Consider the following 72,089-nt stretch of genomic DNA (forward strand, 5'->3'; position numbering starts at 1 on the left):
CTCATTTCTTGAATAGACCAAGATGTCATCAATGAACACGACTACTTAATCGATCCAAATATGGTCTAAAGATCCGATTCATTAAATCCATAAATACCGCGAGGGCATTAGTGAGCCCAAACGGCATCACTAGGAACTCATAGTGACCATATCTCATTCTCAAGGCGCGTCTTGGGTACGTCGAATCTCGGATTCGCAATTGATAATAGCCCGATCTCAAATCTATTTTCGAGAACACCGAGGCTCTCTTTAGTTGATCGAACAAGTCATCGATACGTGGCAACGGATATTTGTTCTTTATTGTCGCTTTATTAAGCTGACGATAATCGATGCACAGCCGCATGGTTCCATCCTTCTTTTCACGAACAACACCGGCGCACCCAAGGCGAAAAACTCGGCGAGCAAAACCTCTATCCACCAATTCTTGCAATCGAGCTTCCAACTCCTTTAATTCCGTTGGTGCCATACGATACGGAGCTATCGAATTGGAGTGGTACCGGTACCAATTCGATGCCAAATTCTATTTCCCGAACAGGTGGTAAACCCGGCAATTCTTCAGGGAAAACATCCGAGTATTCACAAACCACGGGCACAGATTCGGGTTTCTTTTCTGATTCCTTGTCATCGAGCACGTACGCAAGGTACGCTTCGCACTCTTTTCTTACATATTTTCGGGCCAACATTGCTGATATTACAGCTGGCAACCCCTTTAAGTCCGTAGACTTAACTCGAATTATCTCGTTATTCGCAAGACCTCAAATCGATAGTCTTGCTTTTGCAATTTACGACCGCATCGTGCATGGTCAACCCATCCAAACCAAGAATAACGTCGAATTCATCGAACGGCAAAAGCATCAAGTCCGCCGGGAAACAAGAACCTCGGAACACTAGGGGACTTTTCTTGCACACTTTGTTGACAAGCACGTAATGACCCAAGGGTTTGACACCGAATTACAAACTCGATGAGACTCAATAGGCAAAGTCTTCTTGGATGCTAAGGTTTCACATATATAAGATTGAGTAGAACCGGGGTCAATCAAAGCAATCACATTAGTATTGAAAAGAGTGAAAGCACCGTAATGACATCCGGAGAGGCAGATCCTCGCAAGGCGCAGATGGCATAAGTCCTCGCAGAGCACGAGCCTCAGATCCGATGGTAGCATCTCTAGATCCTCTCGACCGCCAACGACATTGCCCATATTTCTAGGTGGCCTACCTCGGCAAATGGTAGCACCCGAGTTTCCACTCTGACTCACATTCTGTTCAAGCATCCTCGGGCAATCCTTCCTAAAGTGGTCGGCCGATCCACACTTATAGCAGGAGCGATCACGAAACCAACAGCTCCCCGAATGCCATTTGCCACAATGTTGACACTCCGGCCTCTCTCGGCGATCATTTCCACCTGGCGATCAAAGTGACTCGTGTGGTCACAGGGGTCGATCGCGTCCTCGTCTAGAAAAGCCCAAAGCGCCTCTAGACCGGTTCACATCATCTCAAATCTCTTGATTGCTGTTGAAGAGACTGTCCCGAGGACCTCTTTCGGAATTCTCCAGTTCCCACATCAGCTTTTTGTTTCTCCTTTCTAAGCTCTTCGACTTTACAAGCTCGCTCAACAAGTACTACGATCTCTCGTATTTCGAGAATGCCAACGAACATCCTTATATCATCATTCAGCCCATCCTCAAGCGTTTACACATAATAGCTTCGGACGAAATGCATTCTCGCAGATCGGCTAAGCCTCACAAATTTTTGTTCCTAGTCGTAACCGACACGGAACCTTGCTTAAGATCAAGAAATTCCCTTCGCTTTTGGTCGATGAATCTCGATCGATATACTTTTTTTTTTTTTTTTTTTTTCGGAACTTGGTTTGAAAGAATTCCCAAGTCACTTGCTCTCTAGGTACCACAGAAGTCGAGTACTCCACCAATAGTAGGTGGAATCACGTAGCAAGGAGATGGTACACTTTAAGCACTCATCGGTGTACAAGATAGCTCATCGAGCACCGGATAGTGTTGTCCAACCAAAATTCAGCTCGTTCGCATCATCATCATCCGTAGCTTTAAATTCAGTGGCCCCATGTTTTCGAATCCTATCGATCGGGGCTTACTTGACCTTATTTGGTCGATTACGGAGGTATTGTAGGTGCGGGGTTGCATTTGTCGGGAATGGAGGTTGTGGGACAGCCGTGTTAGTTCGAATGTATTGATTAAACCATTCGCTCATCACACTATAAAAGGCTTGCCTAGCCTCATCATTCGGATTGCTGGCCATAGGTTGAGAGTCCGCCGGCGCTGTCCCTTGTGCGAGCAGCGCGCCACACTCTCCACATCATCAGCTATTGCTCGGTTGGGATCGGGATCCATTGCTATAACAAACTCAAAGTCAAATTGTCGTAAATCACCACACTATCGATTCATCATTTAATGGCATGTATAGCTAGACCCCAAACACCTCACGGTAGTCCTAGAATCGACTAAACCGTGGCTCGATACCAATAAAATTGTAACACCCGAACCCGAGACCATCGCCGGTGTCGGACACGAGGGGTTAGCAAGCCAAGTTCACTTGTTTTGCCCATCCATTGGACATTTCCAGTCAGGCTGGAAAAACTGCGTCACTGTCGCCTTAAAAATCATATCTCGAGTTTCAAAACTCGGAAACTGGTTTCGTAAATTTTCCCTGAATTTAGACTCATATATCCATCCATGGATTTATTTCTAGAATTTTGGTCGGGCCAATTGGTACAGTTTATTAGTTAAATTCACCCATGTTACAGGGATCGACTGCTCTGACCTTCGCGCCGTATAACTTGAATATCTCTCTGTACAGGGATTTAATGCTGGTGCCGTTTGTTTCTAATGAAACTAGACTCAAAATGGAATCTGTACATATAAGGTATGTCTCCTAATTCTTTCTGGATAATTTATAGTAAATTTTAAAGTTGCGACAGGGAACCCAGAAACCGTTCTGGCCCTGTCTCACAATAGCTTTAATATCTCTTAACATGTAACTCCTATGACCATTTCGTTTCTTCCATATGAAAATAGACTCATCAATGTTCATTTACATAGCTGATTCACTATTTAATACCATTCCTACAAATTTTGGTGATTTTTCACATTCACGTTACTGCAGCTGGCAGCATCTGTTTTTAAGGTAGGTCTTACCTATTTTGTAGTCTCCATGAACCAACTAGTCTTGCCTTACATAGGTCCACATATGATCATTTTAACCATGCCAATGGCTGATCATGTGACCAACATTCCCATTTCCAATTCATAGTCACATCATGACACCATATATATATATACAAACCGCAAATAGTTTAAGTTGATACTTCACTATTACGAGCCATTTTCGCATGGCCGCATACATATACATCATAACATATTTAAACCAACAAGGGTAGTCCTATACATGCCATTTCAAGTTCAACCAAGAATTTATACCAAAATGGGGGCTTGATAGTGTGGATGACTTCGACTTCAACGATCCCGAATCCGATTGCTATCGAGCGAAATCTAGAAAACCGAGAGCCAAAGCGGCGGAGTAAGCATTTTATGCTTAGTAAGTCTCAAGGAATATAATCAAGTCTAATTACAGCAATACATTCACATAGTTAAATGCATCATTTCATTAATGCACATTCACATAATCATACTTACTTCACCATCCCAACTCTTATGTTCATACACAAATAACGGCTTCATTAAGGCCGATAACTCGTTCCATCATAGGAGCGGATATTCACACGCTCTTACTCCTAGCGCAAAGCACACACCGCACTTACCTTGTCATTGGGAAATTTCACAAGTGCATTAGCTGAAATTTTCCAGCAAGCTTATAATTTTCAAATCACATACCTTCGAGTTTAACCGGATGTCGCTACTCGATCAATCGCCTTGGGACATAGCCCGGTTATGGTAACCCGCACCAAGGCCTCACGGACTTAACCCGGATATCACGATTTGCACAAATGCCTTTGGTCTTAGCCCGGATAGAATGACTCGCACGAATGCCTTCGGTCTTAGCCCGGATGTAGCCACTAGCACAATTGCCTTCGGTCTTAACCGGTTATAATTTCCAGCATAATTGTCTTCGGGGCTTAGCCCGGATATCAATCAATTTCTCATGCACACATACATCAATAATCATTGGACATACATATTTATTTTTGTTACTAAGGCTCAAACACAATTATAATCACTAACATAATCGCCTTGGGACTTAGCCGGGTATCATTCGAATACTCATACACACATAAATCAATAATCAATACATCCATATTTCATTCCACATAATTCAAGTAAGGTCACTTCTTGAGGACTTACCTCGGATGTTGTCAAACGGCTTTTACGGCTATTCGATCACTTTTTCCTTCCCCTTGTCCAATTGTGGCCCTCTTAGCTCTTGAGCTAATTCAAACAAATTCAATTTATCAAAACCTCATTGTGCTAGCTTATGGCCGAATATGACAAGGAATTTAAATGGTCATATGGCCACCCTTTAGCTTGAATACACAATGGTCATGCACATTTTATACTACATCAAGCAATTCAATACAATTTATTCGAGCATCAAGGAAAAGCTAAGGCCTTCAATAGGCTACCCAAGGCCGAATATACTTGTCCATGTTGAGGCCAATTATGCACTTAATACCACACAAAAACAGCATGCATTTTACTAGTTAATCCTTTGCATATTGTAGCTCGAAACTTACAATATAGCATCAAGCACTCATATGTGTGCTAGGCCGAATGTGCTTACAATTTCACAATTATTCTTCAACATCTTCTTCTTTAAACAAACTTATTCATCACTTCCTTCATAACCAAAACATCATGTGCAAACATATATATACATATATGAGCATGGCCGAATTTCAAGGTGTCCATAGCCATCCAAAACACAAATTTTAACTAACATGCAAGAAGCATGAACCATGCTCATGAATGCATCATGGCGAATATGACAATCATGCTCCTTTTCAACTTCAATCATGATAAAACAAAAGAAAGCTCAAAATCTTACTCAAGAGTAGACAATCCATCATTGCATGCATCATCATCAAGCTTCACACTTAGCATGCAATGGCTTTATCACCATAACAACTTTGGCCAAATACCATTTCCATGGCTTAACAAAGATTTGAGCCATGGCTAACATGCACATCAAGTTAGCAACCAAAACATGCATGAAACTCCTAACACAACCTCATACATACCTTAATCTTGATGCAAACTTAGCCAAATCTCCTTCTAGATCTCTTCCAAACCAAGCATGAAGCAAAATCCTCCTTCTTCCTTAGTTTTGGCTCAAAGAAAGGATGAACAAAATTTTTTCTTTCCTTCTCTACAACTCACGGCAATGGGGGGATTACCACACTCACACACATTTTTTTTCATTTTTTATCACCCATACACCTTTGTTTATTATTTCACCCTAATGCACCAACAAAACATGTTTCATGACATGTTTAGCCCATCCTCCCTTGTCATGGCCGCCACCACCTATAAAGGGGAATTTGACATGCAAGTCCATTATTTTGCATGCATGCTTTAATTAGTCATCACACATTTCCTATCATACTTTCAATGTTCATTACTAAGTCCTTTCTTGTGGAATTCACCCTTATAACACTAAATCAATCATCATAAAATGTCATACATGAGCACACACATATTATAGGCATCAAAATAAATTTTTAATTATTTTTATGCCTCGGTTTTGTGGTCCCGAGACCACCTTCCGACTAGGGTCAATTTTGGGCTGTCACACATGGGTAATTAGATTACAACCCAAATGATCAAATATGAGCCATAGTACATGGCCATTACAAAATGATTCATCATTATCATAGGCCTTCACAATTTGGCCATATAGCATGACACATACCACAAAATGACCAAGTTTCCTATACATGCCATACTTAAAATAATAATTTCACTATACCCAATAGTCTTTTGCTAGTGTGATCGAATACTCCGACAACTTCCGATCCCCGAGCTAGCTTGGCAGAACTACGAAGAATGGAAGGAGAGGGGAGTAAGCATTAAAGCTTAGTAAGTCCACATACAAATAATATGGAATGATAGTAAAGATTCAGCATGCAAAACATAGCAAAATATACATAAGAGTATTCATCATTCAAACCTTTTTGCATATTCATCATACATACATATATGCTTGCTCATTGTAAACCGATCTTTATCAAGGCATTACTCATAAGGTTAGCATACATACTGGTACTCATCGTAAATTGTCGATAACCATACCTCTTTCATATGTCCTCCTCGGGACTTTCATCACATTCATTACATTACCCGTTGAACACTTGGAATACTATTGGATACGTGGAAACTTGCACTTAAGTGCCACATATACATACGTAGCCAAAGCTACCTCATAACATATACATCCATAATGAACTCGGACCAACTCAATGAGCTCAAATGCTTGCATCCATAATGAACTCAGACCAACTCAATGAGCTCGGATGCCTCACATATATCACGAACTTGGACCAACTCAACAGGTTCGGATTTCTCACATATATCACTAACTTGGACCAACTCAACAAGTTTGGATTTTTCACATATATCACGAACTCGGACCAACTCAACGAGTTCGAATTTCTAAATTCCTAGTGACATGTCACTTGTATCCTAAACTATTCCTAAGGTTCAAACAGGATTTTCCTCACATGCATATGATATCTTTATCACAGTTGCTTGTGACGTCGTATGTAACGACCATAATAACTTTCATGCTTTCATAACGTTCAATAAGCATATAACTCATAATCACAATACAATATTTACAATAATATATTAAAGTATTAAAAACATATTACAGCACCATATTATTTGCATATGTACTTACCTTAGTACAAAATGATGATATTCGAGCCTAATCATCGTATATTTTATTCTTTCCTCGATCAAGTCCTGGTTCATGTTTTTCTTTATCTAAAATGCCAAATTTAACTTATTTATTATTCACATTATTCAAATAGGTCCATAAATCATACTTTTGAAAATTTACATTTTGACCCCTAAACTTTCTCATATTTATGATTTAGTCCCTAGGTTCGTAAAATGGAATGCATGCGTTTTCTTGGTTACCCAAGATTAGTAGAACCTTTATTATGCTCATATCAGTCCATATTTTATTTTATTTCACATTATTACTACTCACCTTAACACTTTTACAAACAAGTCCCTTGTTTAGAGGTTTTCACTAAAAATCACCTAGTAAAAGATGTTCATCATGCCTCAAACATTTATATTACTCTATTAATCATCAAAATACATGCATGTTGTACGTGGGTCAAATTTCATGCATGAACCCTAGCTCAAAATATAGCTAAAAACGGATAGATCATGCTTTAAGGGCTTCAAAAATACAAAGAACATTAAAAATGGGGTTAGGATGCACTTACAATCAAGCTTGGAAATGTTGAACAAACCCTAGCTATGGTGTCTTGCAATTTTCGACAATGAAGGAAGAAGATGGACACCAATTTTGACTTATTTTTCCCTTTTTATTCTTTTAATTACCAAATGACCAAAATACCACTAAGGTTTCTCTTTTACATTTTTCTTATGCATGTCCATTTTTGTCCAAAATTATAGAAATTGGTCAAATTCCTAATTAGGACCCTCCAATTCATAATCTAAAGAAATTTCATGCTTAAAGCTTCTAGAATACAAGTTTTGCACTTTATTCAATTTGGTCCCTAAAATGCAATCAAACATATTATGCATAGAATTTCTTCATGAAACTTTCACACATGCATGCATTCATAACATAAACCTCATAAGAATCATAAAATAATTATTTTTATCTTAGATTTATGGTCTTAAAACCACTGTTCTGACTAGGCCCTAATTCGGGATGTTACAGTACGAAAATGTACAGTTACTTGAAGAAATTGTATTGGTAACTGCATATGAAAAGAGATATTTCTGAGTTTGTATTGAGATGCCTGATTTGTCAGCAAGTAAAAGTTGAACACCAAGTACCTTCTGGATTACTTCAACGTGTGATGGTTCTTGAGTGGAAATGGGAACGTATTGCTATGGACATTGTGATAGGCTTACCATTGACACCCAGAAAGAAAGATGTCGTATGGTTTGCTGTTGATTGATTGAAAAAGTCAGGTTACTTCATATTGGTACGTACCGACTAGTCACTTGACAAGTTAGCCGAGTTGTATATTTCTGAAATTATGAGATTGCACAGAGTGCCTTTGTCGATTATTTCAGATAGAGATCTGAGGTTCACATCACAATTTTGGAAAAAGTTACAAGAAGCTTTGGGTACAAAATTGAATTTTAGAACTGCTTTCCATTCGCAAACTGATGGTCAATCTGAGCGGGTAATTCAGATTCTTAAGGATATGCTGTGGTGTTGTGTTCTCGAGTTCCAAGGTAGTTGGAAAAAGTACTTACCGTTGGTGGAATTTGTAATATCCTGATTTTGGGCCTAGTCAGAATAGTGGTTTCGTGACCACAAAATCCGAGATAGAAATAATTACTTTATGATTATTTTAAGGTCTATGATATGATTGCATGATTGTGTGAAAATTTCGTGAAGAAATTTTATGCATAAAGTGCTTAATTTGAAATTTGGGACTAAATTGAATAAATTGCAAAACTTGTGTTCTAGAAGTATTTTGCATAAAATTGAATTAGATTATTAATTAGAGGTCCTTAAAGAGTAAATTTACCAATTTCTAAGTCTATGGACAAAAATTGGACATGGATGGAATTTTGGAAAGTTTAGTAGTAAGGGCATTTTGGTCATTTAGGGTAAAATGAATTAAAATACACAATTAAAAGCCAATTTTGCTCATCTTCAACCCCATGGCCGAATATAGCAAGGAGAAACCATGGCTAGGGTTTTCAAGCTTCCAAGCTCGATTGTAAGTTCGTTCTAGCCTCGCTTTTAATGATTTTTACGTTTTTGGAGTCCCGGTAGCTCGATTTAGCTTATGCTAGCAATAATTTAACCTAGGGTTTATATTTGGAAAAATACCCATAGGTGAAATTTGTGTATTTTGGTGTTTTATGATAGAATATGAAGTTTTAAATTATGTTAGACAACTTGTGCTACTCGGTTTTAAGTGAAAACAAGCAAAAGGGCTTAATCGGTAAAAATACCTAATAGTCATAAGTACATGCTAGAGTGAGAATTTGATGTTGCCATAGAAGGAAAAATGATCAGCATGTCATAAAACATAAGAAAATAGGCTGAATTTTAATTTACGAGCTTTGGGGCAAAAGTGTAAATATGCAAAAGTTTAGGGGCAAAATTGTAATTTTTCCAAAATATGATTTTGGGTCAATTTGAATAATGTGAGTCCTAATTAGACTATATTTTAAATGATAGAGCAAGGAAAACTGAAATTCGGGCTAAAATGGGGAAAATACCAAGTTGTGGACGAAATGGTAAAAATAGCCATTTTCGCATACGAGGTAAGTTCATATGTAAATGTTGGTAACATAGTTATTATTTTAAATGTTTTAATGTTTTTAAATGATATGATAATTATTATGAAATATTATACTTGTGATAATTGTTTGATAATATGTCAAATTATGTGATATACTTGGAAAATATGAAATACTACCGAGTATCGGTATCGGCATTCCGTAGAAGATGGTTGAGACACATGATTGGGAAAAAGGTCCCGTTGAACCTCAGGAATGGATTAGGATACAAGTGACATGTCACTGGGATATTTGGGCACCCGAACTCGTTGAGTTGAGTCCGAGTTCAATTATGGATGCGAGCGTCCGAACTCGTTGAGTTGAGTCCGAGTTCGTGAGATGTAACTAGGCATCCGAACTCGTTGAGTTGAGTCCGAGTTCACTTATGGATACGAACGCCCGAGCTCGTTGAGTTGAGTCCGAGTTCGCTTATGGGCGGGTTACATGGTAGCTTGGCTACATATGTGGCACTTATGTGCAAGTTATCCATGTATCCGAATTATATTCCGATGTGTTCAACGGGTAAAGTTCTACTCAAATGGAGGAATGCTCAAGATGAAAGGGACGTATTGGTAAGTGTTGTGAAATGGATAATTTGAACAGGTATGTACTTAACCCTCGGGTTGAAAACTCGATATAACAACAATATGGTAAGATGATAAATGAAAAGGTGATATGAATGTCTTGGTGATGATTATGCAAATGATGTTTTATGTTTGCTTATATGGTTATGTTACTTGCTATTTGCATGTGAGCTTACTAAGCATTTATGCTTACTCCTCCTTTTCATTCCTTGTAGTGTTGACAAGCCAGCTCGAAATCGGAAAACGGTCGGAGGCACGCTCACACTATCCGTATACCATCTTGGCATAATGGCTTGTATATTTTGAGTATGGCATGTATAGCATTATAATCATTTTGTATATATGGTCTTATGATATGGTTATTGAGTGGTATGGAAATAGAAATGCTTGGTAATGATTAGCCATTGGAATGGCTAATCATGTTCATATTTGGTATTATGTATGTCAAATTGCTAGCTAATCCATGGAAACCATGAAATAGGTAAAATTTACCATAAAATAGATTCAGACAGCAGCAGTGACGTGAGTTTAAAAAATCACTAAAAATATTAGAAATGGAATTAAATAATGAATAAGTTATGGAATCGAAGCTTGATGAGTCTATTTTCATATGGAATAAGCGAAACAGGTATATGAGCTATATTTTATGAGATGTTTAAATTTTTGTGAAACAGGGCCAGAGCGATTTCTGGATCCCTGTTCTGACTTTGGAAATTCACCATAAATTTTACAAAGATAATTAGAAGTCATGCTTTATATGTACAGATTCCTTATTGAGTCTAGTTTTATTAGAGATAAACGGCATAGTCATTGAAGCTCTGTATAGGGAGATATCTGATTCATAATACACATAGGTCAGAGTAGTTGAACCCTGAAACAGGGAGACTTTAACTAATAAACTGTACTAATTGGCCCAACCAAAATTGTAGAAAAATTTAGTAGATATATATATGAGTCTAGTTTCAGGAAAAATTTACGAATTGGATTTCGAGTTTCGTAACTCGAGATATGATTTTTAAAGCGACTGTGATGCAGTTAGCCAGCTTGTCTGGAAATTTTAAAATGAATTGTATGAGCTGTTTAATTAATGAATTAAGTCCGTTAACACCTCGTGTTCGACTCCGCAACGGTATCGGGTATGGGGTGTTACATTTAGTGGTATCGAGCAGGTTTAGTCAGTTCTCGGACTAACCTAGCATGTGTAAAAGTTTAGCTATACATGCCATCGATGCGTGATAGTGTGATGTCTTCCGACGCGTATGAGTACCGTCTTATTTAGACAGGTACTCTCCAACCGAAATCATGCCGACCATGTTCACGGTTATGTGAAGGTATTTGAGTAAAGTTATGATTATGATAAGTCTCGGTTCAGAAAAGTATGAATAAAAGTTTATGATACATATGTGATAATATGTGAGATGAAAGTTCATGTTGTGATAAATATCTATATTTGCTTAATGCTCATACGATGTAGTGTATGTAGCTTACTTGATAAGATGAACGGAATAAATAAAAAGTAGTAGAGGTATGAGTAAAGGTCATAATATCATAATACTGAATGAAAATGTCCTTGTCTTGATTGGACGTTGAATGTTGATGAATGTTAATGATATACAATTTTTTATGAGATAAAGGATTATAATGAAATGAACTTATCTATGTTAAATTGTTGGACCTGAATTGTATGATTGTAATGATATGTACATGATGATGCACGAAATGAAAGTTGTGATTGTGATGCAAATATCTATGTTTGTCGGCCTTATATAATGTCATGAGCATGAATTAATTTAATTAAATGAATGGATAAGTAAAGCTATCTAGAAAACATAGAATGTATGCATAAGTATATTGTCTAAATGGGACAATAGGAAAATTGGTGTAAGCCAACATGAATGAATGACATGATTTTGATGATGTTACTATGATGATGGAAGTTGTGTCATATGTGTATGTATAAGAAAGTCGAGTCAGAGGTCCTACAACCCCTCCCCCTTACCAAAGTGGTACTTATAATGGAATTTCATGAGATTTGTATTGAATAAGTTTCCGGTTGAGAACCCAAAGAGTTCAGTGATAGAATAATTGTAAGTATGATTCGAGATTGAAAATGAGCTGATAAGTCAGAGCCAGAAAGTATCTTATTGATATAAAGATTATTGGAATTATGCACTGTCCCAGTTAGAGAAGGAATTCTCCTTGGTAAATCGAATTACTCAAGTGCAAGGTCGAGAAAAGTGTAAATCAAATTTATTCGAATTGGCCTTTTTAGTGAATGGTTTAATATAAAATTTGTGGCGGAGAACTTAGACAGCCAAAATTGACCCTAGTCGAAGGTGGTCTCGGGACCACAAAACGAGAAAATTATTTTGATGCCTCGGTTTTGTGGTCCCGAGACCACCTTCCGACTAGGGTCAATTTTGGCTATCCTGTAACTAGTTGGGGAAATGATATTTCAAATGTGAATTATCCGAGTGTGACAGCTTATGACCCGGCAGATTTAGAGTCTCTTTTGAGATGTTCTATGTGTTCACCCGTTCTCAGAAATATTTCTATGGCTATTGATCTTCTGAAGAAATTCTTGTTATATGGGAATGTCTTCTAATTTGGTGTTGGATGAAAGCATTGGTAGTCTGACTGGTTTATAATTTATATTGCTCTATTTCATCGGGTATTCTATTTCATTTCATTTGATAAGAATTGATGAGAGAATTCATATGATATTATGATTCTGTTTCTTCTACTTGATGCTTCATCTGATATATATGTATGGGAAGATATATTGATCTTGTTATATTTGATTTCAAAGGATTAAATAATGTTTTCTTTTGGACTTTCTTTCTTTGAAGAATTATCGGTATTCTGTATTTTCTCTATGAATTTGGTTTTCGATTCTCCCGGCATAGTATCGTATCTTGGGTTTCTTTATCCCGGATCTCTTTATTCGGATTTCTTTATTCCGGTTTCTCTATCTTGGATTTCTTTATTCGGTTTTCTTGTTATCTTTGTTCCATAATTTGTCAATTATGACTCATGTTCAAGTCGTTCTTCACTCGTGATAATCATGTCAAATATGACTATACTTCTAATTTGATCTTGGTAATGTGGTGATTTTAGTATTGGGATTTTTTCTAATTTCGTGTAAGGATTTGACATCGGTAAAGGCATAGGTGATAAAAGCGCGAGTTTTAGTCGGTATGGTAAATTATTTATTTGAAAGATTTCATGTGACAATTATGTCGGGATTATTTTCCCAAGTCGATAATAGAATTTCATTTTGTACGATAAAAGAGTAAATAGTTTGAACGAGAAGTGTATATTTATTAGAAAGAGTTGAATATTAGTTTAAGTCACTACTGAATGATAAGGTTTCCATCTTGTGAAAGCTGAAAAGTTTATTACATGTTGACAGAGTTCGGATAGATGAGAATATTGGTAACCAAGCGCCCGAACTAGACTAGTCTACATTGAGCAAAGACTTCGACTTTCAAGAATGTATTGTTGTATGAATTGTGATGTGTTTCAAGACAGTGAGGTAATGTGATAGTTTAGAGCATCCGATGTTACATAAAATCGGAGTTGTTAAAGGGGTTAAAGCCGAGCATTGGGATCTATCAAAATTATCCTTGTCAATGTTGATATTGGGATGGAAATGAGAAGGATTATTCTTGAGGCCATATCAGAATTATTTCTATGGCGGAAAGAGAAAAATGTGATGTATCCTATTGTTAAATGTTTGGCGAGATCTATAAATCACATCTGTATTGAATGAATTTCTACTCATCAGATTCATGGAATTTCAGGTCTCTTTGATTGTTGGATTTCTTGGAATTCCGGTCTCCATTAAATCAAGTTGAGATCCGGGTTTTATGTCATGATATCATAGGAAATTAAGAAGGATTGAAAATTTAAGAACAGTTGAGAGTTGAGACTGTAAGCTTTTAGATCATATGAGAAATTGAAGAGATGTATTGGAGGTACAGTCTAAGTGCAAGTTCTTCGGCACCAAATATGAGATTAAAAGTGAAGACCACTTTTTCGGTAAGATTTTCGGGACGAAAATCCACGAAGGGGAGAGTTGTAATATCCCGATTTTGGGCCTAGTCGTAATAGTGGTTTCGTGACCACAAAATCCGAGATAGAAATAATTATTTTATGATTATTTTAAGGCCTATGATATGATTGCATGATTGTGTGAAAATTTCGTGAAGAAATTTTATGCATAAAGTGCTTAATTTGAAATTTGGGACTAAATTGAATAAATTGCAAAACTTGTGTTCTAGAAGTATTTTGCATAAAATTGAATTAGATTATTAATTAGAGGTCCTTAAAGAGTAATTTTACCAATTTCTAAGTCTATGGACAAAAATTGGACATGGATGGAATTTTGGAAAGTTTAGTAGTAAGGGCATTTTGGTCATTTAGGGTAAAATGAATTAAAATACACAATTAAAAGCCAATTTTGCTCATCTTCAACCCCATGGCCGAATATAGCAAGGAGAAACCATGGCTAGGGTTTTCAAGCTTCCAAGCTCGATTGTAAGTTCGTTCTAGCCTCGCTTTTTAATGATTTTTACGTTTTGGAGTCCCGTAGCTCGATTTAGCTTATGCTAGCAATAATTTAACCTAGGGTTTATATTTGGAAAAATACCCATAGGTGAAATTTGTGTATTTTGGTGTTTTATGATAGAATATGAAGTTTTAAATTATGTTAGACAACTTGTGCTACTCGGTTTTAAGTGAAAACAAGCAAAAGGGCTTAATCGGTAAAAATACCTAATAGTCATAAGTACATGTTAGAGTGAGAATTTGATGTTGCCATAGAAGGAAAAATGATCAGCATGTCATAAAACATAAGAAAATAGGCTGAATTTTAATTTACGAGCTTTGGGGCAAAAGTGTAAATATGCAAAAGTTTAGGGGCAAAATTGTAATTTTTCCAAAATATGATTTTGGGTCAATTTGAATAATGTGAGTCCTAATTAGACTATATTTTAAATGATAGAGCAAGGAAAACTGAAATTCGGGCTAAAATGGGGAAAATACCAAGTTGTGGACGAAATGGTAAAATAGCCATTTTCGCATACGAGGTAAGTTCATATGTAAATGTTGGTAAAATAGTTATTATTTTAAATGTTTTAATGTTTTTAAATGATATGATAATTATTATGAAATATTATACTTGTGATAATTGTTTGATAATATGTCAAATTATGTGATATACTTGGAAAATATGAAATACTACCGAGTATCAGTATCGGCATTCCGTAGAAGATGGTTGAGACACATGATTGGGAAAAAGGTCCGTTGAACCTCGGGAATGGATTAGGATACAAGTGACATGTCACTGGGATACTTGGGCACCGAACTCGTTGAGTTGAGTCCGAGTTCACTTATGGATGCGAGCGTCGAACTCGTTGAGTTGAGTCCGAGTTCGTGAGATGTAACTAGGCATCCGAACTCGTTGAGTTGAGTCCGAGTTCACTTATGGATGCGAACGCCCGAGCTCGTTGAGTTGAGTCCGAGTTCGCTATGGGCGGGTTACATGGTAGCTTGGCTACATATGTGGCACTTATGTGCAAGTTATCCATGTATCCAATTATATTCGATGTGTTCAACGGGTAAAGTTCTACTCAAATGGAGGAATACTCAAGATGAAAGGGACGTATTGGTAAGTGTTGTGAAATGGATAATTTGAACAGGTATGTACTTAACCCTCGGGTTGAAAACTCGATATAACAACAATATGGTAAGATGATAAATGAAAAGGTGATATGAATGTCTTGGTGATGATTATGCAAATGATGTTTTATGTTTGCTTATATGGTTATGTTACTTGCTATTTGCATGTGAGCTTACTAAGCATTTATGCTTACTCCCTCCTTTTCATTCCTTGTAGTGTTGACAAGCCAGCTCGGAAATCGGAAAACGGTCGGAGGCACGCTCACACTATCCGTATACCATCTTGGCATAATGGCTTGTATATTTTGAGTATGGCATGTATAGCATTATAATCATTTTGTATATATGGTCTTATGATATGGTTATTGAGTGGTATGGAAATAGAAATGCTTGGTAATGATTAGCCATTGGAATGGCTAATCATGATCATATTTGGTATTATGTATGTCAAATTGCTAGCTAATCCATGGAAACCATGAAATAGGTAAAATTTACCATAAAATAGATTCAGACAGCAGCAGTGACGTGAGTTTAAAAAATCACTAAAAATATTAGAAATGGAATTAAATAATGAATAAGTTATGGAATCGAAGCTTGATGAGTCTATTTTCATATGGAATAAGCGAAACAGGTATATGAGCAATATTTTATGAGATGTTTAAATTTTTGTGAAACAGGGCCAGAGCGATTTCTAGATCCCCTGTTCTGAATTTGGAAATTCACCATAAATTTTACAAAGATAATTAGAAGTCATGCTTTATATTTACAGATTCCTTATTGAGTCTAGTTTTATTAGAGATAAACGGCATAGTCATTGAAGCTCTGTACAGGGAGATATCTGATTCATAATACACATAGGTCAGAGTAGTTGAACCCTGAAACAGGGGAGAATTTAACTAATAAACTGTACTAATTGGCCCAACCAAAAATTCTAGAAAAAAATTAGTAGATATATATATGAGTCTAGTTTCAGGAAAAATTTACGGAATTGGATTTCGAGTTTCGTAACTCGAGATATGAATTTTAAAGCGACTGTGATGCAGTTAGTCAGCTTGTCTGGAAATTTTAAAATGAATTGTATGAGCTGTTTAATTAATGAATTAAGTCCGTTAACACCTCGTGTTCGACTCCGGCAACGGTATCGGGTATGGGGTGTTACATTTAGTGGTATCAGAGCAGGTTTAGTCAGTTCTCGGACTAACCTAGCATGTGTAAAAGTTTAGCTATACATGCCACTGATCTGTGATAGTGTGATGTCTTCCGACGCGTATGAGTACCGTCTTATTTAGACAGGGTACTCTCCAACCGAGCTGTGCCGACCATGTTCACGGTTATGTGAAGGTATTTGAGTAAAGTTATGATTATGATAAGTCTCGGTTCAGAAAAGTATGAATAAAAGTTTATGATACATATGTGATAATATGTGAGATGAAAGTTCATGTTGTGATAAATATCTATATTTGCTTAATGCTCATACGATGTAGTGTATGTAGCTTACTTGATAAGATGAACGGAATAAATAAAAAGTAGTAGAGGTATGAGTAAAGGTCATAATATCATAATACGAATGAAAATGTCCTTGTCTTGATTGGACGTTGAATGTTGATGAATGTTAATGATATACAATTTTTTATGAGATAAAGGATTATAATGAAATGAACTTATCTATGTTAAATTGTTGGACTGAATTGTATGATTGTAATGATATGTACATGATGATGCACGAAATGAAAGTTGTGATTGTGATGCAAATATCTATGTTTGTTTGGCCTTATATAATGTCATGAGCATGAATTAATTTAATTAAATGAATGGATAAGTAAAGCTATCTAGAAAACATAGAATGTATGCATAAGTATATTGTCTAAATGGGACAATAGGAAAATTGGTGTAAGCCAACATGAATGAATGACATGATTTTGATGATGTTACTATGATGATGGAAGTTGTGTCATATGTGTATGTATAAGAAAGTCGAGTCGAGGTCCTACAACCCTCCCCTTACCAAAGTGGTACTTATAATGGAATTTCATGAGATTTGTATTGAATAAGTTTCGGTTGAGAACCCAAAGAGTTCAAAGGATAGAATAATTGTAAGTATGATTCGAGATTGAAAATGAGCTGATAAGTCGAGCCAGAAAGTATCTGATTGATATAAAGATTATTGGAATTATGCACTGTCCCAGTTAGAGAAGGAATTCTCCTTGGTAAATCGAATTACTCAAGTGCAAGGTCGAGAAAAGTGTAAATCGAAATTTATTCAGAATTGGCCTTTTTTAGTGAATGGTTTAATATAAAATTTGTGACGGCAGAACTTGTGACAGCCCAAAATTGACCCTAGTCGGAAGGTGGTCTCGGGACCACAAAACCGAGAAAATTATTTTGATGCCTCGGTTTTGTGGTCCCGAGACCACCTTCCGACTAGGGTCAATTTTGGGCTGTCACAGAACTAGTTGGGGAAATGATATTTCAAATGTGAATTATCTGAGTGTGACAGTTATGACCCGACAGATTTAGCAGTCTCTTTTGAGATGTTCTATGTGTTCACCCGTTCTCAGAAATATTTCTATGGCTATTGATCTTCTGAAGAAATTCTTGTTATATGGGAATGTCTTCTAATTTGGTGTTGGATGAAAGCATTGGTAGTCTGACTGGTTTATAATTTATATTGCTCTATTTCATCGGGTATTCTATTTCATTAAATCGATAAGAATTGATGAGAGAATTCATATGATATTATGATTCTGCTTTCTTCTACTTGATGCTTCATCGATATATATGTATGGGAAGATATATTGATCTTGTTATATTTGATTTCAGTGGGATTAAATAATGTTTTCTTTTGGACTTTCTTTCTTTGAAGAATTATCGTGGTATTCTCGTATTTTCTCTATGAATTTGGTTTTCGATTCTCCCGGCATAGTATCGTATCTTGGGTTTCTTTATCCCGGATCTCTTTATTCGGATTTCTTTATTCCGGTTTCTATCTTGGATTTCTTTATTCGGTTTTCTTGTTATCTTTGTTCCATAATTTGTCAATTATGACTCATGTTCAAGCACGTTCTTCATTTCGTGATAATCATGTCAAATATGACTATACTTCTAATTTGATCTTGGTAATGTGGTGATTTTAGTATTGGGATTTTTCTAATTTCGTGTAAGGATTTGACATCAGTAAAGGCATAGGTGATAAAAGCGAGTTTTAGTCGGTATGGTAAATTATTTATTTGAAAGATTTCATGTGACAATTATGTCGGATTATTTTCCCAAGTCGATAATAGAATTTCATTTTGTACGTATAAAAGAGTAAATAGTTTGAACGAGAAGTGTATATTTATTAGAAAGAGTTGAATATTAGTTTAAGTCACTACGAATGATAAGGTTTCCATCTTGTGAAAGCTGAAAAGTTTATTACATGTTGACAGAGTTCGGATAGATGAGAATATTGGTAACCAAGCGCCCGAACTAGACTAGTCTACATTGAGCAAAGACTTCGACTTTCAAGAATGTATTGTTGTATGAATTGTGATGTGTTTCAAGACAGTGAGGTAATGTGATAGTTTAGAGCATCCGATGTTACATAAAATCGGAGTTGTTAAAGGGGTTAAAGCCGAGCATTGGGATCTATCAAAATTATCCTTGTCAATGTTGATATTGGGATGGAAATGAGAAGGATTATTCTTGAGGCCATATCGAATTATTTCTATGGCGGAAAGAGAAAATGTGATGTATCCTATTGTTAAATGTTTGGCGAGATCTATAAATCACATCTGTATTGAATGAATTTCTACTCATCGATTCATGGAATTTCGTGTCTCTTTGATTGTTGGATTTCTTGGAATTCGGTCTCCATTAAATCAAGTTGAGATCCGGGTTTTATGTCATGATATCATAGGAAATTAAGAAGGATTGAAAATTTAAGAACAGCTTGAGAGTTGAGACTGTAGCTTTTAGATCATATGAGAAATTGAAGAGATGTATTGGAGGTACAGTCTAAGTGCAAGTTCTTGACACCAAATATGAGATTAAAAGTGAAGACCACTTTTTCGGTAAGATTTTGGGGACGAAAATCCACGAAGGGGAGAGTTGTAATATCCCGATTTTGGGCCTAGTCGAATAGTGGTTTCGTGACCACAAAATCCGAGATAGAAATAATTATTTTATGATTATTTTAAGGCCTATGATATGATTGCATGATTGTGTGAAAATTTCGTGAAGAAATTTTATGCATAAAGTGCTTAATTTGAAATTTGGGACTAAATTGAATAAATTGCAAAACTTGTGTTCTAGAAGTATTTTATGTAAAATTGAATTAGATTATTAATTAGAGGTCCTTAAAGAGTAATTTTACCAATTTCTAAGTCTATGGACAAAATTGGACATGGATGGAATTTTGGAAAGTTTAGTAGTAAGGGCATTTTGGTCATTTAGGGTAAAATGAATTAAAATACACAATTAAAAGCCAATTTTGCTCATCTTCAACCCCATGGCCGAATATAGCAAGGAGAAACCATGGCTAGGGTTTTCAAGCTTCCAAGCTCGATTGTAAGTTCGTTCTAGCCTCGTTTTAATGATTTTTACGCTTTTGGAGTCCCTAGCTCGATTTAGCTTATGCTAGCAATAATTTAACCTAGGGTTTATATTTGGAAAAATACCCATAGGTGAAATTTGTGTATTTTGGTGTTTTATGATAGAATATGAAGTTTTAAATTATGTTAGACAACTTGTGCTACTCGGTTTTAAGTGAAAACAAGCAAAAGGGCTTAATCGGTAAAAATACCTAATAGTCATAAGTACATGTTAGAGTGAGAATTTGATGTTGCCATAGAAGGAAAAATGATCAGCATGTCATAAAACATAAGAAAATAGGCTGAATTTTAATTTACGAGCTTTGGGGCAAAAGTGTAAATATGCAAAAGTTTAGGGGCAAAATTGTAATTTTTCCAAAATATGATTTTGGGTCAATTTGAATAATGTGAGTCCTAATTAGACTATATTTTAAATGATAGAGCAAGGAAAACTGAAATTGGGCTAAAATGGGGAAAATACCAAGTTGTGGACGAAATGGTAAAATAGCCATTTTCGCATACGAGGTAAGTTCATATGTAAATGTTGGTAAAATAGTTATTATTTTAAATGTTTTAATGTTTTTAAATGATATGATAATTATTATGAAATATTATACTTGTGATAATTGTTTGATAATATGTCAAATTATGTGATATACTTGGAAAATATGAAATACTACCGAGTATCAGTATCGGCATTCCGTAGAAGATGGTTGAGACACATGATTGGGAAAAGGTCCCGTTGAACCTCGTGAATGGATTAGGATACAAGTGACATGTCACTGGGATATTTGGGCACCGAACTCGTTGAGTTGAGTCCGAGTTCACTTATGGATGCGGCGTCCGAACTCGTTGAGTTGAGTCCGAGTTCGTGAGATGTAACTAGGCATCCGAACTCGTTGAGTTGAGTCCGAGTTCACTTATGGATGCGAACGCCCGAGCTCGTTGAGTTGAGTCCGAGTTCGCTTATGGGCGGGTTACATGGTAGCTTGGCTACATATGTGGCACTTATGTGCAAGTTATCCATGTATCCGAATTATATTCCGATGTGTTCAACGGGTAAAGTTCTACTCAAATGGAGGAATACTCAAGATGAAAGGGACGATTGGTAAGTGTTGTGAAATGGATAATTTGAACAGGTATGTACTTAACCCTCGGGTTGAAAACTCGATATAACAACAATATGGTAAGATGATAAATGAAAAGGTGATATGAATGTCTTGGTGATGATTATGCAAATGATGTTTTATGTTTGCTTATATGGTTATGTTACTTGCTATTTGCATGTGAGCTTACTAAGCATTTATGCTTACTCCTCCTTTTCATTCCTTGTAGTGTTGACAAGCCAGCTCGGAAATCGGAAAACGGTCGGAGGCACGCCACACTATCCGTATACCATCTTGGCATAATGGCTTGTATATTTTGAGTATGGCATGTATAGCATTATAATCATTTTGTATATATGGTCTTATGATATGGTTATTGAGTGGTATGGAAATAGAAATGCTTGGTAATGATTAGCCATTGGAATGGCTAATCATGATCATATTTGGTATTATGTATGTCAAATTGCTAGCTAATCCATGGAAACCATGAAATAGGTAAAATTTACCATAAAATAGATTCAGACAGCAACAGTGACGTGAGTTTAAAAAATCACTAAAAATATTAGAAATGGAATTAAATAATGAATAAGTTATGGAATCGAAGCTTGATGAGTCTATTTTCATATGGAATAAGCGAAACAGGTATATGAGCTATATTTTATGAGATGTTTAAATTTTTGTGAAACAGGGCCAGAGCGATTTCTGGATCCCCTGTTCTGACTTTGGAAATTCACCATAAATTTTACAAAGTTAATTAGAAGTCATGCTTTATATGTACAGATTCCTTATTGAGTCTAGTTTTATTAGAGATAAACGGCATAGTCATTGAAGCTCTGTACAGGGAGATATCTGATTCATAATACACATAGGTCAGAGTAGTTGAACCCTGAAATAGGGGAGACTTTAACTAATAAACTGTACTAATTGGCCCAACCAAAAATTCTAGAAAAAAATTAGTAGATATATATATGAGTCTAGTTTCATGAAAAATTTACGGAATTGGATTTCGAGTTTCGTAACTCGAGATATGATTTTTAAAGCGACTGTGATGCAGTTAGCCAGCTTGTCTGGAAATTTTAAAATGAATTGTATGAGCTGTTTAATTAATGAATTAAGTCCGTTAACACCTCGTGTTCGACTCCGGCAACGGTATCGGGTATGGGGTGTTACAGAATTTTCCTACAATAACAATTTTCAGTCGAGTTTGAAAATGGCGCCTTATGAGGCATTGTATGGGCGTAAGTGCTGAACACCTTTGTATTGGACCGAACTCAGAGAAAATCAGATTCATGGAGTTGATTTATTCAAAGAAACCGAAGAAAAGGTAAAGGTAATTCGTGATTGTTTGAAAGCTGCTTCGGATAGACAGAAATCCTACGCGGATTTGAAATAGAATGAGATTGAGTTTCAGGTTGGTGATAAGGTATTCCTGAAAGTGTCTCCGTGGAAGAAAGTTCTCAAATTTGGCTGAAAAGGCAAGTTGAGTTTGCATTTTATTGGACCGTATAAGATTACTGAAAGGATAGGGCCAGTAGCATATCAGTTGGCATTGCCATCTAAGTTGGAAAGCATTCATAATATGTTTCATGTGTTTATGTTGCACCGATACCGATCAAACCCTTGACATGTGATTTCATCGACAGAGGTTGAGATTCAACCGGACATGACTTATGGCAAAGAGCCGATAAAGATTTTGGCTCGAGAAGTCAAACAATTGAGAAACAAAACTATTGCCCTTGTGAAAGTATTATGGCAAAGACATGGGGTGGAAGAGGCTACATGGGAGCTTGAGGAAAACATGACAAACCAATACCCAAACCTTTTTACCAGTAAGATTTTCAGGGACGAAAATCCCTAAAGAGGGAAAGTTGTAACATCCTAATTTTGGGCCTAGTCGAAATAGTAGTTTCGAGACCACAAATCCAAAATAGAAAAAATTATTTTATGATTATCATGAGGTCTATGATATGATTGCATCCTTGTGTGAAAATTTCATGAAGAAATTTTATGCATAAAGTGTCCAATTTGATAATTAGGACTAAATTGAATAAGTTGCAAAATACATGTTCTAGAAGCTTTGAGCATGGAATTGCCATGGATTTTTAATTAGAGGGTCTTAACTAGCAATTTAACCAATTTCTAATTTTATGGACAAAAATAAGCATGGATAGGAAATTTGAGAGAGAGGCCGTAAGGGTATTTTTATTATTTGGTTAATAAAAGAATAAAAAAAGGGAAAAATAAAGCAAAAATTACCTCTTCTTCTTCTTGTGTGTGCCAAAATTTAGAAGGGCCATAGCTAGGGTTTTTCTTCAACTTTCAAGCTCAATGGTAAGTGTATCCTAGCCCCGTTTTTAATGTTCTTTACATTTTTGAAGTTGTCATCAATCGATCTACCTATCTTTAGCCTTATTTTGAGTTAGGGTTCATATTTAATAAATTGACCCATGTGTGACATGCATGTATTTTGATGTTTAATGGAGGAATATGAATGTTTGATGTGTGTTAGACAACTTTTACTAAGTGATTTTTCATAGAAATACCTAAAAAGGACCTTTTCGTAAAAGTTGTAAAAATGAGTAGTAAAAATCTGCCTTGAAGGAAAATGTGGGCTGTTATGAGCATGTGTTAAGTTCAGCTAGGCTTGGGTGACAAAGAAAATGGGCACATTTCATTTTACGAGCCTAGAGACTAAGTTGTAAATATGTGAAAAATTTGGGGTAAAAAGGTAATTTTTCCAAAATATGAGTTATGGACTGAATTGAATAATGTGTGTATGGATCAAGCTAAATTTGGTATTATAGAGCAAGAAAAACGAGGAATGGACCTTGGTCGGGGGAAAACAAGGTGTACGACGATTAGATCCGTTGTTACTATTTTTGTACCGAGGTAAGTTCATACGTAAATAATGCAATGTTGTATCATGTTTTAATGTGTTATCAATGTATGAATTTCTATATTTAATTGTTACGATGAGTGTATGAACAACATTATGGTATATGAGAAGGATTTTGTGAACGAGTTTGACAAGATGTAACATTGGCAAAATCCCGTCTGAACCTTAGGAATAGTGACATATCACTAGGAACTATGTGATTACGAGCTCATGAGATTTTGTGTATATATGACTATGTGAATTCGGGTGCTGGTCTTGTACATTCTATCGGTGGCTAGGTAGCCCGACATGTGTTGCGGGTACCTGTCAACTTGTATGAGCAAGCCATGTAGTTACATCCTGACTGTCAGCTTGTGTGAGTAGGCCCGTGATTAGCTTGGGAGCGAGCAATGTGTGATATGTGATATGAGGTAGCATGTGGCTAAATATGAGGCACTATGTGCAAGCTTTCCGTGTATCTGATAGTATTCCAAGTGTTCAACGGGTAAATCAGTGAGTTATGCGACAAGTAAGTCAATGATGAGGAACTATATGAATATGCTACGAGTTGGTACAGGTATGTAAGTAAAACCCATGAGTAAAGAACTCAGTATGTTATAAACATGTGGTAAGAATGCATATGAGAAAGTTGTGCTTATGGGACTTGATGACATTTATGAAACTTTGCCTTATATTAATTGTATAATTTATGTTGCTTATTACTTGCATGTGAACTTACTAATCTTTAAGCTTACCCCCTTCCTTTCTATTTCTTATAGTGTCGCCAAGCTAGCTCGAGGATCGAAGGACGTCAGAGACTCGATCACACTATCAATTAGACATTTGGGTATAATTAGTCTCAACGTTTTGAGTATAGCATGTATAGAAGACTTGGTCATTTTGTTATGTGTCATTTTGAATAGACAAATTGTGTTTGCTCATGATGGTATTATGATTCATTTTGTATAAGGCCATGAGATGTGGCCTATATTTGCTTCTTGGGTTGTAACCCTAATTATTTATGCATGCATGCAATGTGTTTAGGCTCTGTGATGTGGTTGGTGGCTGCTTGTTGGTAATGGATGTGACAAATGACACATAAGCTTAATAAATGAATTGGGACTAATAGGTATGACCATAACTATGGTATAATTGAGTAGATTGAAGGTAGGTTTATAAGAATGAATAAATATGAAATCGGTGTTGAATGTCGTATGATGGTTTGAGTATGTGATATGTTGACATTACAAAGTCATGGATTAATCATGATTGTAAGTATTTGAGTGATTAAATATGCTATGTTGCATGTCATCAAAAATGTATAAGTGAGTGAACATTTAAGAGTGGAAAATGGCTTGGAAAATAGCCTCAAAGTTGTCCATACAGGCATGTGTATAGGCCATGTATGACACACGGTATGCCCCATGGGCATGTGATCTGGCCGTGTGTCCCCTGCACCCTAATTAGGTAAAACAGAATGCCCAGTAGTAAACACATAGGCAGAGACACGGCCATGTGTCTCAGCCGTGTGAAGTACACAGCCTTAAGACATGGGCGTGTGCCCAGGCCGTCTGAAGCCTGCATGTAATTTTTGGATTTTAATTCGCCACACGGCCTAGCACACTGGTGTGTGACTTGGCCGTGTGACCTTAATTATGTTTATGATGTCATAAATAGAGAGTTACATGGGCTGAGGACACGGGCATATCCCAAGCTACACGGGCATATGTGTGACCACACAGCCTACCCACATGGGCGTGTGAGCCTGTTTCCATGAAAAATTTTCTAAGTCTTCCAAATGTTTTCAAAGTTCTCAGTTTAGTCCCGAACCACTCCCAATGTATGTTTTGGGCCTCGTAGCCCTAATAGGGATTATATGCATATGTATAAATGGTTTTAAATTGGATGAAATTTTATTGCTCGGTGTTGTATGTTTACTTTCGTTTAAGTTTAGTAACACCTCAAACCCTGTCTTGGCATCAGATACGAGTAAGGGGTGTTACACCTTGGCTGCATTCATCTCCAATTGATTTAACCTTTTGAGGATTTGTTGATACTTATCCTTTCTAGTGATAGCAGCCGTTACCACTTGTTTGGCTCGATATGTGAATCGCTCAACCGGCCACATGTAAGAGTTGGTCGCCATGTCCTCGATGAGTTGACATGCCTCGACATAAGTCTTTGACATGAATGCTACAACGGATGCTCTATCAAGACTAGAGTGTAAATTCCCATCAAGACCAATGTAGAATACTTGAGTTGCAACTAATCTTGTAAACCATGGTACGGATAGTTGCGCGACATCAATTTAAAGTGCTCCCAAGCCTTGTATAATTACTCTCCGATCTGTCGTAATTATGTGTTGCAGATTAAACTAGTTTTCACACTTAAAGAGCCTGAATACAAGAAATTTTGTTACATTTTAGTTATGTTTCTTTATTTTTACTTATATCTAATAAAATGTGCAAATTGAGTCTTTTATTGGCCTTAAAGGCCGAATGAGGCCTAAGGGAGAGCTAGCGCACTTTGTGTGTGTGCAGTAGACCATTAAAAGGCATTTTATGCTAGTACTGGAAGCTATGTTACAACACGAGAGGTCCGATGTCGCAACATAAAGAGAAGAAAGGATAAAGTACAAAACTGCATCTAATTTGGTGACACTGACCAAGGGTGTCATGGCATACCCCTGAAGACAACCCAAGGAGGAGCATCATGACTTGTCACAAGATAAGTCCAGTTGTGTCACGATACAGGTCTTGTTGTGTTAAGACATTGACTTTGGGAAGGAAAATAAATACAAAGCAAGGGAATTTTTGTTTACACAATCAAATTTAAAGCTCAGGAATGTCAACTAACCTAGGGTTAAGGATGACGGTCACCTGAAGGCTATAAATAGGCTCCTTTGGCACATGCTATGGACACCATTCGGTTAGCTTAGATTCTTTCTTTATATTTATTTTTGTTTTCTTGTTTTTTTAGGTTTTCTAAAGTTTAGTTTATATGTCTATGTTTTGTTTCCAGAGATCTAAATTGAGAACGAGATCAACTTCTGTGGATTTGCATTTATTATTAATATCAATCAGGATTTTTTTAAACTCTATACTTCAATTCATTCATTATGATTAATTCTTCCATCTATTTCATGTTGTTTTTGAAAGCCATGAGGAACTAATCCCTCTATGGGGGATTAACAAGTGGAGATATGACCTGTTAACTTTTTTGTAGGGTCACTCAATGGATCAACTATTTGGGAAAGGAATAACATGAAACAAACCCTGGGCCTGACAACCCAGGGAAGTCATCAAGGTGGGACTTAACCTAAAATTGGTATTGCCCATTCATGAACACCTTTGCCCCAAGTAGTTTATACTGTGAGGTCGGAAGATAAGTAATTCTTGCAGAGTCATTATGTTAGTGGAACAATGGAAGATCCTACTAGGGTAGCGATTAGTTGATTGTAAAGGAACCTGAAGCAACAGTTGATGGGGATTACCAATGTAACACCCCTTACCCGTATTCAACACTAGAACAGGGTACGAGGCATTACCATACTTATCACACGAACAAACAAACATTCTCAAGCCACCAATTTCCATCCAAATTAAAACATTTTATGTTCAATCATAAAGTCCCTTATACAAGCCTACGAGGCCCAAAACACACTTTGGAAGTGGTTTGGGGCTAAACCAGGAACTTTAGAAAATTTTACAAAACTTAGAAAAGTTTTCACTAAACAGGGGTCACACGCCCGTGTTGATATGGGACACGCCCGTGTGGGCAGGCCATGTGGTCACACACGCCCATGTCCCTAACGCGTGTAACTCTCTATTTGTAACCCAAGAACAAATTAAAGACACACGGCCAAGTCACACGCCCGTGTGCTAGGCCGTGTGGTCAATTTAAAATTCATGATTTTTCATAAAATAGGTGCAAACTTTACACTCCCGGTACACATGTCCGTGCCCAAAGTAGTGGCCCTCACTTGGCTGAGACACTCGATCGTGTCTCTACCTGTGTACTCAATATTGGGTATTCTATTTTGCAAAAATTATAGTGCAGCGGACACATGGCCTAAACACATGCCCGTGGGGCAAGCCGTGTGTCGCACATGGCCTAGACACACGCCCGTGTGTCTACCCGTGTGGACAAAAATAAGGCTATTTACGAAGCCATTTTGCCAACCTTTAATGAATACATCTACACAACATAACATAGCACTGATCCAAGCATATACATACAACCAACATCTACAACCAAGACATCAACACATCATTCATCAAATGCATCATATATAAATATAGTTATAACCAATATTATCCCATTTCCAATGGCCTTGTACAAAATGAATTACTAACCAATATAAGTGAACACATTTGGCCAAATCAATTATGACACATAAAAAAATGACCAAGTCCCCAATACATGCCATAACTCCAAATGTTGAATTCATTGGTACCAAAATATTTGATGATAGTGTGAGTGGATCTCTGACGATCTCCGAACCCTAAGCTAGCTTGGTGACACTATAAGACAAGGGAAAGAAAGGGGAGTAAGCTATATAGCTTAGTAAGTTCCTATGCAAATAATAAGCATCATAACCACACATTTTACATGCAATTAACATGATGAATACTAGCATGAATGTTATCAAAATCTCATTACTTAATGAGTTTTATGTACATACCTGTACCAACTCGCAACATAACCATATCCTTTCACAACTTTATCATTCCCATTGAACACTCAGAATATTAACGAATACTTGGAAATCTTGCACATAAGTGCCATATAAGTAGCCAAAGCTACCTCATATCTCATAATACATATGGGCTCATTTTCGAGCTACTCAGGGGCCTACTCACACAAGCTATCAGTCAGGACATAGCTACACAGTGCTGCTCACACAAGCTATCAGGTATCCGCAACAAATGCTGGACTACCCAGCCACTGGTAGGACATACGAGACCAGCACCCGAATTACATAATCGCATATACACATGGGTTCCTAGTGACATGTCACTTGTACCCTATTCTATTCTTAAGGTTCAACCGGGATTTCTCTCTTGTCAAAAATTTTTCCAATACATCCAAAGATTCAATCACAATTCATACAAAATTAAATCATTTAAAACATAATTACAACAATGCATTATTTACATACTAACTTACCTCGGTACAAAATAGCAGAATTGGACCTAATCGTCAAACACTTTATTTTTACCCTGATCTAGGTCTGAACTTTGTTTTTATTGATCTTTAATAACAAATTTAACTCATTTAATACTCAAATTATTCAATTTAGCCCAAAAATCATATTATGGAAAAATTACATTTTTACCCCTAATGTTTCACATTTTTACAATTTAGTCCCTAGGCTCGTAAAATGAAATGTATTCAATTTCTTGAAAACCAAAGCATAGAAAAACCACTTTCATACTCATATTTTCCCACATTTTTTATTTAATCACACTTTTACTACTTATTTTATAACTTTTACAAATAAGTTCTTTTTGACATTTTTACTGAAAATCACTTAGCAAAAGTTGTTTATCTAACACCAAACATACATTTTCTACCATTAGACATCAAAATGAATATTAAACTTCACCTTTATTTCAAATTAGTCCTTGATATAGCTAGATTAGGTTACAAGGATCTCAAAAACATGAAAATCATTCAAAACGGGGCTAGAACAGACTTACAATCAAGCTTGGAAGCTTGACAAACCCTAGCTATGTCTTCCTATTGTAAACTTTGGCCAAGGGGTACTAAATTGATTAAGATGAAGACTTTTATTTAGTTATTTTGGCTTTATTTGACAAATGACCAAAATGCCCTTCACTTATAACCTTGCAATTTTGCCCTACCATGTCCATTTATTTCCAACTTAAAGTAAAATGTCTAATTACTATTTAAGAACCTCCAATTTAAGTTTTCATAGCAATTAGTCGCCTCTAACTTCTAGAACACAGATTTAGCACCTATTGCAATTTAGTCCTATTAGTCAAATTGGACACCTTATCGATAACATTTCTTAACGAAATTTTCACACAGTCATTCAATCATAATGTAGACCATAAGAATATAATAAAAATAAATCTTTCTTCATTAGATTTGTGACCCCGAAACCACTATTCCGATTTGGCCCTAAAACGGGTTGTTACAACCAAAATGAGCTAATCACCCATAATCGAGATTTGATTTACTCTACTCTTCTATCTCTTGAATTTTAATTATTTCATGCTATTTTATTTTATTACTCTAAAAATCATAAAAAAAACCCTCTTTTTGCTCTTGTAATATAAATTATTTAAAAGTACTAATTAGATCTTTTAGTGTTTAGGTTAGAATAGATCTAACACTCACCTCCCTTGGGTACGATCCTCAGAGTACTCACCTACTTTGCTGTAAAACTATATTACAACTCGACCCGTATACTTGTGAATACTAGAAACACTGAAATTTACGCATTTTTACATACCATTTTTAACTTAAAATCATACAATTTCAATAAAATTCTTGTCGAAAAATAATTAATTTTATAAAATAATTAAATTTCACTTAAAATTGAACAATTTGAATTTTATTTAATTTTATAATTATATTTTGATGAATTTTTTTTATTTTCGACAGATGCACAAAGGGCAAAAAATAGCTCGGCAGACACCACTAGAAGCACAAAATCGAGAAGCAATTTGAAGTACCGAGGCGAACTAAATTTCAGCCTAAGAGGGTCAAAAATTATATGTATTAATTCATAATATAGTTAATTTTAATTTATATACAATTTAATTTGGGTTAATAAATTATTATTAATTAATTAATTATAAAAAAGTGGTCTAGTTGAACCGAACCGAGTGAACCTAACCACCCAAGAAATGGACAGCCCAAAATAGTCCCAAGAGCTGACCCAAATTAGCTTATTAGCTGATTATTTAAGCTTGCAAAGAGGCCCTCGAAGACTTGTTCAAGTTGCATTCAATCCCCTCTACAATTGGTGCCTTTGTAGATTTGCCCCATTTTTTGTAGATTAGACCAAAGGATGGATCTTTGGCTGTTATTTTTAGCTAATTTTAGCAGCCATCTACAGCTATAAAACCCCCCTTGGCTGATCATTGAACACACCTTAATTCATTTCACATCTTTTCTCTCTTGTTTGCCATTCTAAATTCTCATGCTCTCTTGCCGATTTCATCCCTTGAAAAAGGGGTGTTCATCAGCCATTTTGCAATAGCATTGAAGTGTTCATAGCAATTTTGATCGACAAGGACAACAGAGAACAAAGAACGGAGCAAGCTAGTCAAGCTACGAAAAAACACTGGATTTGATTCTTGTTCTCTATCTATTTAATTTTTGTTCTTGTTATGATGAACATATCTATGAATATTTATGTTGTTGGAATGGTTAATTTAATCAATTTAGCTTGAATTTAATTCGTGTTAGGTTGATTGTATTTCATCTTCTTAAATTGTTAAAATTGTGTTTATGTTGTTATTGGCCTCGATAATATGCTTGATTAAGTAAAATCATGACTAAGTTATTCTTGCATTACAATTGTGAGGTAACTAATGAATTAATTATTTAAGCGGATTGAAATTGTAATTAATAGACACAGTATTTAATCAATGCATGTTTAATCATCTAAGGTAGCTGAGGGTTAAATTAGCAAAGGTATTTGACAATACATTTGCCTTGCATAACTTGCAAGATTATTGTGATTGAACAGTTTCAAGGTAAGGATACTTTGTTACCTCACATAGTCTTTTATGTGCTTATTAAATAGAGTTAATTGTTTGAATTGACAGAGGGATATGTTTAAGAGATTATTTCAATTTAATAAGTATGTATGTGCTATAACATATTTGCCTATTAAGATTTGTTTAAGTGATTGAATTGACATAGAGATATGTCCAAGAGATGAATGGATTTTGGCAGGTGAGTATGTTCATAAGTTAGCAAATTGCTGAGTTGCCATGAATTTATTCATAACATTATAAACATGAGTTTAATAATTCTAAGATAAGAAATGTAATTAATCTAACACAATTACGTCATCTTGATTAAACTCGTATTTTGAAATCGTGCATTTGAGATTTATTTATTTAGTTTACTTAGTTTAAAATCTTAGTTTTTAATCACCCTCATCAAACAAAATATTTTTCTTCACCAAGGTGTTTTAAGTAGCATTCATAAATAAATTCTTTTCACAGTCGCTATGGGTACGATAACTCGACAATTACTTGTCACTTTATTACTTGTTGCGATTGTGTACACTTGCACATTTCCATCATTCAAAGTTTTTGGCGCCATTGTCGGGGGTTGTTTTAAAAAGTTATTATTTCTGAATTTGTTAGTTTTGCATTTTGGTTTATTTTTCTGTTTAAATTTTAACTTAATTAATTTTTCTATGATTATTTTAGGTGTTTATGAGTATTGACTGAATCATCGATTTACTCCCTGTAGACCCTGAGATTGAACAAACTTTCTGACAGCGAAGAAGACAAGCAAGTCAGAGAAGGACCGAAGAAATCAACTTTGAAAATCCAAATCAAGGAAATGGAGCAAACCCTGCTCAAAATCCTATCCTTATTGTTGTTGATAGGGATAAAGCTTTAAGACAATATCCTGTGCCAGTATTTCATGATCTTAATCCAGGTATTAGGAGACCCAAAATTGAGGCACAACAGTTCGAGTTGAAGCCAGTCATGTTCCAGATGCTTCAAACAGTGGGCCAATTCAGTGGAATGCCTACTAAAGATCCTCAACTACACTTAAGGCTGTTTATGTAGGTGAGCGATTCTTTCAAGTTAGCCAGAGTACCCGAAGATGCATTACGATTGAAGCTGTTCCTATATTCGCTAAGGGACAGAGCTCGAGCTTGGTTGAACTCCTTGCCACCAATTTCAATTTCCACATGGCAAGAGTTAGCAGAAAGATTCCTTATGAAGTATTTCCTACCTAGCAACAATGCTAAGTTGAGGAACAAGATCATTGCTTTCCAACAAATGGATGATGAGTCCTTGTATGAAGCATGGGAAAGGTACAAAGAATTATTACAGAAGTGCCCTCATCACGAAATCCCACATTGTATCCAACTTGAGTCATTTTATAATGGTCTCAATGCTTGTAACACCCCAAACCTGGCCCAGACGTTACGGCCGAATTTAGTATGTCACATGGATATGTTTCAAAAAATGTGTGTTTATCTAAATTCTTTGTTTAGAGTTTAGCAAAAATCTGTTCTTGTTTTAAGTTAAAGTGAATGGAAGCTGTGCACCAGGTAGGAAGCCAGAAAAGAGGAGGTGAGTCTTACAGGACCGCTTAAGTACCAAGCTCTTCCCGAATCCAATCCTAGACATGCACACATCCATTGCCACACTTTAAGCAGGTTACGTGTCTACGAACATTAAAACAAGTTTAAGTCGCTTAAAATATATATTTTCTTGGGAAAACATTTACTTTGTAGAAACTTTGCGGCGTCATCGTGATCTTTTAAAACAAGTAGTTTTTATAAAGCGAACCCTAGTGCTAACCAGTTTAATAATCCCCAAAATAAAATTAATTAAAAAGAGCGGCCTTATTACAACTTTAAGCATAATAAAAATAATCCAAATTAAATGCTAAACTTATTAAATCCGGCAATCAAACTTCATGGCCACTCTGAATCCCTTGACTCCAAGTCCACCAGCTAGGGCTCACCTTCAAGGATGGAAGAGGAAGGGGTGAGTTTGGGAAACTCAGTGCATACAGAAACCCATCCAAAGCCCAAATCAGCTCGAGCCCATTGGGCCTAAGCCCTATTCAGATAACAGTACACAATGGATGTAAGCCCTTTTCGAATCTGAGAGCAAGGCCTTAGCCCTTTTTACACAACAGTGTGGCCCATAGGCCCAGTTCAGTACAAAGGTAACAATAGTAGTAATGCATGCAAACCCATCTGGGAGACTACTCAACCCACCAACTGCTACACTTTGCACCTGCGTACCACCCTACACTCCATGTGGGGAATATCTCAACCCACCCACCCTACACTCCACAGGTTAAAAAGAACGCACTCAAATATCGATAAGTTGAGGCAAAGCCTCCGAAGTACGTGGATGAACCACTTTCAATACTTCCTCCATCAATACCCCAATCCCATGCAACAAATATTAATAAAAGCATATCATGTAAAATACAGTATTAATTAATCATGCAGTTTAGCCAATTTAAACCCTAGGGGTATATCGGTAATTTTGCTCTTTAGGGGTAATTTTCGTAACTTAGCAACTACACAAGCTACTTCAGTAATTTTCAACAGTTTTATGTAGTTTGGTTCCACCATCTAACTAACAGGCTAATTTGCCCATCTCTTACCCATATTGGTCCGTAAGCCTATTGGGCCCAATTTTGGCCCATCGAGGCCCTCTTTTTCTGAAGTACGTTAAGACGTCACACAAACTTACTTACCACCTTACGGTGCTAGATCTAACAATTACTCTATGTCTTGAGAGCATTCGCATACTCACAAGCCCATGAAATGCCAGAATTTCGGCATTTCTGCTGTTGCCGAATTGAACTAAGAAAGGGTGTCCGGTACACACCTGTTTCGCGACAACTGCTACTGAGATCCCTTCCGATGTCCTACAATTGATTAGCACAGTTCTGATTTACAAACCATAATCACTAAACCCACAACCTACTTATCCATGACCGAACCATGTCCCTAAAAGCCTTTGAAACCTTACCTTTTTGCCAAAATCGATAGCTAGCTCCGAATCCGATTGCTCCAACAACCCACGCCTTCAATCCAACACTTAAGAAGACACTAATCATTGATGTAAAACGTCGATTAAAACCCTTAGAGCCACATGCCCAAATCGATGACCTCCCTAGATTTTAGGGACTTTGGCTTTTCTAACTTTGTAAAATAGGACCAGATCGAGATGATGAACACTTACCCTTACTCCTTTCTCGATCTCCACTAATCAGTGCGATTTATCTTTCAAACGACGGTAGAACTCGACTTCCGGAGTTTTGAAGTTTCAGCTATAAGCCCCCAAATCTATGGTTTTGGGGCTTTTGGGTGATGAAGGAGATGACAATGTGGGGCTATAACCTTGATGTAGAATTGCCGACAGGTATCTAGGGTTTAGAAAAGATGATTTTCGTTTATTAGGCACAAAATTATCGAAGGATTTGGCTTGGAAGAAATCAGCACAACTAATGTATTTTTCGAGGTTTCGGCTTTTATGGTTTCAGCACAAGTGTTGATGAACAGCAGGTTTGATGAACGATTTTGAAGAAGAAAAATGAAGAAAGAAGAATAGAGAGAATGGTGGTTTCGGCTAGAGAGGAAAAAAGAGAGAAAAGAACAACCCTAAGGTGTTTAAGCAGAAGAAAACGACACCACTCAATACCCTAAGTGCGGAAATACTAACCTAATACCCCTCTGCCGAAATCCCCTTTCTAATTCCCCTAATTCGGCCAACTCCTAGCCTCTCTCCCAATCCCTTAAATCTTTCCTCTTATCACTCCTTAGTCCAAGCATTTAGACTAATTCAAACTCTCCTCTAGCAGAATCCACCTGGACTCCAACACTTACCCCTCCAGCACTTAAAAATAAATGCATCTATTTGTCAACACAGGGAATCGATCCCATGCTTTCCCCAATGCTCCACATGCCACCTTTTTAGGAGCCTAGTGGCGTCACCTTGCCACTTTACTAAGGCTCTTTTTGTGATGCAATTTTCCCATATCTCTATACAAGGGCCATCTAGCCAGAACCCCTAACTCCTAAGTCTAAAAAGTCAAAAATTCAACCGGGTTTTGGCCAACACATGGGCCTTTTATAAGCCCATTTACCTACTCAAAATATTAATTTCACATCCAAATACAAAATTTTAAAATCTTTACAAAATATTGAAAACCGCGAATAAATCCGAAAATCAGGATGTTACAACTCTACCCTCCTTAAAGAAATTTCGACCTCGGAATTTTACCTTATTAGAACAGTTGAGGGTACTGTTGACACATAGCCTCCTCAGTCTCCCAAGTAGCTTCTTCTTTGCCATGGTTCCTCCAAAGTACTTTCACTAGTGGAACTGATTTCCTTCTCAACACCTTGACGTCACGATCAATTATTTGCACAGGTTCCTCCTCGAAAGTTAAATCTGACTGTACCTCGATTTCCGCAACTGGTATGATGTGAGTTGGGTCAGATCGATACCGCCTCAGCATGGATACATGAAAAACATCGTGGATACGATGCAGTTCTAGTGGTAACTCTAGCTGATAAGCCACTGGTCCAACCCGCTTAACAATTCGGAAAGGCCCAATAAACCGTGGGCTCAACTTACCCTTCTTACCAAATCTCAAAATTTTCTTCCAAGGGGAAATGTGACAGCCCAAAATTGACCCTAGTCGGGAAGTGGTTTCGGGACCGCTTATATACATGTATGTATGTGGTGATGGAAGTATTGAATGAAAGGAAAAGAGGTGAGATGTATCGAGTTGTTGATTTCGGCACTAAGTGTGCGGGTATAAACAATTGTGATCATGAGAATGGCACTAAGTGTGCGGGTTTAAAACTTGTACAGCACTAAGTGTGCGAGTTTGATCATATAGCACTAAGTGTGCGAGTTGATTATATAGCACTAAGTGTGCGGACTCACTATATGCTTTTGAATCACTATTGACACTGAGTGTGCGACACTATTGCGTTGATCACGGATAGCGGATCGGGTAAGTGCCTTGAGTTCATGGCTAATAGGCGCTATGTTTATATTTGGGGTTGAGCTTGGTAAGTTTGAACCTATGTGACAATGTAAATTGAAGTCACGTACATAAGAATTATCGTGGAATGAGTGAAAGGTCATGTAGATGTATGATTGTGACGAAAACAAAATGGTGTGTAGAAATGCTTCAAATATCCTATTGATTAGTATATGGAATGTGAATGTGTAACTTGGTATGTGATTGAATCGAAAGGTCTAAGGAACTATGGTATAGTTCTGTTTGAATGGAGTAATTAGCCTCGTTCCATTTTGTTTCATCTTGCGATAATGTTATTAATGGTTGTTAGTGCATTGCTTATGACTTACTGAGTTATATACTCATTCGGTGTTTGTTTGTCACCTATTTTAGGTTTCTTGGACTCGACTTTTTGCGTATTCAGGACCGTCATCAAGTCATCACACCGCTAACAACTTTTGGTATTTTCTTCGTAGTTGGTCTAGGAGTACATTTCGCATGTATAGGCTATTATGTTTTGTTTGAACTTCAGTATGTAAAATTTTGAATAGCCATGCGAAAATGGCTTATAAATGTTTTGAGCATAATGTTATAATCATTTGGCATGTATATGCTCATTAAGAGGCACGGAAATGTTTGGCAATGACCAGCCATTAGAATGGGTCATCATGATTATATTTTGGACTATATATGAAAAAGGGGTGGCTGAATCATAGAAACTATGTGTTAGAGAAAGTCTACCTTAGAAATAGATGCTGGCAGCAACAGTGACGTGGATGTGAAAAATCACTAAAAATAGTAGGAATATAATTAAATAGTGAATAAATAATGTAAATTAACCTTGATGAATCTATATTCATATGGAAGAAACGAGACGGTCATATGAGTTGTATGTTAAGAGATATTTGGGTTTTCGTGAAACAGGGCCAGAACGGTTTCTGGATTCCCTGTTCCGACTTTGAAAATTCATTATAAATTAACCAGAGATAATTAGGAGTCATACCATATATGTATAAATTCCTATTTGAGTCTAGTTTCTATAGAGACAAACGGTATCAGTATTGAAGCTCTGCACAGGGAGTTATTCGAGTTGTAACGCACGAAGGTCAGTGTAGTCGACCCCTGTAACATGGGAGAATTTAACTAATAAACTGTACTAATTGGCTAGACCAAAAATTCTAGGAAAAAATTTGTAGATGGAAATATGAGTCTAGTTTCAGGGAAAAATTACGAAACTGATTTTTGAGTTGTAAAACTCAAGTTATGATTTTTGAAGCGACTAGTACACAGATTGGCAGCTTGCCTGGAAAATTCTCAATAAGTGGTTTGAGGTCTGTTAACATCTCGTGTTCGACTCCGACGACGGTCTCGGGTTCGGGGTGTTACAATTTTATTGGTATCAGAGCTATGGTTTAGTCGGTTCTAGGACTACCATAGCACGTATGAGTCTAGCTATACATGCCTTAATGTTAATGTTTAAATGTGTGATGACTTGACGGTTAAAATTATTGTTTTGATTAGTAAATGGATCCGGTGTAGAGAACCTTGGCGGATGACGTTGGAAGTGTAGCGGCTGCTCTGCACAAGGGACGCCACTGTTGAACCTCGGTCATCTGCGAATAATCAAGGTGAGGGGCTAAACAAGCCTTCTTTACCATGATGAATGAGTGGGTCGCATAATATGCCCGAACTAATCCGGCTGTCCAACAATTCTGAATTTGAATAATCCACCCCAAGAGCCCATAATGCCATCGCGATTCGACTTCGTGAGGTGAGTAAGCCACCGTAGACTTGATTAGAAAGCGGGGCTGAAGAGTTCAGGCCATAGTTCTTGATGATGCCGAAAGGGCCGAGTTACGCTTGATAACACCATTCGGTGTTTGATGAACTATCATGCACACCGATGAATGTCTAAAGTGTGCTATATCCTTGTTGCGGGACTCACCTACTATTGGTGGAGGACCTTGATTTCCATAGTCGCAAACGAATGAGTTACTTGGGATTTCTTTCAAACGGAATTTCGAAAGAAATATATTAGTCAACGGTTCATCGATCAAAAGCGTAAGGAATTCTTGGAACTCAAGCAAGGCCGTATGACGAGATCGAATACAAACATGAGTTAAGTAAGACTCGATCGGTATGCCCGAGAGTGTGTGGCTGATGAGGTTGCTATGTGCAAGAGGTTTGAAGAAGGATTGAATGAAGATCTAAAGCTACTAGTGGGTATTTTGGAGATAAAAGAATTCGTAACACTAGTTGAACGAGCACGCAAGGCGGAGGAACTTGGAAAGGAGAAGAAGAAGGCTGAATTTGAATATAGAGACTATCGCAAAAGATCGACGGTAAAGCTCCGTTCATGCTGTAAAGAAGTTCGTGGAGGACACCAATAAATCGAGGACGATTGGGAATTTCCATTAGAGCACGACTAGTTGGCGGACTCCGAGCTACTTGGTAGCTAGTGTGGGCAATAACCGTCAAGAGAAACTGAATGCCCCCAATGTGGGAGAAGACACATAGGTGAATGTTGGGGTAAGTCTACCAATAGGGCTTGTTACGGATGCGGTTCAAGGACCACTTCATTAGAGATTGCACGGAGCTTGAGGAGAAGAATAGGATGCAAGGTGCAAGACCTAGTGGAATGATGACTAGAGGTAGACCACCAAGAATTTCAGGAGGTAGGGGTGGTAGTCGAGAGGAGCCACCGACACGGCTGTTCGATCCGAGACCAGTACTCTGCTAGAGCATATGCCATCCGTGCACGAGAGGAAGCATCCTCCCCGATGTTATCACTGGTACTTTCACTCTCTTTGATACTAGTGTGATTGCATTGATTGACCCTGGCTCTACTCATTCATATGTATGTGAAACCTTAGCATCCAGTAAGACTCTACCTGTTGAGTCTACTGAGTTCGTAATTCGAGTGTCAAACCCTTTGGGTCAATACGTGCTTGTCGACAAAGTGTGCAAGAAATGTCCCCTAGTAATCCGAGGGTCCTACTTTCCGGCGGACCTGATGCTTTTGCCGTTTGATGAATTTGATGTTATTCTTGGTTTGGATTGGTTGACCGTGCATGATGCGGTTGTGAATTGCAAAAGCAAGACTATTGATTTGAGGTGCGCGAATAACGAGATAATCCGAGTTGAGTCTACGGACTTAAAGGGGTTGCCAGCTGTAATATCAGCAATGTTGGCCCAGAAACATGTAAGAAAGGGGTGCGAAGCATACCTTGCGTATGTACTTGATGACAAGGAATTGGAAAAGAAACCCGAATCGGTGCCGGTGGTTTGTGAATACCCGGATGTTTTTCCTGAAGAATTACCAGGTTTACCACCCGTTCGAGAAGTAGAGTTTGGTATTGAGCTTGTACCTGGGACTACGCCAATTTCGATAGCTCCGTATCGTATGGCACCAACCGAGTTGAAGGAGTTGAAAGCTCAGTTGCAAGAGTTGACGGATAGAGGTTTCGCTCGACCAAGTTTTTCACCTTGGGGTGCACCAGTGTTGTTTGTGAAAAAGAAGGACGGAACCATGAGGTTGTGCATCGACTATCGTCAGCTTAATAAAGTGACAATAAAGAACAAACATCCGTTGCCGCGTATCGATGATTTGTTCAATCAACTGAAGGGAGCCTCAGTGTTCTCAAAAATAGATTTGAGATCGGGCTATTACCAGTTGCGAATCCGAGATTCGGACATACCCAAAACTGCCTTCAGAACGAGATATGGTCACTACGAGTTCTTAGTGATGCCGTTTGGGCTCACTAATGCCCCTGCGGTATTTATGGATTTGATGAATCGGATCTTCAGACCGTATTTGGATCGGTTCGTAGTTGTGTTCATTGACGACATCTTGGTCTATTCAAGAGATGAGACCGAACATGTGGAGCACCTGAGATTAGTGTTGCAAATTTTATGGGATAAGCAGTTATATGCTAAGTTCAGCAAGTGTGAGTTACGGTTAAGAGGTTAGCTTCTTGGGTCATGTGGTATCTGCATTAGGTATTCGAGTCGACCCGAGCAAAATTTCAGCCATACTTAACTGGAAGCCTCCAAGAAATATTACTGAGGTCCGGAGCTTTTTGGGACTTGCCGGTTACTACCGACGGTTTGTAAAAGGATTCTCGATGATAGCCACACCCATGACGAAACTGCTTCAGAAAGATGTCAAGTTTGAATGGACGAAAAAGTGTCAGAAAAGTTTCGACCAATTGAAAACTCATTTGACGGAAGCTCCAGTACTAGTACAACCCGAATCTGGCAAAGAGTTTGTCATCTATAGTGATGCCTCCCTACTTGGGTTAGGTTGCGTATTGATGCAAGAAGGTCGAGTTGTGGCCTATGCGTCGAGACAATTAAAGCCACATGAGAAAAATTATCCGACCCATGATCTCGAATTGGCTGCCATCGTATTTGCCTTAAAGATATGGCGACATTACTTATTTGGTAAGAAGTGCCATGTGTATTCGGATCACAAAAGTCTCAAATATTTGATGACTCAAAGAGACTTAAATCTGCGACAAAGACATTGGCTCGAGTTGTTAAAAGATTATGAGCTTGTCATTGATTATCACCCGGGAAAGGCTAATGTGGTTGTTGACGCCTTAAGCCGAAAATCACTGTTTGCTTTACGAGCTATGAATGTACACTTGTCTATCCTACCCGACAATGTGTTAATAGTCGAATTAAAGGCCAAACCAATATTGACTCATCAAATTCGCGAAGCTCAGAAAGTTGACGATGAGTTGGTTGCAAAACGGGCTAAGTGTGTTCCGAACAAGGAATCGGAGTTTCAAATTGATGATGACGATTTTTTGAGGTTTAGAAATCGTTTGTGTGTTCCAAGAAATTCAGAACTCATTTCGATGATTCTGAACGAGGCTCATTGTAGCCGAATGTCAATTCACCCGGGGAGTACGAAGATGTACAACGATTTGAAATGTCGGTTTTGGTGGCATGGTATGAAATGAGACATCTCCGACTTTGTTTGAGATGTTTAATATGTCAACAAGTGAAAGCGGAACATCAAGTGCCTTCGAGGTTACTTCAACCGATCATGATACCCGAGTGGAAATGGGATCGAGTCACAATGGATCGTGTGTCCGGCCGCCATTCTCGGCTAGTAAGAAGGATGCGATTTGGGTTGTTGTTGATAGACCGACTAAGTCGGCTCACTTTATCCTGTGCGTGCACGGATTTTCATTGGATAAACTAGCTGAATTGTATGTTTCTCAGTTGTGAGATTACATGGGGTACCGATTTACATTGTGTCGGATAGAGATCCGAGGTTCACCTCGCGATTTTGGAAGAAATTGCAAGAAGCTTTGGGTACCAAGTTGCATTTCAGACCGCCTTTCACCCCCAAACCGATGGTCAATCTGGCGAATAATTCAGATACTTGAGGATATGTTGAGATGTTGCATCCTCGAGTTCGATGGTTCATGGGAACGGTATTTACCTTTGATTGAATTCGCACAACAATAGTTTTCAATCAAGTATTAAGATGGCGCTTATGAGGCCTTGTGCGAGCGTAAATGCCGTACACCATTGTTTTGGACCGAGCTCGGTGAGAGTAAAATTTTCGGAGTGGATTTGATTAAAGATCTTTGAGAAAGTAAGAGTAATCCGTGAAAATCAAGATAGCCTCCGATCGTCGAAGTCGTCGCGCGGATTTGAAACGAAAGGACATTGAGTATCAGGTGGGAGATAAAGTGTTTCTTAAAGTTTCGCCTTGGAAAAAGATATTCAGATTTGGCCGTAAGGGCAAGTTGAGCCCGAGATTCATTGGGCCGTACGAAATCTCCGACCGAGTTGGTCCAGTTGCGTATCGTTTGATTTTGCCCCCTGAACTTGAAAAAATTCACGACGTCTTTCATGTTTCGATGCTTCGACGCTATAGATCTGATCCGTCCCACGTAATTAGTCCATCAGAGGTTGAAATTCAAGCCGATATGAGTTATGAAGAAGAACCGATTCGTATCCTAACTCGAGAAATGAAGGAGTTGCGAAACAAAAGGGTTCCATTAGTAAAAGTGTTATGGCTCAAACACGGGATGGAAGAAGCTACTTGGGAACCCGAGAACTCTATGAAAGAGCGTTACCCAAACCTATTTACCGGTAAGATTTTCGGGACGAAAATTTCTTAAGTGGGGAGAGTTGTGACACCCAAAATTGACCCTAGTCGGAAGTGGTTTCGGACCGCTAAACCGAGTCACCGAAATGTTTGAACGTAATATTTATTGTCTAGAATATGTAATTATGAATGTGTGAAAATTTCAAGCTTCGATTTAGCCGATAGCATGTGAATTCAGTTAGTAGGACTTGTGTGACACTTTTGAAAAGTGATAGGCTAATCTATAAGGACCTAATAGTGCATGTAGCCAAAGGGGAGGGCTTGCATGTCAAATTTCCCCCAAGTTCTAGTGGCGGCCATGACAAAGAATATGGGCAAAACATGTCATAGACATGTTTTGTTGGTGCATCATGGGTGGAAAAAAATTAATGAGCATGGGTAATAAAGAAATGGAAAAAAAGGAAAAAATGGTCTCATGCATGCTCCATTGCCGTGAGTTGAGAGGAAAGAAAGAAAAAAAATTTTGTTCATCCTTTCATTCTCTCTTGACCGAAAATCCTAAGGAAGAGAGAGAATTTTGCTTCATGCTTGGGTTGGAAGAGGATTAGGAAGGGGTTTGGCTATACATGCATCAAGATTAAGGTATGTTTGAGGTTGTGCCATGAGATTCATGCATGTTTTAGTTACTAGCTTGATGTTCTTATTAGCCCATGGTTCAAATCTTTGTTATATCATGGGGATGGTGTTTGGCCAAGGTGGATTTTGTGTTAATGCCATTGCATGTTAAATATGAAGCTTGCTAATGGTATATGTGATGGTGGATTGATGGCTCTTGGACTTTCTTTTTGGTATTTTTGAGTAAGACATTAAGTTCTTTGCTTAATCATGACCAAAATTTTGGTGTTGTGATATATTCGGTCATGGTATATCCATAAGTATGATTCATGCATGTTGCATGGTAGGTAAGATTTGAGCTTTGGGTATGTGTTTATATTTGGATATAAACAACTTGAGATTCGGCCCTTGCACCTACATGAATATATGTTTGCACATGATGAATTGGTATGACATATATACTATTTCAAGGTGTATATTTGCTTGTGATGATGTTTCGGTTATGTAGTAAATGAGAGATGTGTATTGAGCTACAATATGTAATGTGTTAGTTAGTAAAATGTATGCTGTTTTTTTTTGTGTGATATTAAGTGTAAAATTGGCCTCAACATAGACATGCATATTCGGCCAAATGAAGTAGATTGGTGTGCATGTATTCGGTTAGAGGCAACCATATTGAAGCCTTATCTTGGCTTAGATAATTGACTAAATGGGTAATAAGTGAGGATGGTTGTCGAATATACAAACATACATGTGCATGTGTAATTGAATTATGAATGTTTAGCAAGATGGTTAAACTAGTTGATTTATTGATTAAGCTCAAGGAGTTAAAGAAGGAGAATCAAGCAAGGGAAAGACGAAGGTCATCGAGTAGCCGACTTGGACTATTTTACCCAACACAAGGTAAGTCACTAAGCATATATTTGGTATTGATTTGAATAGACATAATGTCTATATAATTATGCCGAAAGGAATGATGAATTTATATACATGTATGTATGTGGTGATGGAAGTATTGAATGAAAGGAAAAGAGGTGAGATGTATCGAGTTGTTGATTTGGCACTAAGTGTGCGGGTATAAACAATTGTGATCATGAGAATGGCACTAAGTGTGCGGGTTTAAAACTTGTACAGCACTAAGTGTGCGAGTTTGATCATATAGCACTAAGTGTGCGAGTTGATTATATAGCACTAAGTGTGCGGACTCACTATATGCTTTTGAATCACTATTGACACTGAGTGTGCGACACTATTGCGTTGATCACGGACAGTGGATCGGGTAAGTGCCTTGAGTTCATGGCTAATAGGCGCTATGTTTATATTTGGGGTTGAGCTTGGTAAGTTTGAACCTAGGTGACAATGTAAATTGAAGTCACGTACATAAGAATTATCGTGGAATGAGTGAAAGGTCATGTAGATGTATGATTGTGACGAAAACAAAATGGTGTGTAGAAATGCTTCAAATATCCTATTGATTAGTATATGGAATGTGAATGTGTAACTTGGTATGTGATTGAATCGAAGGTCTAAGGAACTATGGTATAGTTCGGTTTGAATGGAGTAATTAGCCTCGCTCCATTTTGTTTCATCTTGCGATAATGTTATTAATGGTTGTTAGTGCATTGCTTATGACTTCATCGAGTTATATACTCATTCGGTGTTTGTTTGTCACCTATTTTAGGTTTCTTGGACTCGACTTTTTGCGTATTCGGGACCGTCATCAAGTCATCACACCGCTAACAACTTTTGGTATTTTCTTCGTAGTTGGTCTAGGAGTACATTTCGCATGTATAGGCTATTATGTTTTGTTTGAACTTGGTATGTAAAATTTTGAATAGCCATGCGAAAATGGCTTATAAATGTTTTGAGTATAATGTTATAATCATTTGCCATGTATATGCTCATTAAGAGGCACGGAAATGTTTGGCAATGACCAGCCATTAGAATGGGTCATCATGATTATATTTTGGACTATATATGAAAAAGGGGTGGCTGAATCATAGAAACTGTGTTAGAGAAACTCTACCCTAGAAATAGATGCTGGCAGCAACAGTGACGTGGATGTGAAAAATCACTAAAAATAGTAGGAATATAATTAAATAGTGAATAAATAATGTAAATGAACCTTGATGAATCTATTTTCGTATGGAAGAAACGAGATGGTCATATGAGTTGTATGTTAAGAGATATTTGGGTTTTCGTGAAACAGGGCCAGAACGGTTTCTGGATTCCCTGTTCCGACTTTGAAAATTCATTATAAATTAACCAGAGATAATTAGGAGTCATACCATATATGTATAAATTCATCTTTGAGTATAGTTTCTATAGAAAGAAACGGCATCAGTATTGAATCCCTGCACAAGGAGTTATTTGAGTTGTAACGCATGAAGGTCAGTGTAGTCGACCCCTGTAACATGGGAGACTTTAACTAATAAAATGTACTAATTGGCTCGACCAAAAATTCTAGAAAAAAATATGTAGATGGACATATGAGTCTAGTTTCAGGGAAAAATTACGAAACTGATTTTTGAGTTGTAAAACTCAAGTTATGATTTTTGAAGCGACTAGTACACAGATTGTCAGCTTGCCTGGAAAATTCTCAATAAGTGGTTTGAAGTCTGTTAACATCTCGTGTTCGACTCCGACGACGGTCTCGGGTTCGGGGTGTTACAGGAAACCTTCAAGAAAACCATATCCCCAACAGCGAACTCAATCTCTTTGCACTTCAGATCCGCATACGACTTCTGTCTATCGGATGCCTCTTTTAACCGATCCCTTATCGCCCTAACCTTGCTTTCGATTATCCGCCACCAATTCCGGTCCAAGCACTTGTCGTTCACCCAACTCTGTCCAACACGTTGGCGTACGACATCTTCGCCCATAGAGCGTTTCATATGGTGCCATCTGAATACTTGCTTGATAGCTTTTATTGTAAGCAAACTCCGCCAGTGGCAAGTAGTCCTCCCAACTTCCACAAAAATCAATGATACAACCTCTCAACATATCCTCCAGAACCTGAATAACCCTTTCTGACTGTCCATCTGTCTGTGGGTGAAAAGCGGTGCTAAAATCCAATCGTGTACCCAACGCTTCCTGCAACTTCCGCCAAAACCGAGATGTAAACCTAGGGTCTCGATCAGAAATTATCGACACTGGCACCCCATGCAGTCGCACTACCTCCGCCACATATAACTTGGCCAACTTTTGCAGTGAGTAGTCGGTACGAACAGGTATGAAATGAGCAGATTTTGTTAACCTATCCACAACCACCCACACCGAATCTTTCTTGGTGGGTGTCAAAGGTAACCCACTCACAAAGTCCATTGTTACTCTTTCCCACTTCCATAGCGGAATTTTCACAGGTTGCAATAATCCCGAAGGCAATTGGTGCTCAGCCTTAACTTGCTGGCACGTCAGACATTTCCCAACAAATTCAGTCACCTCTCATTTTAATTCGGGCCACCAGTACACCTCTCGCAAGTCTCGATATAACTTATTCCCTCCAGGATGCATGGCACAGAGTCCACCATGAGCCTCTTTTAGAATTAACTGCCTCAATTCAGGGTCCTTTGGAATACAAACCCTTCCACGAAAGCACAGAACTCCTTCAGTGTTCAACCCAAAATCCTCGTTCTCACCATTCTTAACTTGCTGGAACCGAAGAGCTAATGAATCGTCCTTCAACTGTTTTTCCTTAATCTGCTCAGTCCAAGTAGGCCTTACTTGCAGTTCTGCCAACAAGCTTCCATCCTCGTATAGACTTAATCGTGCGAACAAGGCTCTCAAATCAGTAACAACCCTTCGACTCAACGCATCCGCCACCACATTAGCCTTTCTTGGGTGGTACTCTATCGAACAGTCGTAGTCTTTAAGCAACTCCACCCATCTTCGTTGCCTAAGGTTCAACTCCTTACGTGTCAATAAATACTTTAGGCTCTTATGATCCGTGTATATGATGCACTTTTCCCCATATAAGTAGTGTCTCCAAATTTTAACGCAAAAATCATTGCTAGCTCCAAATCATGCGTAGGGTAATTCACCTCATGAGCCTTAAGCTATCGCGATGCATAGCGACCACCTTGCCCTCTTGCATCAAGATGCAACCTAACCCCACATGCGACGCATCATCAGATATCTGAGAAAGTCCTTCCAGACCGGTTGAATCAACACCGGCGCTTCGGTCAATACCTTTTCAACCGATCAAAAGCTTTTCTTTGTTTCTCGGTCCAGACAAATGGTACTCCTTTCCTTATGAGTTTTGTCAAGGGTGCCGCCATCATCGAGAAACCCTCCACAAACCTTCTGTAGTAACCTGCTAACCCTAGAAAACTCTGAATTTTTGATACTGACCTAGGTGGCTTCCATTCCAGAATTGCTTCAATTTTACGAGGATCCACCTTAATCCCCTTGGCAGAGACCACATGCCCTAGGAAGGTTACCTCCCTCAACCAGAATTCACACTTGCTGAATTTCGCATAGAGCTCCTTCTCCCTTAAGACTTGCAGCACAATATGGAGATGTTCATCATGCTTCGCCTCCGTTTCAGAGTATACCAGGATAACGTCGATAAAGACGGCTACGAACTGATCCAAGTAAGGTTGGAATACTCGATTCATCAGATCCATAAAAGTCGCAAGTCGCGCGTTCACAACCAAACGGCATGACCACAAACTCATAATTTCCATATCGAGTTCGGAATGCTGTCTTATGAATATCCCCTTATTTTACCCTTAGCTGATGGTATCCAGAACGAAGATCGATTTTGGAGAATACCGAATCTCCCCTAAGCTGATCAAACAGATCATCAATCCTTGGTAGTGGGTACTTATTCTTAATCGTCAGTTTGTTCAACTGGCGATAATCGATGCACATGTGCATCGTTCCGTCCTTTTTCTTCACAAACAAGACCGGTGCTCCCCAAGGAGACACACTAGGCCTAATGAAGCCTCTATCCAACAATTCTTGAATTTGAGCCTTCAGTTCCACCAATTTCTTCGGTGCCATCCTATAGGGTGCAATAAATCTTTGAGCTGTTCCGGGCAACAAATCGATTCCAAACTCAACTTCCGGTTCAAGGTAATCCAGAAGCTCTTGGGAAAAACATCCCGAATTCCCTACAGATTCGATGGTCTCCCGATCAATGATCTTGATTTCGATTTGGCTTACCTAAGCGAGATATGCCTCGCACCCTTAGCATCGGTTTCTCGACCCTCAACGCCGATACTACATTGGATAAGTAATCCTCCGTTCTCCAATAATCATTACCTCTTCATCATTGACAGTCCTTAACACCATCCTCTTAGCTGCACAATCCAAAGTTTCCTTATGCTTGGTCAACCAATCCATCCCTAGTATCAAATCGAATTCTTCAAGCGGTAACTCCATCAAATCCCCATAGAAAACCCCGCCTTGTATCTCCAGAGGCACCTCCTTGAAGAGTTTCTCTACCTTAACCGAATGACCTAAATGACTTATCACAGACACCCCACACACAGTCTCCTCGAAGTGCACACCCAGTGCCCTAGAAATGTTATATGCCACATATGAATGGGTTGATCCCGCATCAATCAGAGCAGTATAAGGTACACCATATATAAAAAACGTACCAGTTATGACATCGGGTGCGTCACCCTCCTCGCAGCGACGAGCAGCATACACCAAAGCTGGCTGACGAGCATCCGCGTTACCAATACCCCTACCGGGTGCCCCACGTCCACGACCATTACCACCGCGACCTTGTCCATGACCTCTTGGCAGCGGCGGTCCATCCCTCACATGTGACAGCCTTAAAACGACCCTAGTCGGAATGTGGTTTCGGGACCACAAAACCGAGGCATAAAAATAATTTAATATTTATTTTATTTCCTATAATGTGTGTTAACTCATGTGTGACATTTTTGATGTTTTGATTTAGAGCTATAAATGTGAATTTCACTAGAAAGGACCTAGTAGTAAACTTTGAAAGTATGATGGGGAAATGTGTGATGACTAATTAAAGCATGCATGCAAAACAATGGACTTGCATGTCAAATTCCCCCCCCCAATAGCTAGTGGCCGGCCATGACAAGGAATTATGGGCAAAATCATGTCATGAAACATGTTTGGTAAGTGGGTTATGTTGGAATGAGTAAAATAAGGAGTATGGAATAAAAAAAAAATGTGTGTGTGAAGGCTTCTCTCCCTCCCCATTGCCGTGTAGGTAGGAAAGAAAACAAAAAAATTTTATTCATCCATTTCACTCTCTTTTTGGCCGAAAATACTAAGGATAAGGAAGGAGTTTTGCTTCATGCTTGGTTTAGAAGAGGATTAGGAAGGGGTTTGGCTATACTTGCATCAAGATTAAGGTATGTTTGAGATTGTGCCATGAGATTCATGCATGTTTTTAGTTGATAGCTTGATGCTCTTGTTAGCCCATGGTTCAAACCTTTGTTATATCATGGGGATGGTATTTGGCCAAGGTGGATTTTGTGTTAATGCCATTGCATGTTAAATATGAAGCTTGCTAATGATATATGTGATGGTGGATTGATGGCTCTTGGACTTTCTTTTTAGTATTTTTGAGTAAGACATTAAGTTCTTTGTTTAATTATGACCAAAATTATGGTGTTGTGATGTATTCGGTCATTGTACATCCAAAAGTGTGATTTATGCTCATTGCATGGAAAGTAAGATTTGTGTTTTGAAATTATGTTCATGTTTAGTTACAATCAACTTGAGATTCGGCTCTAGCATATATATATGTATATATGTTTGTACATGATGTATTGGTATGACATATATACTATTTCAAGGTGTATATTTGCTTGTGATGATGTTTCGGTTATGAAGTAAATGAGAGATGTGTATTGAGCTACGATATGTAATGCGTTAGTTAGTAAAATGTATGCTGTTTTTGTGTGGTATTAAGTGTATAATTGGCCTCAACATGGACACGCATATTCGGCCACATGAGGGGAAATTGGTGTGCATGCATTCGGTTAGAGGCAAGCATATTGATGCCTATTCTTGGCATAGAAAATTCGGCTAAGAGGAATATTAACTAATGTGTTGAGTTCGATTCACGATTCGTACATATGCGACTTTGATGCCTAATGAGTATATATATTGGCTAAGTACCTTGAATTCCTCTTTCGATGCTCAAATGATTAAATCAATTTATTTGTCAAATTAAGCTCAAGAGCAAAGGGGAGCTAAATCCGATAAAGGGAAGGAAAAAGTAGTCGAGTAGCCGTCGAAATCGTTCGACAACATCCAAGGTAAGTACTTGAGTAATAGAGCTTAAATTCTGAATTGATTAGATCATGTTTAAAGCAAATTAAAATCATGCTCTTTGTGTGTGGCTAATGAGCCGAAATTTCAAGTGTGAATAGTGCCTTGTGTTTGAGTTTTGCTAATGAAAATGAAATACGAATGTGTCATAATTTATTGATAATTGTGCTCGGTTATTCAAATGATGTCCGGGCTAAGTCCCGAAGGCTTTGTGCTAAGTGACTATATCCGGACTAGGATTCGGAGGCATTCATGCGAGTTAATAAATCCGGGCTAAGCCCGAAGGCATTTGTGCAAGTTACTAAACCCGGGTTAAGTCCCGAAGGCATTCGTGCGAGTCACTATAACCGGGCTTCGTCCCGAAGGCATTTGAGCGAGTCGTTATATCCGGTTAAATTCCGAAGGTACGTGATTCAAGAATGAGCGATCTTGCTATAAAATTTTCAGTTAATACGCTTGAAAAATTCCAGCAATGAGGTATGTTCGTATGTGCTTGAATTAGTTGATTCCCTTCGAATAATATTCGCTCGATCGAGTAATGGGTTTCGGTATTTGGCTAAGATGATCCCTTATGTATGAACATAGGGGTTGGAATGTGAAATGAGTAGAATATTGAGAATTTGTGCATATGAAATTATCCGTTAGCTTTATGAATGCTATGCTTTTGTTGTGCTGGAATTTCTTGCTCAAACTTACTAAGCATAAATTGCTTATTTCGTTTTCTCTGTTTCTTTGTTTATAGATTTTGGCTCGTCAGCTATCGGACTCGGGATTTTTGGAAGTCGAAGTCTCCCACACTATCAAAGCCCCCATTTTGGTACAATTTTGGTTGAACTTTGAAATGGCATGTATAGAACTACCCTTTTGTTGAAGGTCATGTACCTTTCGGTTTTGTGTAAACTTGGATGGCCATGCGAAAATGGCTTATATACGTTTTTAGCCTAGTACCATAATCGTTTGTTTGTTGATCATTATGAGGTATGGAATTCTTTTGAAATGATTAGCCATTGGGATGGTTAATCATGATCACACTTTGTGCTATGTATGCAAAAGGGGCCAATTGAATCATGGAAATCATGAAATAGGTAAAGCCTACCTTAAAGGCAGATGCTGACAGCAGCAGTGATGTGGATGTGAAAAATCACTAAAAATAGTAGGAATGGTATTAAATATTGAATAAATTATTTAAATTAACTTTGATGAATCTACTTTCATGTGGAAGAAACGAAACGGTCATATGAGTTATATGTTAAGAGATATTAAAGTTCTCGTGAAACAGGGCCAGAACGGTTTCTGGATCCCCTGTTCCGACTTTGGAAATTCATTGTAAATTAAACAGAGATAATTAGGAGTCATTCCATATATTTATAGATTCCTCTCTGAGTCTAGTTTCTATAGAAACAAACGGAATCAGTATTAAAGCCCTGTACAAGGAGATATTCAATTCGTAACGCTCGAAGGTCAGTGTAGTCGAACCCTGGGATAGGGGAGAATTTAACTAATAAACTGTACTAATTGGCTTGACAAAAAATTCTAGAAAAAAATCTGTAGATGTACAGATGAGTCTAGTTTCAGGGAAAAATTACGAAACAAATTTTCAAGCTTTGAAACTCAAGATATGATTTTTAAGGCGACAGTGACGCAGTGACCAGCTAGTCTGGAAATTTCTAAATGGACTGTGAAAATAGTTAAGTCTGTGTGCACCTTGTGTCCAATTCCGCTAACGGACTAAGGTACGGGGTGTTACATCACAGGTTGAGCCGGTCGCACAGCCCCTTGTTCGGCCCCCTGAGCCTGAGTGGCCCTCCTAGGACAATCCTTAATCCTATGCTCCTTAGACCCACAACGAAGACAAGCCCCAGAACGCTTCCAGCACTCTCCTTGATGCATTCTGCCGCAATCCCCACAAGCTTGCGGTCTACCTGTGTTCACCGGAACTGCTCGAACCGGTTCCTCCATCCTAGCTCTCTTAACATTTCGATTTGCAGCACCCGCTGGTCCAGCATCCCTCCTGAACCGATTCCGATCCTTATCACGATTCTTCCGTTCAGTTTGCTTCACCTCCTCGGCTATCTTAGCCTTCTCTACCAGTGCAGCAAAATCTCGCTCTCTCTGTGGAGCTATGAGCACCCTTAACTCATCTCTGAGGCCATCCTCAAAACGAACGCTGCGCTCGTATTCGGTGGAAACGATGCCATTAGCATACCGACTCAATCGTAGAAACTTCGCCTCATATTCAGCAATGGTCTTATTTCCCTGAGTCAGATTCAAGAACTCCTTTCTGCGTGCATCCATATAGCTAGCTCGAACATATTTTGCCTTAAAGGTCTATTTGAACAGCTCCCATGTTACCCTCTCAGCTGGGGTACCCTCTCTCACAGTAATCCACCACTGATACGCTTCATCCCGCAGCAACGACACCGCCCCTTTCAACTTCTGTTCTACTGAGCAGTCTAGGTCATCCATGATCCGCTCTGTGGCTTCCAACCAGTACTCAGCCACATTTGGGGCCACTCCAGATACGCCCCTAAAAATCTCAGCTCCGTTGGCCCGAAGTCGTTCAGAAATGGACCCCCTATTCATGGGCCCGATGTTAGCTCCGGCCACCCTTTCCAAAACCCTCAACATGGCCTGAGACAAAGCGTCATCCCCTGCGGCCCGGTCATACGGCCCATTTTCATTAACCGGTGGTGGACGTGCCTCGCCAGCTGGTATGTGTTCAGATGATGCAGACACAGCTTGGGTGCTACCTTGGCCTCGACCACGGCCTCTTCCCCGAGTAACCCTTGTACTCATAATGATTTATCTGTTTATGAATTTTATGACATTAGTTTACTGGTTTCACTGTTTATTACAGAATGTCTTATGAACAGATAGAGTTTCAGAGTTATTTTCGCGCAATCACAATTTAGCTACGGTCCCAGTTTTGTAGCCCTAATACTACATTATCAATAGCACTATCTCTAAGGCTCAGTGTGACAACCCGAATTAGGGCCTAATCGGAATAGTGGTTTCGTGACCACAAATCCGAGATAGAAATAATTGTTTTATAATTATTTTGGGGTTTATGATATGATTGCATGATTGTGTGAAAATTTCGTGATGAAATTCTATGCCTAAAGTGCTTAAATTGAAAGTAGGGACTAAATCGAATAAGTTGCAAAATTTGCATCCCGGAAGTTTTTAGTATGAAATTGTTTTGGAATATTAATTAGGAGGTCTTAAATAGCAATTTGACCAATTTTAAGTTCATGGACAAAATTAGGACATGGAAGGAATTTTTGAAAGTTTAGTAAGGAGGGCATTTTGGTCATTTGGATATTAAATGAAATAAAATGGGAAAAATAACACAAAATTGATCATCATCCTCCTTAGTTGCTGCCGAATTCTCCCTCTCTCCATAGCTAGGGTTTCTTCAATTTTCAAGCTCCATAGTAAGTGATTTCAAGCCCGTTTTAATGTTCTTTACGTTTTGGAATCCCTAAGCTCGATTAAGCTTATGCTAGTAATAACTTAACCTAGGGTTCATATTGGGAAAAATACCCATAGGTGAAATTTGTGTATTTTGATGTTTTATGATAGAATATGAGGTTTTAAATTATGTTAAATAACTTGTGCTACTCAGTTTTAAGTGAAAACGAGTAAAACGGCATAATCGGTAAAAATACCTATTGTTCATAACTATATGATAGAGTGAGAATTTGATGTTGTTGTAGAAGAGAAAAATGTTCAGCATATCATAAAACATAAGAATAAGGGCTGAAATTAAATTCCAGAGCCTAGGGGCAAAATTGTAATTTTGTAAAGTTAGGGGCAAAATGTAATTTTTCCATGATGTGATTTTTGGATTGAAATAAATAGTATGAGTATTAAATGAGCTAAATGTTTTATTATAGAACAAGAAAGACGCAGAATTGATCTCGAACGGGGGAAGGAAAAAGTTTTGGACTAAATTGCAAAATTTCCACATTTTGCACCAAGGTAAGTTTGTATGTAAATATTACAATAATTTCATGTACATTCTTATATTTCAGCCTATTATTTAAATATACTAGCTGATGTTAAAATATAAATCGACTATTGGAAGAATGGAAATAAATATAGAGAGAGATCCGGTTGAACATTCGAGAGATCGAATGAAATAGAGGAGCGTAGCTAGGTCACATGTATGATCTTTGAGTGCACATCATGTGTACAAGAAAGCTACGAGACACCATGTAGTAGCTAGGTCACATGTGTGATACGGGATGTATCCCATGTAGACAAGAGAGCTACGTGAAAGATAAATGTAGCTGGGTGCATGCGTGATTCCAAGTGACGGACACCATGTAGACAAGAGAGCTACGAGACAAATCGGCTAGGTCGCATGAGTGGTACTAAGTGTTCACCATGTGTACAAGAGAGCCGAACTAAATGAAGTATGATGGTGGGGCTGTGTGCTGAAACCATTAAATATCGAGGATTGATCCGAATTGTTCAACGGGATGGTTTTGTGGTGATATTGTGGTTTGGACCTACACTTATGGTGAATGAAATGTGGTGAAAATGATTTGTGGTATATACATATAAAAGATAAAATGAGGTTAGCATAAAGAATTTGTGAAAGAGTGAAATTAGCATTAAAACTGTTTTTAGATGGTAGCAGTGACGTGATTTTGAAAAATCACCAAAAATAGGAGGAATATAATTAGAGGTTGAATGAGAGGTGAAATTAAAGTTTAATGAGTCTAATTTCATATAAAAGAAACAGAGCAAGCAAAGGAATTCTATATTTTGAGATATTTACAATTGTATGTGACTTGCTCAGGATGAATACGTGATCCCCTGTTCCAAATTTGAAAAATCATTAAAAATTGTACAAAGCAAATTAAGAAATATAGTTTACATGCCTAAGTTCTTTATTGAGACTAGTTTTAAATGAAACAGACATCAGGGTTTTTTGAATTGTGTACTGAGAGAAATTCAATTCGTAGTGAACAGAGGTCAGATCAGTCGAGCTGTGTAACAGGGGAAACTTTAACTAATAAACTGTACTAATCGGCTAAACCAAAAATTATAGAAAAAAATTAGCAAAAAGCTTTATGAGTCTAGATTCAGGGAAATTTTACGGATTTGAATTTCAAGTTTTGTAACTCGAGTTATGATTTATTTAGTGAATATGATGCAGCGAGACAGCTTAATCAAAGTGGAATGAATAGTGAAGTTAAAGTAGATATACTTGAATTGTTGTGTAAACATGTTAGATTTTTTTTTAATTAGTATTTACATACTTACTTACTAAGCTATAAGCTTACTTTGTTTCTCTCTTTTGTCTTATAGTGTTCTTGACTTGCTCGGGAGTTAAGGATCGTGAAGATCTACCCGCACTATCATACTTTAGGGTATTTGAACTAAACGTTTTGAATTATGGCATGTATAGTAGGCTTAATTATTTTGTTACGTGTCATATTTGTCTAGGTTTAAAATATTAGTTACAGTACTCGACCAGCTACTTTGTACAAGCCATTAAAGTTGGCTAATATTGTTCAAGACATATGTTATACGATGCACTATCAAATTGGATGACATATTTATATCTCGGTTATGTTTAATGGTATGTGTTATGTTCTGGTAATACCTTGTATCCTGTTCCGACGACGGTAACGGGTAAGGGGTGTTACAGAATGTGGTTTCGGGACCACAAAACCGAGGCATAAAAATAATTTAAAATTTATTTTGATGCCTATAATGTGTGTTAACTCATGTGTGACATTTTTTGATGTTTTGATTTAGAGTTATAAATGTGAATTTCACTAGAAAGGACCTAGTAGTAAACTTTGAAAGTATGATGGGGAAATGTGTGATGACGAGTTGATCATGCATGCAAAAAATGAGGGGTTTGCATGTCAAATTTCCCCATTTAAGAACTAGTGGCCGGCCATGACAAAGGGGGATGGGCAAAACATGTCATGAAACATCTTTTGTAAGTGGTTTATGTTGGAATAAATAAAATAAGTTGTATGGTAATAAAAAAATGAAAAAAAAGAATGTGTGTGAAGGCTTCTCCCCTCCCTTTGCCGTGAGTTGAAGAAAAGCAAAGAAAAAAATTGTTCATCCTTTTCATTCCTTTTGGCGAAAATACTAAGGAAGAAGGAAGGAGTTTTGCTTCATGCTTGGTTTGGAAGAGGATTAGGAGGAGGTTTGGCCATACTTGTATCTAGATTAAGGTATGTTTGAGGTTGTGCCATGAGATTCATGCATGTTTTTAGTTGATAGCTTGATGCTCTTATTAGCCCATGGTTCAAATCTTTGTTATATCATGGGGATGGTATTTGGCCAAGGTGGATTTTGTGTTAATGCCATTGCATGTTAAATATGAAGCTTCTTGATGATACATGTGATGGTGGATTGATGGCTCTCGGACTTTCTTTTTAGTATTTTTGAGTAAGACATTAAGTTCTTTGTTCAATCATGACAAAAAATTATGGTGTTGTGATGTATTCGCCATGGTACATCCATAAGTATGATTTATGCTCATTGCATGGAAAGTAAGATTTGTGTTTTGGATTTATGTTCATGTTTAGTTACAATCAACTTGAGATTCGGCTCTAGCATATATATATATATATATATATATATATATATGTTTGCACATGATGTATTGGTATGACATATATACTATCTCAAGGTATATATTTTCACATGATGATGTTTCGGTTATGAAGTAAATGATTGATGCGTATTGAGTTACAATATGGAATGCGTTAGTTAGTAAAATGTATGCCGTTTATGTGTGGTATTGAGTGTATAATTGGCCTCAACATGGACATGCATATTCGGCCACATGAGGGGGATTGGTGTGCATGCATTCGGTTAGAGGCAAGCATATTGATGCCTATTCTTGGCTTGGAAAATTTGGCTAAGGAGAGTACTAACTAATGTGTTGAATTCGATTCGTGATTTCGTACACATGTGACTCTAATGTCTAATGTATATAAGGGCTAAGTACCTTGAGCTTCACTTTGATGTTTGAATGAATTGTATTGAATTGCTTGTTGTGATTAAAAATTGTGCATGACCCTTGTGTATTTGAGCTAAAGGATAGCCATATGACCATTTAAACTCCTTGTCATATTCGGCCATAAGCTATCATAATGAGATTTTAATAAGTTAAATTTGTGTGAATTAGCTCAAGAGCTTAGAGGACCACAGTTAGATAAGGGAAAGGAAAAAGTGATCGAATAGTCATTTAAATCGTTCGACAACATCCGAGGTAAGTCTTGAGTAATGACCCTACTTGAATTATATTGAAATGATTTGTCATATTATGGCGGACAATAGAATGTGCGTAGGGACTAAGTTATAAAGTCAATTGAAATCATGCTCTTTGTGTGTGGCTATTGAGTAAAATTGGAAAGGTTTGATAAATGTTTTGTGTTTGAGCCTTAGTAACGAGAATGAAATATGGATGTGTCGTGATTATTGATATATGTGTACATGAGCATTTGAATGATACCCGGCTAAGTCCGAAGGCATTTATGCTAGTGATTATATCCGGGCTAAGTCCCGAAGGCATTTATGCTAGTGATTATATCCGGGCTAAGACCCAAAGGCATTCGTGTGAGTTGTTATATCCGGGCTAAGACCCGAAGGCAGTTGTTCAAGTTACCAAATCCGGGTTAAGACCCAAAGGCAATTGTGCTCGGTTGAAGGTGAGCGTTTTGGTGCTGTAATAAATTCAATTAATACGCTCGAAAAACCCATACGATAAGGTATGTTTACATGTGCATCGGAAAAGTCGATCCGTTTGAAATAGTATTCGTTCAATCGACTAACGAACTTTCGGCTCTTAGATAGGTTGATACCTTGTGTGTATATGTTGATGAAGTGTGAAGTAAGTATGATTATGAGAATGTGTATTAATAAAGTGATTCATTTAGCTATGTGAATGTAATACTTTAGTCAAAGTTGATTTCTTTACTTGAGACTTACTAAGCATTAAAATGCTTACCCTGTTGCTTTGGCTCTCTGTTTTATAGATTTTACTCGTTAGCTATCGGATTTGGGATCATCAAGTCGAAGTCATCCACACTATCAAAGCCCTCTTTTGGTACAAATTTTGGTTGAACTTTGAAACGGCATGTATAGGACTACTTTTTCGTTTGTTGGTCATAGACCCTTTGATTTTGTATAAATTTGATAGCCATGCGAAAATGGCTTATATACACTTTGGCATGGTATCATAATCATTTTGTATGTTGTTCATTAAGAGGTATGGAAATGTTTGGAAATGATTAGCCATTGGAATGGTTAATCATGATCATTCCTTGTGCCATGTATGGTAAAAGGGCTAGTTGAATCAAAGAAATTATGAAGTAGGTAAAGGTTACCTTGAAAACAGATGCTGACAGCAGCAGTGATGTGGATATGGAAAATCACTAAAAATAGTAGGAATAGAATTAAATAGTGAATAAATTATGTAAATTAACCTTGATGAAATTAATTTCATATGGAAGAAACGAATTGGTCATATGAGTTATATGATAAGAGATATTAAAGTTCTTGTGAAACAGGGCCAGAACGGTTTCTGGATCCCCTGTTCTGACTTTGGAAATTCATTTTAAATTAACCAGAGATAATTAGGAGTCATTCCATATATGTATAGATTCCTCTTTGAGTCTAGTTTCTATAGAAAGAAACGGAATCAGTATTGAAGCCCTGTACAGGGAGATATCCAAGTCGTAATGCGCGAAGGTCAGTGTAGTCGATCCCTGTAACAGGGGAGAGTTTAACTAATAAACTGTACTAATTGGCCTGACCAAAAATTCTAGACAAAAATTTGTGGATGGAAATATGAGTCTAATTTCAGGGAAAAATTACGAAACTGATTTTCGAGCCTTGAAACTCAAGATATGATTTTTAAGGCGACAGTGATGCAAGAATCACTTGTTTGGAAAATTTTAAATGGATTGTGAAAATGATTAAGTCAAGTTTGTGTGCACCTTGTGTTCGACTCGAACGGACTCGGCACGGGTGTTACAATTTTATTGGTATCGAGCTACGGTTTAGTCGATTCTAGGACTACCGTAATGCGTTTGGGTCTAGCTATACATGCCATTTTATGTGATTATTTGATAGTGTGGTGATTTCTGACGTTAGAATTTGTGTTTGTTCATAGTAATGGATCCCGATCCCAACCGAGTGATAGCTGATGATGTGGAGAGTGTGGCGCTGCTCCGCACAAGGGACAAGGTCTTGGCGGACTCTCAACCTGTTGCTAGCAATCCGAATGATGAGGCTAGGCAAGCTTTTATAGCGTGATGAATGATTGGTTCAACCAATACATTCGAACTAACACTACCGTCCCACAACCTCCATTCCCGACTAATACAACCTCCGCACCTACAATGCCTCCCAGAATCGACCAAATAAGGTCAAGTAAGCCCCAGCTGATGTAATTCAAAACATGGGGCTACTAAATTTAAAGCTACGGATAGCGGACGATGCCGAGCAAGCTGAATTTTGGTTGGACAACACTATCCCGTACTCGATGAGCTATCTTGTACACCGATGAATGCCTAAAGTGTACTATCTCCTTGCTACGTGATTCTGCCTACTATTGGTGGTGTACTCTGACTTCTGTTGTGCCCCGAGAGCAAGTAACTTGGGAGTTTTTCCAAACTGAGTTTCGGAAAACGTATATCAGTCAAAGATTTATGGATCAAAAACGGAAGGAATTTCTTGAACTTAAACAAAGTTCCATGTCGGTTACCGACTACGAACGAAAATTTGTGAGGCTTAGCTGGTACGTGCGAGAATACATTTCTTCAGAAGCTGTGATGTGTAAACGCTCAAGATGGATGAATGATGATATAAAGTCAGATCTCGGCATTTTGGAAATCAGAGTTTGTGGCTCTTGTCGAGCGAGCGTGCAAAGCCGAGGAGCTCGAGATGGAGAAAAGAAAAGTGAAGTGGGAGCAAGGGAGTTTCAGAAGAGGTCTTCGGGAAGCCCTTCCCACATCATCAAAGAAATTTATAGATGGCTTAGGCCGGTCTAGAGACACTTCGGGCTTTTCTAGACGAGATCGCGATCGACCCCCTGTGACCACACGAGTCACTTCGATCGCCAGTGGTGGAAATGATCGTCGAGAGAGAACCGAGTGCCAGTATTGTGGCAAATGGCATTCTGGAAGTTGTAGATTCCGTGACCGCTCCTGTTACAAGTGCGGATCACTTGACCACTTCATTAAAGATTGCCCAAAGTTGTCTAAACAGAATGTAGATCAGAGTGGGAAACCGGGCGTTACCACAGCTCGAGGTAGACCATCTAGAAATACGGGCAATGTTAGTGGTGGTCAGAGAGGATCTAGAGATGCTACGACCAGATCCGAGGCTCGTGCCTGCTAGGGCTTATGCCATACGCGCACGTGATGATGCTTCCTCGCCAGATGTTATTACCGGTACTTTCACTCTCTTTGATACTAATATGATTGCTTTGATTGACCCTGGTTCTACTCATTCTTATATATGCGAAACCTTAGCATCCAAGAAGACTTTACCTATTGAGTCATCGAGTTCGTAATTCGGGTGTCAAATCCCTTGGGTCGTTACGTGCTTGTCGACAAAGTGTGTAAGAAATGCCCCCTAGTAATTCGAGGTTCCTGTTTTCCGCGGACTTGATGCTTTTGCCGTTTGATGAATTTGATGTTATTCTTGGTTTGGATTGGTTGATCAGGCATGATGCAGTTGTGAATCGCAAAAGCAAGACTATTGATTTGAGGTGCGCAAATAACGAGATGATCCGAGTTGAGTCTACGAAATTAAAGGGTTGCTCATTGTAATATCATCAATGTTGGCCCGTAAATATGTAAGAAAAGGGTGCGAAGCATACCTTGCGTATGTACTTGATGATAAGGAGTTAGAAATAAAACCGAATCTGTGCGGTGGTTTGTGAATACCGGATGTTTTTCCCGAAGAATTACCTGGTTTGCCACCTGTTCGGGAGATAGAGTTTGGTATTGAGCTTGTACCGGGGACTACGCCAATTTCGATAGCCTCGTATCGCATGGCACCAACCGAGTTCAAGGAGTTGAAAGCTCATTGCAAGAATTGACGGATAGAGGTTTCACTCGACCAAGTTTCTCACCTTGGGTGCACCAAGATTGTTTGTGAAAAGAAGGACGGAACTATGAGGTTGTGCATTGACTATCGTCACCGAATAAAGTGACGATAAAGAATAAATATCCGTTATCAGCGATCGATGATTTGTTCGATCAACTGAAGGAGCCTCGGTGTTCTCAAAATAGATTTGAGATCGGGCTATTATCGCCATGAATCCGAGATTCGGACATACCCAAAACTGCCTTCAGAACAAGATATGGTCACTACGAGTTCTTAGTGATGCCGTTTGGGCTCACTAATGCCCCTGCGGTATTTATGGATTTGATGAATCGGATCTTCAGACCATATTTGGATCGGTTTGTAGTTGTGTTCATTGACGACATCTTGGTCTATTCAAGAGATGAGACCGAACATGCGGAGCACCTGAGATTAGTGTTGCAAATATTACGGGATAAGCGGTTATATGCTAAGTTCAAGAAGTGTGAGTTCGGTTAAAAGAGGTTAGCTTCTTGGGTCATGTGGTATCACGCATCGGTATTCGAGTCGACCGAGCAAAATTTCAGCCATACTTAACTGGAAGCCTCCAAGAAATATTACTGAGGTTCGGAGTTTTTGGGACTTGCTTACATTACCGACGGTTTGTAAAAGGATTCTCGATGATAGCCACACCCATGACGTAAACCGCTTGTAAAGAGGTCAAGTTTGAATGGACGGAAAAGTGTCGTAAAAGTTTCGATCAATTGAAAACTCATTTGACGGAAGCTCCAGATTAGTGCAGCCCGAATCGGCAAAGAGTTTGTCATCTATAGTGACGCCTCCCTACTTGGGTTAGGTTGCGATTGATGCAAGAAGGTCGAGTTGTGGCCTATGCGCCGAGACAATTAAAGCCACATGAGAAAAATTATCCGACCCATGATCTCGAATTGGTCGCCATCGTATTCGCTTTAAAGATATGGCGACATTACTTATTTGGTGAGAAGTGCCATGTGTATTCGGATCACAAAAGTCTCAAATATTTGATGACTCAAAGAGACTTAAATCTGTGACAAAGACGTTGGCTCGAGTTGTTAAAAGATTATGAGCTTGTCATTGATTATCACCCGGGAAAGGCTAATGTGGTTGCGGATGCCTTAAGCCGAAAATCATTGTTTTCTTTACGAGCTATGAATGTACACTTGTTTATTCTACCCGACAATGTGTTAATAGCCGAATTAAAGGCCAAACCATTATTGACTCATCAAATTCGTGAAGCTCAGAAAGTTGACGATGAGTTGGTTGCAAAACGGGCTGAGTGTGTTCTGAACAAGGAATCAGAGTTTCAAATTGATGATGACGATTGTTTGAGGTTCAGAAGTCGTCTATGTGTTCCAACGAATTCAGAACTTATTTTGATAATTCTTAACGAAGCCCATTGTAGCCGAATGGCAATCCACCCGGGGAGTACGAAGATGTACAACGATTTGAAACGTCGATTTTGGTGGCATGGCATGAAACGAGACATCTCCGACTTTGTTTCGAGATGCTTAATATGTCAACAAGTGAAAGCGGAACATCAAGTGCCTTCAGGGTTACTTCAGTCGATCAAGATACCCGAGTGGACATGGGATCGAGTCACAATGGACTTTGTGTCCGGACTGCCATTGTCCGCAAGTAAGAAGGATGCGATTTGGGTTGTTGTTGATAGACTGACTAAGTCGGCTCACTTTATCCCGTCGCGTCACGGATTTTTCATTGGATAAACTAGCTGAATTGTACGTTTCTCAGTTGTGAGATTACACGGGTACCGATTTACATTGTGTCGGATAGAGATCCGAGATTCACCTCGCGATTTTGGAAGAAATTGCAAGAAGCTTTGGGTACCAAGTTGCATTTCAAGACCGCCTTTCACCCCAAACCGATGGTCAATCCGAGCGGATAATTCAGATACTTGAGGATATGTTGAGATGTTGCATCCTCGAGTTCGATGGTTCATGGGAACGGTATTTACCTTTGATTGAATTCGCACAACAATAGTTTTCAATCGAGTATTAAGATGGCGCTTACGAGGCCTTGTACGGCGTAAATGCCGTACACCATTGTATTGGACCGAGCTCGGTGAAAGTAAAATTTTGAGTGGATTTGATTAAAGATGCTGAATGAAAGTAAAAGTAATCCGTGAAAATCAAGATAGCCTCCGATCGTCGTAAGTCGACGCGGATCTGAAACGAAAAGACATTGAGTATCGTGGGAGATAAAGTGTTTCTTAAAGTTTCGCCTTGGAAAAAGATACTTAGATTTGGCCGTAAAGGCAAATTGAGTCCGAGGTTCATCCGCCATATGAAGTATCCGAACGAGTCGGTCCGATTGCATATCGATTGATTTTGCCTCCGAACTTGAAAAGATTCACGCGTCTTTTATGTTTCGATGCTTGACGTTACTGGATCGATCCATCGCATATAATTAGTCCATCGAGGTCGAAATTCAAGCCGATATGAGTTATGAAGAAGAACCGATTCGTATCCTAGCACGTGAAGTGAAAGAGTTGCGAAACAAGAGGGTTCCACTAGTGAAAGTGTTATGGCTCAAACACGGATAGAAGAAGCTACTTGGGAACCCGAGAACTCTATGAAAGAGAGATACCCAAACCTATTTACCGGTAAGATTTTAGGGACGATAATTTCTTAAGTGGGGAGAGTTGTGATGACCTTAAAACGATCAGAGTCGAATGTGGTTTGAACCACAAAACTGAGTTATAAAAATAATTTAAAATTTATTTTGATGCCTATAATGTGTGTTAACTCATGTGTGACATTTTTGATGTTTTGATTTAGAGTTATAAATGTGAATTTCACTAGAAAGGACCTAGTAGTAAACTTTGAAAGTATGATGGGGAAATGTGTGATGACGAGTTGATCATGCATGCAAAAAATAAGGGGTTTGCATGTCAAATTTCCCCATTTAAGAACTAGTGGCCGGCCATGACAAAGGGGGATGGGCAAAACATGTCATGAAACATGTTTTGTAAGTGGTTTATGTTGGAATAAATAAAATAAGTTGTATGGTAATAAAAAAATGAAAAAAAAATGTGTGTGAAATCTTCTCCCCTCCCTTGTCAGTGAGTTGAAGAAAAGCAAAGAAAAAAATTGTTCATCCTTTTCATTCCTTTTGGCCGAAAATACTAAGGAAGAAGGAAGGAGTTTTGCTTCATGCTTGGTTTGGAAGAGGATTAGGAGGAGGTTTGGCCATACTTGTATCTAGATTAAGGTATGTTTGAGGTTGTGCCATGAGATTCATGCATGTTTTTAGTTGATAGCTTGATGCTCTTATTAGCCCATGGTTCAAATCTTTGTTATATCATGGGGATGGTATTTGGCTAAGGTGGATTTTGTGTTAATGCCATTGCATGTTAAATATGAAGCTTGCTAATGATACATGTGATGGTGGATTGATGGCTCTTGGACTTTCTTTTTAGTATTTTTGAGTAAGACATTAAGTTCTTTGTTTAATCATGACAAAAAAATTATGGTGTTGTGATGTATTCGGCCATGGTACATCCATAAGTATGATTTATGCTCATTGCATGGAAAGTAAGATTTGTGTTTTGGATTTATGTTCGTGTTTAGTTACAATCAACTTGAGATTCGGCTCTAGCATATATATATATATATATATATATATATATGTTTGCACATGATGTATTGATATGACATATATACTATCTCAAGGTATATATTTTCACATGATGATGTTTGGTTATGAAGTAAATGATTGATGCGTATTGAGTTACAATATGGAATGCGTTAGTTAGTAAAATGTATGCCGTTTATGTGTGGTATTAAGTGTATAATTGGCCTCAACATGGACATGCATATTCGGCCACATGAGGGGGATTGGTGTGCATGCATTCGGTTAGAGGCAAGCATATTGATGCCTATTCTTGGCTTGGAAAATTGGCTAAGGAGAGTACTAACTAATGTGTTGAATTCGATTCGTGATTTCGTACACATGTGACTCTAATGTCTAATGTATATAAGGGCTAAGTACCTTGAGCTTCACTTTGATGTTTGAATGAATTGTATTGAATTGCTTGTCTGTGATTAAAAATTGTGCATGACCCTTTGGTATTTGAGCTAAAGGATGGCCATATGACCATTTAAACTCCTTGTCATATTCGCCATAAGCTATCATAATGAGATTTTAATAAGTTAAATTTGTGTGAATTAGCTCAAGAGCTTAGAGGACCACAGTTAGATAAGGAAAGGAAAAAGTGATCGAATAGCCGTCGAAATCGTTCGACAACATCCGAGGTAAGTCTTGAGTAATGACCCTACTTGAATTATATTGAAATGATTTGTCATATTATGGCGGACAAATGAATGTGCGAGGGACTAAGTTATAAAGTCAATTGAAATCATGCTCTTTGTGTGTGGCTATTGAGCGAAATTGGAAAGGTTTGATAAATGTTTTGTGTTTGAGCCTTAGTAACGAGAATGAAATATGGATGTGTCGTGATTATTGATATATGTGTACATGAGCATTTGAATGATACCCGGGCTAAGTCCCGAAGGCATTTATGCTAGTGATTATATCCGGGCTAAGTCCCGAAGGCATTTATGCTAGTGATTATATCCGGGCTAAGACCCGAAGGCATTCGTGCGAGTTGTTATATCCGGGCTAAGACCCAAAGGCAATTGTGCTTGTGGTTATTCCGATTAAATTTCGAAGAAGCTCAGTTGAAGGTGAGCGTTTTGGTGCTGTAATAAATTCAATTAATACGCTCGGAAAACCCATACGATAAGGTATGTTTACATGTGCATCGGAAAAGTCGATCCGTTTGAAATAGTATTCGTTCAATCGACTAACGAACTTTCGGCTCTTAGATAGGTTGATACCTTGTGTGTATATGTTGATGAAGTGTGAAGTAAGTATGATTATGAGAATGTGTATTAATAAAGTGATTCATTTAGCTATGTGAATGTAATACTTTAGTCAAAGCTGATTTCTTTACTTGAGACTTACTAAGCATTAAAATGCTTACCCTGTTGCTTTGGCTCTCTGTTTTATAGATTTTACTCGTTAGCTATCGGATTTGGGATCATCGAAGTCGAAGTCATCCACACTATCAAAGCCCTCTTTTTGGTACAAATTTTGGTTGAACTTTGAAACGGCATGTATAGGACTACTTTTTCGTTTGTTGGTCATAGACCCCTTTGATTTTGTATAAATTTGGATAGCCATGCGAAAATGGCTTATATACACTTTGGCATGGTATCATAATCATTTTGTATGTTGTTCATTAAGAGGTATGGAAATGTTTGGAAACGATTAGCCATTGGAATGGTTAATCATGATCATTCCTTGTGCCATGTATGCTAAAAGGGCTAGTTGAATCAAAGAAATTATGAAGTAGGTAAAGGTTACCTTGGAAACAGATGCTGACAGTAGCAGTGATGTGGATGTGAAAAATCACTAAAACTAGTAGGAATGGAATTAAATAGTGAATAAATTATGTAAATGAACCTTGATGAATCTACTTTCATATGGAAGAAACGAATAGATCATATGAGTTATATGTTAAGAGATATTAAAGTTCTCGTGAAACAGGGCCAGAACGGTTTCTGGATCCCCTGTTCCGACTTTGGAAATTCATTGTAAATTAACCAGAGATAATTAGGAGTCATGCCATATATTTATAGATTCCTCTTTGAGTCTAGTTTCTATAGAAACAAACGACATCAGTATTGAAGCCCTGTACAGGGAGATATCCAAGTCGTAATGCGCAAAGGTCAGTGTAGTTGATCCCTGTAACAGGGGAGAATTTAACTAATAAACTGTACTAATTGGCCCAACAAAAAATTCTAGAAAACAATTTGTGGATGGACATAGCAGTCTAATTTCAGGGAAAAATTACGAAACTGATTTTCGAGCCTTGAAACACAAGATATGATTTTTAAGGCGACAGTGACGCAGTAACCAGCTTGTCTGGAAAATTTTAAATGGACTGTGAAAATGATTAAGTCAAGTTTGTGTGCACCTTGTGTTCGACTCCGGTAACGGACTCGGGTACGGGGTGTTACATTTAGGCACATGCCATTTGGTTTATGTAATACACCTACTACATTTCAAAGATGTATGATTTCTATTTTTACTAACATTGTTGAGAAATATTTGGAAGTCTTTATGGATGATTTTTCAGTATTTGGAGATACATATGATGATTTCCTAGCCAATCTAGCCAAGGTACTAAGGCGATGCGAAGAAACAAACCTCGTACTCAATTGGGAAAAGTGTCATTTCATGGTACGAGAAGGTATTGTTCTAGGGCATCAGATAACAAGACATGGAATAGAGGTTGATAAAGCAAAGGTAGATGTTATTGAGAAATTCCCACCTCTAACATCTGTAAAGGGTGTTAGGAGCTTTTTGGGCCATGCCGGTTTCTAGTGAATATTCATCAAGGACTTCTCCAAAATTGCTAAACCCTTACGCAAATTATTAGAGAAGGATGCGATGTTCAAATTTGGTGAAGAGTGCTTAAGAGCTTTCAACGATTTGAAGATTCGACTAGTTTTGGTAGCCATAATAGTCACACTAGACTGGGATTTTCCATTTGAATTGATGTGTGGCGCAAGTGACTTTGCAATAGGAGCTGTCACGGGTCAGGGAAGGAACAATTTTTTTCATCCCATTAACAATTTTTTTCATCCCATCTACTACACAAGTCGAACTCTAACCGGAGCTTAACTAAATTATACGGTAACAGAGAAAGAGGTACTTGCTATTGTGTTTTCTTTTGACAAGTTTTGATCTTATCTTGTAGATACCAAGGTGATTGTCTGTACGGACCACTCGGCGATTAAGTATATGCTTCCCAAGAAAGACGCTAAGCCGAGACTGATATGATGGGTACTTCTATTTCAAGAGTTCAATATAAAAATTCAAGATCGAAGGGGAGTGGAAAACCAAGTAGTAGACCACTTGTCCAGATTGGATCCCCAAGAAGGGAACTCTCCTCTTCTACCAATTGATGAGACATTTCTAGATGAACACATACTAAAGGTAAATCATGTCCATAATACCCCTTGGTTGGTTGATATTGCTAACTTTTTTGCTTGTGTTTTGTTGCTGATTGATAAGACGTATCATCCAAAGAAAAAGTTTCTTCACGATGTGAAGTACTATTTTTGGGAAGAGCTGTATTTGTTTAAAAAATGTGCAGATCAAATGATCAGGAGATGTGTGGCATAAGATGAAGTACATAAGATTTTATACCACTGTCACTCAACTCCGAGTAGGGGACACTTTGGAGGTACACGTACTGTAGCCAAGGTATTGCAAGCCGGATTCTTTTGGACGCATATGCTTACGTAAAGAGTCGTGATCGATGTCAAAGGGTTGGAAATGTCACCAACAGAAATGAGATGCCTCGAACTAATATCATTGAGGTAGAATTCTTTGGTGTTTGGGGTATTGACTTCCGCGGTCCTTTCCCTCTGTCTTTTGGTCACAAGTACATCTTGGTAGTTATAGACTATGTGTCTAAGTGGATTGAGGCTAGAGCCTATCTGACAAACTATGCTAAGGTTGTGATGAAGTTTTTGCAGAAACATGTGTTCACAAGGTTTGGAACCCCAAGAGCCATCATCAGTGATGAAGGGTCCCATTTTGTGAACAAGTGGTTGAAATGGTTATTAGATAAACATGGAGTGAAACACAAGGTCGCTATATCTTTCCATCCGCAGACGTATGGGCAAGCTAAACTGGCAAACAAGGAGATCAAAGGCATACTTGAGAAGGTAGTTTGCCTAAACCGGTGAGATTGGTCCAAAAGATTGGATGATGCTTTATGGGCTTACAGGATAGCATACAAGACACCTTTAGGGATGTCACCCTATAGGTTGGTCTTTGGGAAAGCTTGTCATCTGCCCTTAGAGTTAGAGCACAAAGCTTACTGGGCCCTTTGACAACTCAACTTGGATCTTAAGCTTGCTAATGAGAAACAGATGCTCTAACTCAATGAGCTAAAGGAATTCCAAATGGTCTCGTACGAAAATTCCAAATTACTCAATGAGAGATTTAAGATATGGCATGACAAGCACATTCGAGTTCGAGAATTTGAAGCAGGTCAAGAAGTCTTGTTATTTAATTCCAGATTAAGGTTCTTTCCAGGTAAACTAAAATCACATTGGACCGGTCCATTTACGATTCATCACGTCTATCCATACGAAGTTGTTGAACTCCAAAGTAAGGGAGGTAATTTTCAAGTTAATGCTCAGTGCCTGAAACATTATTCGGGAGATAAGATTGAACGGAATCAAATTTCGTCCATTTTATCGGATGTTTAAATTTTCTTATTTTCCTTTTAATAAATGATTTAGGGTATACTTTCAGGATTAGTATGTTTAAATAATTTCTGTCCAGGAGATTGGAACTTAAGCGGGACCGCTTGTGACCCCTCCAATCTTTCTTGGGAATTGATTTTAACATAATTTTTTGAGAAATTATTCCTTAAATTGAAATTTAATTTTTCAAATAAAAGGGTCAATTTTGATCCAAGTTTTAAACTGCAACTCAATTTCAAATTTTCATTAAGTCTAGGGACTTAATTGAACTATCTATAAAATTTGGTTGCTCTTTTTGTGAATATTAAAAACTAGATGCCTCCTTTTGTAAATATTTTCAAAAGGCTTCTAGAATAAATGATTTTAGTTTAATAAAATAAAAAATTTACAAATAATAATAATAAGATGATAATCTTTAATATATAACTATATCTATTATAATTGATATATTAATTTTTATCAACTTAGCATGGAATAGGATTAGTTTAATTTTAATCTTGTTTTAATAAATTAACAGCATTAATAATTTAATATGCATATATTTGATTATTAATTATTGTTAACTTTGAGTAGAATTAGAATTAGAATTCTTTTTAATTGATAAATTATACTAAGAATTCTACTTTAATTCCTACTACTCTCACTATAAATTCCACCCTTACATCCCTCCATTCATTCATCACTCAAAATCCCAAAGCACCAAATCCCTTAAGTACCGCAAGCCCCTAGCCACAACATCACGCAGCAGTCGGCCAGCACACGACCAGCAGACCTCACGGACGCCTGCCCATCGCTCGCTGTACTGCATGCCTGGCCCTACTCAGCGCCTGCTGCTCCAGCCCCAACTCTCGCGCACACTGCTGCCTACTACCGAGCCCTTCCACCCACACACCTAGCAGCGTTCCAACACCCGAGTGGCACACACCTTCACCCTTCTTAGCTAAATCCTCCAACCTACCTTAAGTCAACCTCTTTTGCTTTCTAACTATTTTTTTAGGAGTTTTTTAAAAAAAGTGGTAAGATCGTATTTTATCTTCAATTTTAAATTTATTCTAATATTTAATTTTTCAATTTATTGAATCATTAATATTTTTTATTAATTAAATTTTTGTGAAAATAATTTTTCCCATCTTTTTTTCAGGTTAATCATGCCTTGCAAGAGAACTCGTGCTTGTGCCCAAATTGATGAAACAAAAAACAAGTTCCATTGTCAGGAAACCAAAGAAATGTAACAGCCTGATTTGGAATAGTGGTTTCGAAACCACGAATCCGAGGTTGAAAATTTTATGACTCGGTGTTTAATTTGATGTTTATGACTAAATTGAAATAGGTGAAAAAGTGTGTTCTAGTTCATAAAGTACTTGATTGAAATGGGGGTTTTAAGTAGAGGCCCTTAAATGGAATTAGACCATTATACTTTATATGGACAAAAATGGGCATGAATAGGACAAAATTTTAAAGAAATGCCTTAAGGGCATTTTTGTCATTTGGCAATTAAAAGAAATAAAATGGGAAAAATAAGCCAAAATTTTGTCCATCCATCTTCTTCCTTGGTCGAAACTTGTATGTTCACCATAGCTAGGGTTTTTCCCAACCTTTCAAGCTCAATAGTAAGTTCATTCAAGCCCCGTTTTTAATGTTCTTTACATTTTTGAAATCTTCGTAGCTCGGTC

At 37.9% G+C, this 72,089-nt stretch overlaps 1 non-coding gene across 1 annotated transcript; it reads right to left on the minus strand.

The window, feature by feature from the left end:
- Positions 1-33,281: 33,281 nt before the first annotated feature.
- On the minus strand, positions 33,282-33,388 carry LOC128290929 (small nucleolar RNA R71). The gene has a single exon (XR_008280708.1). It is a non-coding gene; the product is annotated as a small nucleolar RNA R71 (small nucleolar RNA).
- Positions 33,389-72,089: the final 38,701 nt, after the last annotated feature.

Source organism: Gossypium arboreum, chromosome 3 (assembly GCF_025698485.1).
Source record: "Gossypium arboreum isolate Shixiya-1 chromosome 3, ASM2569848v2, whole genome shotgun sequence".
NCBI classification, from domain to species: Eukaryota; Viridiplantae; Streptophyta; class Magnoliopsida; order Malvales; family Malvaceae; genus Gossypium; species Gossypium arboreum.